This window comes from Dendropsophus ebraccatus, chromosome 1 (genome assembly GCF_027789765.1).
Source record: "Dendropsophus ebraccatus isolate aDenEbr1 chromosome 1, aDenEbr1.pat, whole genome shotgun sequence".
Classification (NCBI taxonomy): domain Eukaryota; kingdom Metazoa; phylum Chordata; class Amphibia; order Anura; family Hylidae; genus Dendropsophus; species Dendropsophus ebraccatus.
In genome coordinates, this window is record NC_091454.1 from 85,518,687 (window position 1) to 85,579,634 (window position 60,948).

Sequence of the window (60,948 nt, forward strand, 5' to 3'; positions counted from 1 at the left end):
TGCTTTTGTAAATAGTTCCTTGTAACTTTAAATGCACATTTTTGCATGCTAGTTTTGACTATCAGGCTTTTGCACATAACTTACCATGTAACCTCCGGCTCTGTTCATATCATATTTGAGCATTCTTTTGTATTTATGCATAAGAAAGAGCTCTTATATGAGGAAATGTCCCCATACTGAATTACTGATAGTATTTTCCGCAGAAAGGCTGCAAAGCTCTGTTTGCTTGAAAAACTAAGGATTTTTAGTGGCTTTCAGTTGAACTCAAATAGTATTTTTTACTAGTTTTGAGCCATAAAATGGATGTTTTACAGGCGGTTTACAGCCCCAAAACTGTCAAAAATACAGTGTCATGGCTTAAAGCTTTGACATTTCCCCCTTTATAGCGGTATATGTTGTCCAATGGAAAGAAAACAAAGGATCTGTGCAAAGAAAAGACAAAACTTGTACTAAGTATTAGATGTTTTGGGGGTATTCACATTATGATTGGGAGCTTCTCATATATATATAACCATGCAGTGCTAACCACTAAAGAAAGAACAAGTCAGAGGACACCTCAACCCATGCCGGGAACATATATCTACACAGTGCAGGACAGTATCCTAAAGCAGAGGAACTGATCCGGATAGAGCAAAGCAGCCAAAGGCCTACATACTCTATCTTGCAGTGCAGGTGACACCAGATAATTTAGGACACTTTGCTCAACTCAGGTAACTAGGACTGGGGCTTGTGTCACCCTGGCAGGACAGGTAACTCGACACTGCAGGGGAGAAGGTGGTATAGCGACAAAGGTCGAAACACGGGCATAAGTATTCTTCTTCTTTCAAGTATTAACTTCTCAAGTATTTCTTCTTCTACTAAAGTTTCGGCAGAGCACAGTACTACATTGGGTTGGGACTCTCATGACAAACTCCTCTCCCCTTCTCTAAACTCTCTACTCTTCTCAGCACGTAACCAAGTCAACACCGCTATCTTATTCTCCACCTCAGCAACTCTCAGTACAGATCCAGTGAGAGCAAGTCTGTATCAGTCAAGTATTATTCACCTGTATTACCAGAGTCTTGCCAGTAAAGAAAAGTTTTATTTATTCTACTGGGACTGGTACCGACAGTCCGGGTGGGTCATATCTCCACTCCAGACCACCGTGATAAGTGCCCAAGGGACCCATCACAACCTGGCAGGTCACCGACCATTGGAGAGCAATATAGCCAGCCACACACTAAAAGCAGGTATACCATCACACCTGTGTGCTGAGTTAGCACTGGCGTCACGACAACCTCCTAAGTGGCTGAGCTATATTCCACCGACCAGCCACCATAGAAGTGGCGTCACACAGCAGCACTAGCAAGGTCCCAGCTACCACACTAGGTGTCTGATGCCGCCTGAGACGCTACGTCTCAGGGCCACTCAGTGAAGGAGGCGGGATCCGTTTGAAGTACGCTCGGATCCCGCCTCCTTCAATGAGTGGCTGAGCGTACCTGAGACGTAGCGTCTCGGGCGGCGTCAGACACCCGGAAGCGTCCGGGAACCGGAGCGCCGTGATGCGGGACCCGCCACTGGAACCGGGGAGGTAAGTGGACGTCTTTTATTTCAGCCACCTCCTCCCCGGTCCCCCCCAAAAAGTGCCCCCATGCTGGAGCACCCCTTTACTGTCATTGTTCAAAGAGCTACAATTTATGAGAACACGTTACTGCTTCTATATGGCCAGATTAAACCCTATTGTAAAAGTCTTCACCTGTGTTGACATAAAATGACAAGCTGACATTAAATAAAGAAAGGTGCGATAGGAAATATAGAACTGGACAACAGTGGGGAAGCAGAAAATTCACCAATCAGAAGCTAGAAATGTTTCTTTTATTCCTCCATGTTTGTGAACACCTCATACACATTAATCTTTGTAGAGTTACTGTTATATTGTAAAAAATGTTCTCAGTCATTTACATTTCCACAATAGTGTATGCTGCGGTCCATACAAATAGCACTGGTAATATAAACTGTACACGTTTCATAGCAAGTAATATACATGATAACATTTATGTTAAGTACCCTGAAGCAGTGTTTCAAAACCTTTTTAAGCCAAGTACCCCCATTTGATGAGATGTTCCAGCCGAGTACCCCCAAGGATGCGATCGATTAAAAGTGGTGCCTAATAAAGCCGAGATCACACTGTAGCCATGGGCTCTGTATAATGTCTCTGTCAGCAATGGATTCCCAGATCAGATCACCCCATAATAATGTGATTGACCTGTAGGACCCGGAAATAATGCTCAAGTAATGAAAAATAATAACCCCCCCAAACATCAGTAATAATGTCCCCTTCCTAATAATAAATCCCCCTTACCTTCTAATAATGCCTCCTGTAGCCATGATTAATGCACCTTCCCAAATATAAGAGCTCATGTGGCCAGTAATAATGCCCACCCTGTAGCTAGATAAAATGCCTCCTGTAACCTGATATGCCTCTTTAGACAGAAAGGCCCCAGTAGCCAGGCATGCCCCTTGCAGTCAGCTGTGACCCCTTTAGCCAGATATGACACATACAACCAAGTATGCCCCCTGCAGCCAGATATGTTCCTAGCCAGGTATGCTCCCTGCAGCCACATATCCCCCTTTCTGCTAGATATGCCCCCTGCAGTTGGATTTGCCCCTAGCCAGGTATGCCCCTTGCAGTTGGATATGCCTCTAGCCAGGTATGCCCCCTGCAGTTGGATTTGCCCCTAGCAAGGTATGCTTCCTGCAGCTGGATTTGCCCCTAGCCAGGTATGCTCCCTACAGCTGGATATATCTCTAGCCAGGTATGCCCCCTGCAGCTGGATTTGTCCGTAGCCAGGTATGCCCCCTTCAGCTGAATTTGCCCCTAGCCAGGTATGCTACCTGAAGTTGGATATGCCTCTGGCCAGGTATGCCCCCTGCAGCTCGATTCTCCCCCAGCCACGTATGCTCCCTGCAGCTGAATATGCTTCTTGCAGACAGTTATGCCCCCTGCAGATGGATATCACCCTAGCCAGGTATGCCACCCTGCAGCCATATACCTCCCCCTCGTTACCAGATACATGTCCCCTTGTAGCCATATACCCCCCCTTGTAGCTAGACACATGTCCCCTTGTAGCCATATACCCCCCTTGTAGCTAGATACATGTCCCCTTGTGGCCATATAACCCTCCCCCTTGTAGCTAGATACATGTCCCCTTGTAGCCATATACCCCCCTTGTAGCTAGATACATGTCCCCTTGTAGCCATATACCCCCTTGTAGCTAGATACATGTCCCCTTGCAGCCGTATACCTCCCCCCTTGGACCAATCAGTGACACTCCTGAGGCAGTGCACCCACTCTCTCCTTCTGTTCCCCAGCAGTATCCCCAAGCCCCGCCCCCTGTACAGAACGCTGGTGAGATGCTGCTGGCGAAAGGAAGGTAGGTGTAGTCGGGAACAGGGGTGATTGGCGTCAGGGCATTGCCCCAGGAATGCCCCAGCGGCAAAATTAAACTTTTTTTTTTTACACCTCCCACTAGGGCTGGGAGTTGTAGTTTTTCCCCTGCTGGAGAGTCAGATACACAGTTGACAACACATAACCTGACAACCTGTGGCCATCCAGCTGTCTGGTCACATTGGGAGTTCTAGTCTTGCAATAGCTGAAGCAGCAGGTTCACTTGGTCACGCGACACATCATACACAAGCCACAAAACTACAACTCGCAGTATGAATGACGAGGCATGCTGGGAATTGCAGTACTATTGTGGTGAGCCCCCGGATGGTGTTATAGTGGTGGGACGGCCAGTCACTTGCCAGGTGGAAGTGTGACACCACTACTGTGGTGGATGGCTGAGATGTAGCCGGACCTTTGGGTTTTGTCACGTGACGCCAGTACTTTTAAAGTATAAGGCCGGTTGTACCCTTTTCCCCTGTGGTTGGTGTCCTGTCGGGTTGCTGCTGGGTCCCTTGGGATAGTGTTGTTAAAGGTGATGTAGTCACAGATGGCCAGAGCGGTGTAATGACCCTTCCGAACAGTAGTAGTTCCCTCAGCCGTCACCCACAGAAAGGAGTGGCGTCTTCTTCTTCTACAAGTATTCCTCTAAACACTCCAACATCCCAGCAGAGCACATTACTATTTGGATTGAGACTCTCATGGCATCCTCCTCTCTACTACGCAACCTCAGTACAACCCTATCAACTCTACTACATCCTACTCAGCACTTATCAAGCAGAACTGGTGGTTTTACATCTCAGCATTGATTGAAACTTTGTCAAAGGATATATATAAAACCACCAGTTCTGCTTGATAAGTGCTAAGTAGGATGTTGTAGAGTTGATAGGGTTGTACTGAGGTAGTGTAGTAGAGAGGAGGATGCCGTGAGAGTCTCAACCCAAGTAGTAATATGCTCTGCCGGAATGTTGGAGTGTATAGAGGAATACTTGTAGAAGAAGAAGACAACCTGTGCCCATGTATTGACTTTCCTATAGTCTTCACACCACCTTACGCCCACTAACTTTGGCGAAACAGTACTAATGGTTGACACAGGCCCCAGACCTTGTTACCTGGTATGAGCAGAGTGCTGCAAGATGGAGTTCATAGACTTTCCAGTAACTTTGCTCAACCTTAATCAGTTCCTAGCTCTTTGGCTTTGTAATGGATACTGTCCTGCACTGTTGTAATTCCCCCTCTTTGGCGTGGGTTGAGATGATCTCTTGGCTAGTCTACTGAAGGGTTTAGCACTGCATCACTCGCGATACAGGTACTTCAAGAGAGAAGTTTGTAAGAGGGCTCTGTCCTGCATCATACCTATGGGTGACTTAAACTCCTCCCTTTCCCCTTCCTGTCCAGGTACTTCAAGAAAGAAGTTTGTAAGAGGGCTCTGCCCTGCATCATACCTATGGGTGACTTAAACTCCTCCCTTTCCCCTTCCTGTCCAGGTACTTCAAGAAAGAAGTTTGTAAGAGGGCTCTGTCCTGCATCATTCCTATGGGTGACTTAAACTCCTCCCTTTCCCCTTCCTGTCCAGTGTGTGTGGTCTGCAATAGAAGAATAGAAAGGGGAGAGGTGATAGGACAGAAGAAAGGAAGGATCCTACTGGTTCACAGAATCTGGTTAACATAAACATAAAAACCCTTTGAGATACTTCAGCAGTGCAGCTTCCACACTTCAATACAAAAAACAGTGACATCTAGTGGTCATTCTTTAGTACTACAGGACCACAAAAATGATACTTTTACAAAGCGTGTGAATAGCAGTAACACCCCTAGTGGGACACCACACTATAAAAGCTGGGGATGCAACATACAGCTGCAACAGGTTCACATACCAACCTATGATTATTCAGTGGTGGAAAAACTACAACTCCCAGCAATTCTACCTGCTTCATCTGTATGAAAAACTAAAACTCACATTTAACCCCTTAAAGACAGAGCCAATTTCGATTTTTGCGTTTTCGTTTTTTCCTCCTTGTGCTTAAAAGGCCATAGCACTTGCATTTTTCCACCTAGAGACCCACATGAGCCCTTCTTTTTTGCGTCACTAATTGTACTTTGCAATGACAGGCTGAATTTTTGCATAAAGTACACTGTGAAACCAGAAAAAAATTCAAAGTGTGGTGAAATTGAAAAAAAAAAAACGCATTTTGTTTATTTGGGGGAAATGTGTTTTTACGCCATTCGCCCTGGGGTAAAACTGACTTGTTATATATGTTCCTCAAGTCGTTACGATTACAACGATACATAACATGTATAACTTATATTGTATCTGATGGCCTGTAAAAAATTCAAACCATTGTCAACAAATATATGTCACTTAAAACCGCTCTATTCCAAGGCTTATAGCGCTTTTATCCTTTGGTCTATGGGGCTGTGTGAGGTGTCATTTTTTGCGCCATGATGTGTTCTTTCTATCGGTACCTTGATTGCGCATATACGGCTTTTTGATCGCTTTTTATAACAATTTTTCTGGATTTGATGCGACCAAAAATGCGCAATTTTGCACTTTGGGATTTTTTTGCGCTGACGCAGTTTACCATGCGAGATCAGGAATGTGATTAATTAATAGTTCGGGCGATTACGCATGCGTCGATAGCAAACATGTTTATTTATTTATTTACTTTTATTTATAACCTGGGAAAAGGGGGGTGATTCAGACTTTTATTAGGGGAGGGGGATTTTTATTAATAATAACACTTTTTTTTTTTACTTTTACACTTATACTAGAAGCCCCCCTGGGGGACTTCTAGTATAAGTGCACTGATCTCTCATTGAGATCTCTGCAGCATAGATATACTGCAGAGATCCATGAGATAGGCACTCGTTTACTTCCGGCTGCTGCGGCCGGAAGTAAACGAGTGCCGAGCCGGGGACGGCGCCATCTTGGAGCGGTCCCCGGCCGGCTTCAGAAACGGAGATCGCTCCTCCGGGATAACATCCCGGGGGAGCGATCTCCGCCACTAGACACCAGGGAACAGCTGAATCCGGTAATCGGATGCAGCTGTCATGTTTGACAGCTACATCTGATTACTGTATTAGCGGGCACGGCGATCGGACCGTGCCCGCTAATACCTGCGGTTCCGGGCTACAAGCGGCACCCGGGACTGCCGCGGTTCAGAGCGGGGTCGCTGCGCGGCCCCGCTCTGAACTCCCTTACCGGCAATACGGCGTAAATATACACCCTTTGTCGTTAAGGGGTTAAACACAGAAAAATGCAAGAGCTCACCGCAATGGCAAGATACAGACAAGATGCAAATTGTGGGATTTTGTTTTTTTTAGCAGTTGGGGGGGCTGCTTTTAACTATTTTCATGTCTGTAGTGGGTCTGTATCTTGCCATTGAGGTGAGCTGTTGCATTTTTCTGTGTTTTTTTTTGTGTTTGCAATTTCAGCTATAGCAACATGCTCCTGCCTGGTGTTCTAGGAGAGCTGACCAAATTTGTCTTTTTTTCTGTTTTCTAGATGGGGGGAGTGGCTCCCTCTACTTGGTCGTGCACTCCACCCATCCCACCCAGGTGGTGTAATTACTTTTGCCGTTATAAAATGGATCTTGCATGCCCAGAGCATAGGCGTATTATACACCATGGAGAGGCAATAGTACAGTGTAGGGTCTGTCCCGAGCATGAGGCCACCTTATCGTGGTGGGGTGGTTTATACTGTTTGCAAATGGTAACCAAAAGCCTCATTATTTTTGTGGGAAATGTTTTTTAGACGTTGGGGGCTTTTAACTATTTTCGTGTCTGTAGTGGGTCTGTATCTTGCCATTGCGGTGAGCTGTTGCTTTTTTCTGTGTTTTTGTGTGTTTGAAATTTCAGCCATAGCAACGTGGTCCTGCCTAGTGTGAACTGTGTTTTAGGAGAGCTGACCAAATTTGTCTTTTAAAACTCACACTGTTGTTAATGGCTGGGAGTCATAGCTTTCCACAGCTGGAGAGCCACATATAAATGAAGCATGTTGTGGTTGCAAAACTACAACTCTCAGCATGAACTGACAGCTGCAGGCGGTCAGGGCATACTAGGGGTTGTAGTTTTTTTAACACCGTACAGATACAGCAGGTGTTGCTGTTAAAGAACTACAACTCTCAGCATGCTGGGAGTTGTAGTTGTGTAAGTGTTGAAGCAGCACATAGAGATGTGACCACTGGCGTAACTACCAGGGTCGCAGTGGTCGCCGCTGTGACCCGGTCGCCACAAGAGGAGGCCCCCCCCCATCAATCACTGTTGTGACCGCAAGCATTGTTTTGCCTTGTCTTCGGCTGCCTCCGGCTGATGGGCGGGTGTCCCGTCCTAGCCCCGGCAGCGCGCGCATCACAGAGCTCCCTATACACCTGGGGGCTGGGACCCTGACTTTCGGTACTGGGAGTGCACGTTAGAGACACTGTCTGTACCGGAAGTCAGGGCCCCAGGCGTACAGGGAGCTCTGTGATGCACACGCTGCCGGGGATAGGACGGGACACCCCCAGCAGCCGCACATCAGCCGGAGGCTGCAGAAGGAGAGAGGCTCGACGGGGGAACACGGGATAGGTGAGTTGTGTGTATGTGTTTTTTTTTTTTAATCTGCCTGCACGAAGGGGTGAGGGGGGAGAGGGGGGCCATCTATAAGGCGGGGGGGCATCTATAAGGGAGGGGGGCCATCTATAAGGCAGGGGGGCCATCTATAAGCAAGAGGGGAGAGGGGGGCATCTATAAGGGAGAGGGGGGCATCTATAAGGCAGGGGGGTCAACTATATCTATAAGGCAGGGGAAGAGGGGGGGCATCTATAAGCGAGGGGGAAGAGGGGGGCATCTATAGGGGAGAGGGGGGCATCTATAAGGGAGGGGGCAATCTATAAGGCAGGGGGGTCAACTATAAGGCAGGGGGAGAGGGGGGGCCATCTATAAGGGGTGTCAAAAGTAAAAATCCCGGCAACTCACCACTAGATCATCATATCGTATAGATTTATTTCGGTTCCATAAACCAAGTGTGAACAGTGTAACAGCAGAATGCGTTTCGGCAATGTGCCTTTATCAACTGATAAAGGCACATTGCCAAAACGCGTTCTGATGTTACACTGTTCACACTTGGTTTATGGAACCAAAATAAATCTATACGATATGATGATCTAGTGGTGAGTTGCCGGGATTTCTACTTTTGATTTTGCTGGGACTACGCTCCTTTCCTCGTGCACCACCCATTTACCACAGAGTGCCGCTCTGATTTTTTGCATCTATAAGGGGTGGTCATCCCCACCACCACCATCATCCTCCTCACCTTATCTATAAGGGGGGGAGCGGGGGGCCATCTACATGGGTTGTGGTCATCCCCACCACCACCACCACCGTGGCTCTGAGAAGTTGATGAAGATGAAAAGGGAAGAACTCCGATCAGAGAAGACGACCTCTGTGGGTCACCTGATATAACTGCACTGTAATGTATATAATGTACAGAACCTGTGTAGAGCTAGGTACCTCTATATGACTGGATGAGGTGATAGTGATCTGTATACAGTGGATGTTATTCAGTAGCGGCGGTGGTGTTAGTCAGTATGTGGTGATGTTAGTCAGTATGTGGTGGTGTTATTCAGTAGCGGCGGTGGTGTTATTGTGGTGGTGTTAGTCAGTATGTGGTGGTATTAGTCAGTATGCGGTGGTGTTAGTCAGTATGTGGTGGTATTAGTCAGTATGCGGTGGTGTTAGTCAGTATGTGGCGGTGTTAGTCAGTATGTAGGGCTATTAGTCAGTATGTGGTGGTATTATTTCTTACTTGTTAACTGGCACTGTGTTTTATTGGTCTTGGTATACTCGATTTGGTCAGTAACAATATGGTGGTGATGATGATTGTGGTGTGGCGGTAATATTTCCTTCCTATATACTGGTATTACAGGTAATATTGGTATTAGTATACAGGATTTGGTCAACAATTTTTATATATATATATACATACACCAATAGCATCACTTGGTCGTGAAAGGAGGGGGCCCAAGTTGACCTCTCGCACCAGGGCCCAGGAGTCATTAGCTACGCCCCTGGATGTGACAGTAGACCTCACCTTCCAGCCAGTGGAGCTGTTGCTGTCCCCTTGTCCTTGAACATCCAATCTTACATCTGGGACAGGGAAGCGTCTTCTCAGGGAGCTCTCTATTGACTGTCTGATCAGATGGGCTTAGGACAGGTTGGCCCAGGGGAAGCAGCAGGAGGGGCTACTCTTGTGGAGCTGCTGGGCTCCCAGGAGGTTAAGGGAGGATGCTGGGGACAGGGCTGGTATAATGAGAACGCATGCAGTGCTCCAGGCTGGGGGTGCTGCTGCTGCAGGGGTGGGGGATGTTGCTGTAGCAAGTCCTGCCACTGCAAGGGTTAAGGAACAGAACACAGGATATTCTGTCTTACTATCCTCCTGCACTGATGAATCTCCGACACACGCAAACTGAAGTCCGGCAACTTTCCGGCAGCCGCAGGATAAAGGTCAGGGGTTATCAGTACAGGAGCTAATAAGACACAAATGTCCTGTGTTCTGGAGCACTGATATCCTCTGACATTCATCCTGAGGCTGACAGAAAGTTGCGGGACGTAAAGGGGTACTCCAGGCTGGGGTTATTTTTATGTATGGCCAGGGAAGGGGTGGGGAAGCGCTGTGTCCCGGATCGCACCGCTCTGTCCTCCCATCCCGCTTACGCTTCCTGGTCTGAGCTGCGGCTTGAGATGTGACGTCTCAAGGCAGCGCAGCCATTCAGCTGCCGAGGTGGGACCCCGCTATGACCGCTGAATGGCTGAGCTGCCTTGAGACACCATGTCTCAAGCCGCAGCTCAGACCAGGAAGCGGCAGTGGGGGTGGCGCGATCCGGGACCTGGTACTTAAACCGGGGAGGTAAGTGACCGGCAGGCTCTATATCCACTCCTTCCCAGAACCATACAATAAAAATAACCCCAGCCCGGAGTACCCCTTTAAGTGTGTGTGTGTGTGTGTCAGAGATTCATCAGTGCAGGAGCATCGTAAGACAGCCCGACCTCCAGCATACCCCCTCAACGTGCGGTGGGCACCCCCTGTGGTACAGTATGAGTACCGCAGGTTGAGAAACCCTGCTCTAGAGTGACTCTTGAGTACTTTTGACCAGGAATATACACGCCGTTACATGAGAACTGCAGTATTGGAATACTGCAACATTTGGAATACTTTCAGCAGGTCCTGAACATGGTGCTAGAGAGTATGTATATAAAGAACAGAATGCATGCTGTACACACGCATTGTATATTTCATGACATATTCCTTAATAATACGCTGTATGGCTATGTTTACTCAACGTCAAAAACAGAGAAGAGCCGTCCATCTTTTCTATCTATGAAGACATAGATTATTGCCTTGGTTTAATTGACTTCAATGCAATGTATTGAAGTGACTGGAATGACGGACGTCCAATGCACACAGTGTATAAAATGATGGACGGACGTCTTTTGCAAACACTGAATGTTATTTTTTTTTCTTTTTTCACCATCCTTTCACTATTTTTACTAATAAAGTCAATAACTTTTCAATTAAAGACACATCCAAAGGCCAATGTGTCCACCTAAACTAAAATAATGTACCAACAGCCGTCATTGCACGGCGGACAAATAGCAAAATGACTCAAAATGACGTTTATCATTAATAACAGACATATTTTTTTAAAAAACAGGACGAAAAAATGTGTGAACGTAGCCTTTATCTTTTATATAAAGCTTTACAGGTAGTAGTTGTACATGGAGTTTAACACTGTCATTGTTCCAAGAGCTACAATTTATGAGAACACGTTACTGCTTCTATATGGCCAGATTAAACCCTATTGTAAATGTCTTCACCTGTGTTGACATAAAATGACAAGCTGACATTAAATAAAGAAAGGTGCGATAGGAAATATAGAACTGGACAACAGTGGGGAAGCAGAAAATTCACCAATCAGAAGCTAGAGACGTTTCTTTCATTCCTCCGTGTTTGTGAAGGCCTCATACACATTAATCCTTGTAGAGTTACAGTTATAATGTAAAAAATGCTCTCAGTGATTTATATTCCCACAATAGTGTATGCTGCGGTCCATACAAATAGCACTGGTAAAACTAAATATTCACATTTCATAGTAAATGGTATGCATGATAAAAGTGCTCTGCGGCTGTTTTGTCAAAACTGTGTGGGGTATTTTTTTTTTGCAAAATGTTGCATTTTTACTCCCATAGACTTCAATAGGATTGTTCTAGGTCATGGGTCTCCAAACTGCGGCCCTCCAGCTGTTGTAAAACTACATTTCCCATCATGCCTGGACAGCCAAATCCAAAGCTTTAGCTGGCCAGGCATGATGGGAATTGTGGTTTCGCAACAGCTGGAGGGTCGCAGTTTGGAGACCCATGTTCTAGGTTGTCTCAGAAACACCATTGCTCAGCATATGGTTTTTGTCACCTTTTGTGGTCCAGCAGCTAGGTCATGTGATGGCAGAGAAAAAAAAAGTTCAGCAAAATGCCTAAACACAAAAAAGATCATGGACACATGAAGTCAAAAACGCAGAAAAAAATGTAAATGCATGGAAAAAACACATTGGCGGTTCTTCAGGTTATTTTTTTTTTTTAGACGTCTGAAAAACACCAAACCAAAGGATGTCTGAGGGCACCTTAAGGCTGGTTTCACACATGGCAGTTTTTTTGGGAAAACTGCCACTGTAGTTTTTGTACCAAAGCCAGAAGTGGATTCAAATGGGATAGAAAATACACAGGGAGGACTTGTACTTCTTTCTCCTGTTGGATCCATTTTTTGTTTTGGCAGAAAAGCTGCAGTGGCACGTTTCCTAAAAAATGCCATGTGTGATTCAAGCCTTAGGGTGTGTTCACACTGAGAACATCCCGCAGGCTCAAGTGGATTCCGCCATCCGCCCAAAGAATTGACATTGACATGACATGGTGGAATCTGTGGGATGTTCTCCAGGCAGATTCCTCAGTGTAAACAAATCCATACTTTCAAATTAGGCAAGTTATTCACACTATGTATGACACGGGCCGTTCTGTGACATGGCCGCGTCACAGAATGGCTGGTGTCAGTGAAATTAATCCCAGATGAGCTTCATCTCTTTTGGATTGGGATGCGGGCGCATTTCAGTGTGCCCACATTCCAATTACCCATAGTACATCCATAGCCAGAGCCGCACTTTACATTGTCTGCACTGTCAGTCTTGTGTGGCCACTATTCATATCAGTTTTTCATGTGGCAGCAAGGAAATTCCGTCCGGATTGTATACAGAGTGTATACACTCTGGCCGGGATTCCATAGACTTCAATGCAATGTATATTTTCAATTAATCACGTCCGGTGTTGCAATTTGCAACAATGGCCGTGATTAATTGAAAATATACATTGTGTGAACATAGCCTAATATTGTCGGCAACATTGCATGGCTATTGGGGGAGATTAATCTGATTACATATGTGAAAACAGCACCTTAATATAAAGAAAAAGCTGTATTTTTTATTTCATGGTTATATTTTGCTTTATTTTTACTGTATGAAACCAGTCAGATGGTTGGTGCCTGTTCCTTTTAAAGTATTCTATAATCCAACTCCTCAGTACATACTCAGCATTATTAGAATTAATTCCCAAAAGTCTTTGGCTCAGGATTGTAATTATTTCCTATAATTAATGAAACATTGAAGATTAGATCAACTGGATGACATACAGGACACCAACAGCCAGGTGTGCATGAAAGCTGTGAAGCAGAATTAACATCAAGGTTCTCCATTCAAGTTATTAAGCCACCTGCATAGAAACCTATGCCTAGCCTGAGTAACAATAATGGATAATTTACTAAACAATGGACAGCTCAGTTCACATGGCCAATCTCTTGTAAAGTATTTGCCAAGTGTATGATTATAAGAAATGTAATGAGCCTAAATGTCATATGCATTTCATGTGTTGTAATCTTGAATGATCCGTTTTTTTTAATCTCAAATGTGTATCTAATATTGAGATTAAAAAAAAAATAGTTTATTACTATTGTAAGTTCATCATATGTGCAATGCATTTAATAGTAGTTTAGGGAAATCTATCCAAAAAGAACACACCCAACTTCATGATTATTCATTGTAAAAATAAGTTCACACGCAGTAAAATAAAAAGCTAAATATGGCCAAAAATTTTAGTAAAAATAAAACAGATGTGTGAACAGATAAAAAAACAAAACAGAATTTTGCAAACGCAGGTCGTAATTAATGGGCATGTTGATTATTCGTAATTAATGGGCTTGTTGATTATTTTGATGGTGGTAATTAATAATCGCTGTTATCCCTTACGGTGAGAGCACTGCCAATTTCCCATTGACTGCAATAGAACCAGGGCTGTGGAGTCGGTAAGCCGCAGCTCCGACTCCAACTCAGACTCCTGAATTTTATCAGCACCGACTCCAACTCCTGCTCCTTCATAAATGGCCGGTCATATACCAGGGGAGTTATTTATTACACTGGCCAAGCAGCTTCTCCCTAATGTCCTACATGATCCTGGGGCAATTTCCGAGGGAATAAGGAAAGATATAAAGCAGCTTCTCCTCTGTGTGCAGTGGATGCAGCCAGTCTCCAGCCTCCATGTCCTGAACTACTCACAACTACACTAGATGGAGCAGGTGGTCTTTTCCTGCTGACAGTCTTCTATGTTTCTAACTAAATATTCACCATACTTAAAGAAACACTGCTAACAATGCCAGATACCTGTGATATAGAGGTCAGCCATAGTGATATACAGCGGGTCACACATGGTGATATAGAGAGGGGTCACACATAGTGATAAAGAGAGGGGTCACACATAGTGATATAGAGGTCACACAGTGATATAGAAGGTTACACACACACACACACACACACACAGCCTGCTGCATCCATAGCACACACACACAGCCTGCTGCAGCCATAGCACACATACACACAGCCTGCTGCAGCCATAGCACACACACAGCCTGCTGCAGCCATAGCACACATAAACACAGCCTGCTGCAGCCATAGTGCACACACACACACACACACACACACACCTTGCTGAAGAAAAACACACAATTTTCTTCCAGAGAGAAAACACCACACTGAGGACAGAGGTTACAGCTACACTGCTTATGTCTTCTCCTCCTCCTCTATATTACACAGGATATCTTCATATTACACTGCTGCTCATACACAGACATCCAGCATCAAGGAAGAGAACAGCACAGATCTCCCCCCACACAATGGACTCTTCCAGCTCAGAAACAAACTGCCAAATAGTAAGGGGACAACTTTTCCATGACCACCCTTATGTAATAGGGCCAGTGTCCTATTAGAATGTTGCTCATAATATATATTCATGAGCAAAACTTGTAAAATTCATATCAAAATTCAATTCTACATTTTTTAACCCCTTAGTGACCGCCGCACGCATATTCACGGTGGCCACTAATGGGCTTTATTCTGATGCGTACGCCTTTTAACGGCGGGCGCATCGGAATAAATTACCGCCCGGCGGCGGCTGCAGGACCGCTGACACCCACCTGTAACTGCCCGGAGCAGAGGATTCTCCGCTCCGGGCAGTTTAACCCATTAAATGCCGCTGTCAAAGCGTGACAACGGCATCTAATGGGTCCCGGTGGATCCCGGATGGCGCCGCAGGTCCACTTACGTAATTGCGATGTCCCACGGCGCCGTCCAGGGTCCCGATGTCTCCATGGTGAATCCACAGTGAGAGGAGATGAGAACATGTCCCCCCCTGTCCCCAGAATTAACCCTAGTGACCTGGTCACTGACCCTCCCCTCCCAGAGCGGCCATCTGATCCAAGATGGCCGCCGCCATCTCTGTGAACAGACTCTGTTCACAGTGATGGATTCCTAAAAATGATCAAAGCTTCATTCTCTCCACCACCGGAGGTGGCAGAGAGCATGGGGCAATGATCGGTGACCACCCGGTGTGGTCCCAGTACAAGTGATCAGCGGTATATACTATATACCACTGATCGCTTGTTCCAAATGGTGCCAGCACTTTTTTACGCCTGTCACCAAAGTCAAGTGCCCTGGATTACCCATAACCACCCTGGATTACTTGTAGCCACCCCAGATTACCTGTAACCACCCTTAGATTACCCGTCACCACCCCAGATTGCCCGTAACCACCCCAGATTGCCTGTAACCACCCTAGATTGCCTGTAATCTCCCCAGATTGTCCGTAATCTCCCAAGATTGCCCGTATCCACCCCAGATTGCCCGTATCCACCCCAGATTGCCCGTATCCACCCCAGATAGCCCGTATCCACCCCAGATAGCCCATAACCATCCCAGACAGCCCATAACCATCCCAGACAGCCCATAACCACCCCAGATTGCCTGTCACCACCCCAGATTGCCCGTCACCACCCCAGATTGCCTGTCACTACCCCAGATTGCCTGTCACTACCCCAGATTGCCCGTAATCTCCCTAGATTTCCCATAATCTCCCCAGATTGCCCGTATCCCCCCCAGATAGCCCATAACCATTCCAGACAGCCCGTAACCACCACAGATTGCCCGTAACCATCCCAGATTGCCACAGACTGCCTGTAACTACCCCAAATTGCCTGTAACCACCCCAGATTGCTCGCAACCACCCCAGATTGCTCGCAACCAGCCCAGATTGCCCGTCACCACCCCAGATTTCCTGTCACCACCCCAGATTTCCCGTCACCACCCCAGATTGCCCGTTGCAACCCCAGATAGTCAGTGAACACCCCCAGATTGCCCGTCACCACCCCAGATAGCCAGTGAACACCCCCAGATTGCCCATCACCACCCCAGATAGCCAGTAACCACCCCTAGATAGCCAGTAAACACCCCAAGATTGCCCATAACCACCCCATATAGCCAGTAAACACCCCATAACCACCCCATACAGCCAGTAAACACCCCATAACCACCCCAGATTGCCCGTGACCACCCCAGATTGACCGTAACCACCCCAGATTGGCACAGACTGCTCGTAACCACCCCAGATTGCCCATAACCCCACCAGATTGCCTGTTGCCACCTCAGATAGCCAGTAAACACCCCAAGATTGTCCATTACCACCCCAGATAACCAGTAAACACCCACATATTGCCTGTAACTAAAATGACACTCCTTCTCTTCTGAGCCCTGCTGTGTGCCCATACAGAGGTTTATGCCCACATATGGGGTACCATTTTACTCAGGAGAACCTCCGTTACAAATGTTGGGGTGCTTTTTCTCCCCTGTTCCTAGTGAAATTGAAAAATTTCAAACCAAACAAACATGTTATTGGAAAAATTCTTTTTTTCATTTTTACGGTCTAGTTTTGAATACTTTCCTCCAATACCTGTGGGGTCAAAATGCTCACCACACCCCAAGATGAATTCCTTGAGGGGTGTACTTTGCAAAATGGGGTGACTTTTGGGGGGGGGGGGTTCTATTCTGTAGACATTACAGGGGCACTGCAAACGCACCTGGCTCTCAGAAACTTCTTCAGAAAAATCATGCACTGAAAATGCTAATTGGCGCTCCCTTCCTTCTGAGATCCGCTGTGTGCCCACACAGTGGTTTATTCCCACATATGGGGTACCGTTCTACTCAGGAGTACCTGCGTTACATATATTGGGGTGCGTTTTCTCCCCTGTTCCTCGTGAAATTGAGAAATTTCAAACTAAACAAACATGTTATTGGAAAAATTAAATTTTTTCATTTTTACTGTCTTCTTTTGAATACTTTCCTCTAATACCTGTGGGGTCAAAATGGTCACCACACCCCATGATGTATTCTTTGAGGGGTGCACTTTCCTAAATGGGGTGACTTTTGGAGGGGGGTTATTCTGATGACACTACAGGGGCTCTGCAAACGCAGCTGGCACTCAGAAACTTCTTCAGCAAAATCTGAACTGGAAATGCTAATAGGCGCTCCTTCCCTTCTGAGCCCCGCTGTGTGCCCATACAGTGGTTTACGCCCACATATGGGGTACCATTGTACTCAGGAGAACCTGCGTTACAAAATTTGGGGTGCATTTTCTCTCATGTTTATTATGAAAATGAGATACTTTAATCTTAACAAATACATTATTGGAAAATTTCTATTTTCCATTTTTTTCCGGCCTAATTGTGAATACTTTCCTCCAGCAACTGTAGGGATAAAATGCTCATTATACCCCTAGATTAATTCTTTAAGGTGTCTAGTTTCCAAAATGGGGTTACTTATGGGGGTTTCCAGCATACAAGCCTCCGAAATCAACTTAAAAAAAGAACTGGTCCCTAAAAAAATTAGTTTTGGAAATTTCATGAAAATTTGATAATTTGCTGATACATTTCTAAGCCCGTTAACACCCTAAAAAAGTGAAATATGTTTACAAAATTAAGCCAGAATAAAGAGGACATATTGATAATGTGACTTACTAACTAATTATTGTCATGTGCCTTTTTTTTTTAGAAGCAAAGAATTTCAAAGTTCGTAAAGTGCAAAATTTTCAAATTTTTCATTATATTTTGATGTTTTTCACAAAAAACACACAAGACAGTGACCAAATTTTGCCACTAACATAAAGAACCATATGTTACGAAAAAACAATATCAGAATAGCTAGCATACGTTAAAGCATCACTGAGCTATAAGCGCATAAAGTGAGACAGGTCACATTTTGAAAAATGAGCCTGGTCATTAAAGGGAACCTGTCACCCCCAGTACCGGGGTGACAGGCTCCCGACCCCCCGTTAGAGACCCCTATACTTACCTCATCCCGCCGGGTCCCGCTTCTGGATTCGGTCGGGTCCCGGAGATCTCAGCCGCTGCAGCCCGGCGCGCGCGCTGAGAGATGAGTCCAACACCCATAGAGAATGACAGGAGAGTCCAGCGCTCCGTCATTCTCTATGAGCGTTGGACTCATCTGTCCGCGCGCGCCGGGCTGCAGCGGCTGAGATCTCCGGGACCCGACCGAATCCAGAAGCGGGACCCGGCGGGATGAGGTAAGTATAGGGGTCTCTAACGGGGGTCGGGAGCCTGTCACCCCGGCACGGGGGGTGACAGGTTCCCTTTAAGGCCCAAACAGGCTTCGTCCCTAAGGGGTTAAAGATTGGAGTCGGAATTGGTACAATTTTTTCCGACTCCAACTCCGACTCCACGACTCCAGCTCCACAGCCCTGAATAGAACACATTAAAATTTTCCAAATACAGCCATATTTTGACCTCAAAATGACGGCCATATTTGCGTTTATCTACGAAAGATGGCCAACATGGAGGAGCATGTGACCATGCCCCACCCCCAGTGTCCTCCATAGGCATATACAGGCTCAGTGGTGGCCACTGGGGGGCGGTGCACCTTATAGACAGACTCAGCACAGAGCAGGACATCACAGTCTGGAGGAGTGAGCTCTGATTTTTTGTTCTGTAAAGGGAGCTGCTGTCAGTATAAACACTTACTAATACTGTACACTGAACTATTTTACTATAAAGTGGCCAACCCCTTTAATTATCAAATAAACAATCAGTTTGTTTTGCCTGAAAACTATGGACGGTCCGAACCGAGTTCGGTTCAGGTTCGTACGAACCCGAACCCTCGGCAATGATTCCCACTGTCTGCCCGATCCGTGGAGCGGGCGGATCCAGCGGGAGGACCGCCTGGAAAACTGGGATACAGCCACAGCCATAGGCTGTATCCCAGTTTTCCAGGCGTTACTCCCGCTGTATTCACCCGCTCCACGGAGCGGGCAGACAGCGGGAATCTGCTGCAGAGCGTTCGGGTTCATCCGAACCCAAACCTCGGCAGGTTCGAACCATCCCTACTGAAAACCCCTTTAAAGCCCCTGGAAACTAACTTCATAGCATTATCCCTTTTCCACCACACTTTACAGTTCCCCTGATGCAGTCAGCCAGGTAACGTTTTGTCTCCAAGAGATAAGTGATCTCATATGGCTCTTCCCCTTAGGGGTTGTCTGGCCAATATTATCCCAAAGGGCACCTATAGCATTGTACTTGCCCTACAGGCTAATATTTGCCAAACAATCCTTGAGGGTGAGAGCCCTTTCCTATTCAGAATGCATGCCATGCCACAGCTACTGTGAAGTACCTATGGAGATTGTGATAGGTGTGGACAGTACAGGCCTTGTTCGTCTTTGTTGGAAAACATCAGCAAAGTTCAAAAGAAGAAAAAAAAGTGTATTTCTGTCATGGAATTAACAGCTCACCTCTCCAGGCTAAGGGTGGGGATAGACAAGGGAAGAACCCTGCTGTGAAATAGGACCAGTTCTGTCAGTCACTGGATACCTGATCAACCTGTTCCCCGACCTATGCAGTATACAAGCAGTAGGAGGAAATCTAGAAACACACTGAATTACTGAAGAAAATGGGAGAATTGTGTCAATGGGCTCAGTGTGGAATGAGTGAGCAGCAGGCACAGAGACATTGCTCTGTCACAGAGGCAGAGGAGGAGGAGGAGGCTTTCCCAGAGTTACAGGAATGCACAGCAACAACCGGGGTGTGTGCCTGCTGATCACTCACTGACTGACACACTGGGGATTTACTATAGAGAAGTACAAGCAGCAACCTGTGCCATGCAATGGTGAAATGCTTCAAACCGTAAGTCTGACAAGTGTCATTACACATATGGCAGATGGAGGGCTTGCTTCTACTTCTTGTTCTCACTCACTGAGAGTGGAGGGTGGGGGTGATTTATAAATTGCAGTAAGAGACATTTATATAATGGACGGATGTCACTTTTCTAGTATTTTGCACTTAGCCAACTGTTTTGGCTGAAAGTGGCGCAGATGTGCTTTATTCTTATAAAACACCACAACTATAGGAGAGAACATCTACGGCTTGTGTGATAATGTGACATTTCTTTCTGCGACATGTCAGGTACTATGTGCAGAGTACTCTGGGCTGGAACAAGTACATTGGAAGGTGCATTCAGACTACCGTCCATACTAATTATGGAAGTACGATTATTAATTTGATAACTTTCCATGTCACTCCTGCCTGTTCATATGCAATGTCCTATATAACATCTATCCTAATTTGTACATAGCTTATCTCCATTTTGGTGAATCTAGTAATGAACTTAAACATATTCGCTAACATAGAGAATATTCTTATCCAAATAATCATTTCATTTTTTTTATTATAACAGTCTGCCAGCTATTTTTTTTAAGAAAATACCTTGTTATATGTTCCCTGAAAAATGATCATTTGGTTGTCCTTTTTCATCAAATTTAATCTATTGTCTATGGGCATCCTAAAGCATCTCCATAGTCCTTTCCAGTACCAAGATATAAACATTTTCTCTATATGTTATCAAGGCTCAAATACCCAGGAGGTGTACCCCCAGCATGGTAAGAGCCCAAGTTATTCACAGCCTCGGTTCCTGCTTGCATCCTATCACCCCATTGGAATGACAGTGTACTGGAAAAAGATGTATTGAGCTGTACTTGTCTGTGCTCTTGATGTGCTGAGGAACGCCCCTGGGCTTTTGGGCCTCTTTTATATATTAGTGAAAAAGCTTTGTTCTAGGAAGGACTTTGGAGATAAGAAATCCTGGTGGTCCTCTTTGCCCCCCTGTTTATCTGCTAACAGGTCCACCTTAAGTGTGAACAACCAACCTCTGATGCCCATACCCCCTCCCCTTTATATTATTTATTTGTTTGCTGAGTAAGTATGAAACTAGAGAGATGTTTTGGCACAGCTGTCGTTAGAGGGTATTTGTACTCACAATGGCAGCATTAACTGTGACTCCTCCTCATTACAAAGTAACTCCAGTCTAATGTGTGTGCAGCTTACAGGTTTTACAATGCACTGAATAGATCTGGTCTAGGTATAATCTACTGGATCAGAAATAGAATTCTTTGCATCAAGCCAAGTGTTTACTGTCATATTATATTAAAGGCAGATCAACCAGCCATTAAGTAGAGGGGCAGATGTAAACTATGAGTGGCATGCCATTAGTCATGCAGTCCGTGAGTAAAGTGTATTTATATATGGCTAATAAACAGGTATTTCTATGGTAGTAGTAATATGCTTCCCTTGGATGTAAAGAAAAAAAAAGATTAAGCTGGGTGTGATGTTTGGATGGCAACCAATGAAGTCATTCTTTTTATGGCTGCTAAATGAGGTGTATTATATGTTGTAAACCTGCATCTTGGACAAGTTTTAGAGCCAGCAAAACTTTCTTTTCTGTGAGAAAAAATGTCTATTGCTGGAGGGATTATGTAATATAATAGTTGCTTGTTCAGGCTTATTGTAAGATAGTGGCTGCTATTTCACCTTAATCTTGTTATTAATGTGATGATTCTAGGTTTAGCAATAAAATCCAACTCTCCAAACATGCATTGTTAATAGAAGGTGCTCTAAGACCCAGAGTTTGGGAAATCTAATATGTCAGATAACTAATGCACCTAGAACTTGGCTGCTGATGCCTATATCTGGCCATACACATTAGGTAAAAGTTGTCTGAAGCTGACAAGTTCATCCCATGGTGTAATATTAGAGATGAGCGAACCGGGTTCAGGTTCAAGTCCATCCGAACCCGAACGTTCGGCATTTGATTAGCGGGGGCTGCTGAACTTGGATAAAGCTCTAAGGTTGTCTGGAAAACATGGATACAGCCAATGACTATATCCATGATTTCCACATAGCCTTAGGGCTTTATCCAACTTCAGCAGACACCGCTAATCAAATGCAGAACGTTCGGGTTCGGATGGACTCGAGCATGCTCGAGGTTCGCTCATGTCTATTTAATATGAATGGGAGTCCCCCTGATTAGCCATATTTGCATATATATATATATATATATATATATATATATATATATATATATATATATGTTAGCTAGAGAGGACTTGCAATGACCTATTTCCTTCTCCCGCTTGACTGGTCTGAGAGATACAGCTGTTTGCTGAATAAAGATCCTGACAACATCTATCAAAAATATAAGGCCATATTTACTGTTTCTATTTTCTTGCCACTAAAATGTAAAACTGGCTGCTAGAGAAGTCTAACTCTGCTATTAGGGGGCTTTAATACATGTACGTTTTACCATCCATATTAAGGCTATGTTCCCAAACAGTATTTTGGTCAGTATTTTGCAACCAAAACCAGGAGTGGATTGAAAACAAAGAAAGGATCTGTTCACATGTTGAAATTTAGTGAATGGCCATCATTTAATGGCAAATAATAGCTGTTATTTCAAAACAGTGGCTGTTGTTTTAAAATAACGGCAATTTTTTTGCCATTAAATGGTGGCCATTCACTAAATTTCAACAGTATGTGAACAGATCCTTTCTTTGTTTTCCATGCAAATACTGTGTAGGAACATAGCATTAAAAATGATACAATAATAAAAAATTTTTAATAATTATACTTCATTTCTAGAAGGTCATTTGAACCAAGGAAAGACCTGCTTGTGGTCTCTTGGCAGGTGATGTACACCTAGACCACATCTCCAACACAGGCTATAAGTTTCAACTATATCTGATTGCAGATCAGTCCTCTATTGGCATATATTGATTGACAGCTAGACGCTGGGCAGCATTGATTATTCATGAAAGAGAGGAAGGAGGAAGAAGTGGTGAGGTGTGCCAGAGTGCGGCACAAATGCTGAGGCAGAACTTCTCTTTGACTCTTCATTACAGTAGAAGACATGAGATTGTGCATAATCCACTGTAGTGACAAATTACCAAAAGTTACCATATTCACTAGGGGACTGTCAACTACAGCACACTGTCAGCACCTTAGATAGGGCCAGGGTGCTGACAGATTCCCTTTAAATTTTATCCATCTAATCCTTATGTTTATAGCCAGAAGTGCCTGACAGTGTCTTTCTTCCCTCTCTCTATTGAAAACACATGAACACTCAATCTAGTTGAGAGAGATTTATATGAAGGAGATGAGATGATATAGCTGTCAATCGAAGGTGTGTTTGCCTAGTGGTTGGTCGAGGGGGACCCCAATCAAAAGTTTGCTATGGGGCTCCCTCTTGACCGACCACTACGCCATCAACACACCCAGCTCTACACAGGGTCTGTACTCCATATTGATTTCAGTGCAGTAATATTAAGTGACTCATAGGGGACGTCTTCTCTGATCACAGTTCTTCCCTTTTCATTTTCTTTTCCATCTGCCCTTGGCCATCATAAGAACTTCAAGCCACGAATCCACAGAATCTGCCAGACAAACATATTAGGCTCCTCACTCTGGCACCATCCTCATCTGTCTACAAAGTGCACATTTGTATTGGTACCTTTACACCCTAATTTAGTAAGCAGCCCTGACTCTATGTGACCCCCTTATAGTATGTGCCTCCCTCTGTCTAGCCACCTTATAGATGGCCCCTTGTTCAGTCTTTCATATAGATGGCCCCATGTGCATCTCCTATAGAGCCCCCCTCTATGTAGCCCCCCCTTATAGATGGCCCCTTTGTGTAGTCCACTATAGTAGATGCCAACCATTGTGCATCCCCTATTGTATACGCCCTCCGTGTAGTCCCCTTTATAGATGGCCCCTCTCTGTGTAACCACTATCCTCTGTGTATTCCCCCTCTGTGTAGTTGACTTATAAATGCCCACTTCTGTGTAGTCCCCCTTATAGATGGCCTCCTATGTGTAGTCTCTCTTATATATGGCCCCATCTGTGTATTCTCTCTTATAGATGGCCCCCCTCTGTGTATCCCCTCTTATAGATGGCCCCCTCTGTGTATCCCCCTTAGAGATGTCTCCCGTGTTGTCCTCCTTTGCCCTCCTTATAGATGCTCCCCCTGTATTGTCCCCCTTATAAATTACCCCCTGTGTTGTCCACCCCCCTTATATATGGTCCCCCGTGTTGCCCCCCTTATTAATGACCTCCCTGTGTTCTCCATCCCCCTTATAGATGGTCCCCACGTGTTGTCTCACTTATAGATGCCCTCTCATAGTGTCCCACATAGATGACTTCTCATGTTGTCCCCCTATAGATGCCCCCTTTATGTTGTCCCCCTATATATGGCCCCCTTATGTTGTCACCATAGATGGCCCCCTATAAATGCCCCCTTATATTGTCCCCCCCTATAGATTGGCCCCCTTATGTTGTCCCCCAATAAATGCCCCCTTATGCTCCCCCCATAGATGGCCCCCTTTGCAAAGCAGTAAAACAAAAAAAACAATCACAACTCACCTAACAACACGCTCCCCCGTCGGCTGTCTTCTCCTCTTCTTCCCCAGCAGCTCTGCAGCTCTGGAGCTCAGTGTCCGCCAGGGCTAGTACTTCCGGCACAGGGAGTGTCTCTAACACGTGCTCCCTGTGCCAGAATTACTAGCCCCAGCGGACACTAAGCTTGGGACTTGCGGAATCCCCGGGACACCCCCAGACCCCAAACGGCTAGTGACAAAAAAAAAAAATCAAGTGGAGTACTCACTGCTACAGTGGTAGTTCCGCCACTGGTACCATAGCTTACTGCATCATAATGAATTATCATGCAGGGAGTTCCGTAGAGTTCTGTATATGATATAGAACTAGCTTACGGACTGTATATCGCGGGCGTGTGAATGCAGCCTAATTCTTAATTGCATATTCAACCAACATGAAATCTAGTGTAAACAATAGGAAAAAGTTACTGAACACGATAGAGTGCAGGCTGAAACAAAATCCACACCCCAACCCCCAAAGGTTTATTTTTGCCAGACTGAGATTTTATTTCATTTTTTATGTTATTATGATGATAGATGAATAGGGAAACATTCATTTATCTATGTAATCTATCTATCTATAACAGTGTTTAAAACAGCATAGAAGACATTAAAATGAGCTAAGATACCACATGTTAAATATATAAAAATAGGTTATGATGGATATAGATGCATCCACACCTTTATCCACGGATACCATTATGTAGTATTAATGAATCCATAGCTGATGCCGGGGTCCATTTTCCTCTAGCTGCTGGCATTCTGGTAAAAAAGATGTTTATTTGGGCAGTGTGGGCCCAAAGAGGTAGATGGGGCCTAAAGCATTTAGGTGTGCAGCAACTCTCTCTTCTTGCTGCCCACCCTTCTTCTTTTTAGCTACAGCCCTGGGATAAGAAGGTCAGCATGAAAGGAGAGGTGCTCCAGATGGCCTAGGCCCCGCCTCTTTGACCCTGCGCCACCCGAATAAAAGGTCTTTTTTACTGAGAGAATAATGGACCCCATTACCAGCCATGTATTTGTTAAAGCTACATAACAGTCATTGGGGGGAAGAAGGGGCTCAGTACAGATTTGTTTTAAGCATATTTAACCCAAAAATTACACATCTGAAATACTTATATATAGTGTGTTAGGAAAATGTTTTAGTGGCATAGTTGTAGTATAATCACTGGGACCCCAATCAATCATTAAAAGGGGTTCTAGTGGTAAATAGAGCAGCAGCAGCAACTCTATAGACCAGGGGATCATGGGAACCCCCTTCCTATGATTATACGGGTTGTGTTGGTCGGATCACCACGGATCAAACCCTCATCATGATAAGTGTTGTAGGTAGGAAAAAACCCTTCCACTAGTATGACATTTTGTATGTTATGCACTAATCCAACCCCCATAATTATTAAATACATAGAGGAACTTTCCTTATAATGAATAACCTTGTTCCATCTGAGATTTTCATACCATGCTCCTTTTTATATTTTTTTCACATGCTGGACTAATGGATATATCATGACTAGTGTTAAATCACATGCTGTTTTTTTAAAGACTAGAAACACATGATAGCATTAGAAGGAATATCAGGAACACAGATCATAGCTCGTGATCTTATCTTTTTAGACAGGATGACGCAAATATATGGCTCAGGAAGAAAACCACACACAGAAAGGGCAAAGAGAAGACAAAGTAAGAGGGCAAAGTAAGACAAAAAAGTAGCAGGCAGGTGAACCTAGGTTAAAATACAGACAATGAAGGTAAACAGACACTGAATGACTCAGTGGGTCATTAACCGGGAGACTAAAAGATATTAGAAGTAGTCATTTGCTGGTGATAAGAATAAGATAATGTATGGCTACCAAACTGCCATTCTAATTTGGACAACCAAATATGCAACAGGTTCTAAAAGCCATTAAAGCAATGAGCAGGTTGTAAAACAAGGTATTCCTTAGCCACAACAACATTATGGGAGGCATTTACTAACATGCCCCCCTGGAGTACATCACTGAAAAAGGGCAGAATCCCCCTTCTCCGTATGCCAGCTGCATCCCCCGCTCGCCTGATGGGCAGGCAAGGCAGGAGTAGGCATGGCCTTTTTTTTTTTTTTTTGCTCATATGCTGTGCAGTGTCGATCCAAAGGAAGGCAGAACCCCAGGGGAAGGCAGAATGAGACAGAAGCTAATTTACCTCCAAGACTGGCAATCAGAATAAAATCCAGGATCAGTGCCCTTTCTCCAGAATCCTGTGACTATAACCTGTGACATTTTAACACTGTATAAATATATCTAGGCCTTTTAAACTAAATTAACCATGACCCCTTCTTCTGGCAGAGAGATCCATAGCCTATATACTGTATGTACATGTAGTTATTGGATTTCTCTTCATCATTTTTCTTAAGGAAATAATCATAATTTCTATAATCTTTCTGGGTAATGTAGTCTACACTATGTATCGAATGCAGTGCACAATATTATATTTGTGTAAGTACAGTGGTTCTTCAACTTACAAGGGCCTCAGGTTACAATATTTTCAACGTACAATGGTTCCTTTCTGAACCACTGTAACTTGAGACCAGACTCGGCATACAATGCTACAGTCGTAATCTGCAGCACATGTGAATAACTAGATGATCGACCAATAAAAGTGGGCATTTTTATTGATAAAACCCCAGTATTACCGAGGTGCATGCACTGATTGGTTGTCAAGTGGTGCTAACCTACAGTGCAGTGTGATACTACATGTCCTGTGCTGCTCTTTAACTGTGCCAGGGTGAGTTGCTCCTTTGGGCATCAGGTGAGGGCGGCTTCATTTTATTTTTCTGGGACTATACAGGACTCTAAAAATGCTCCGGTCCTCTACAAAGAAAGCAATTTACAGTCTCCAGTAATTCTTTCTGACTGTTGTATGTAAGTACAGTGGTACCTTTGTTTAAGAGTAACTTGGATTAAGACCGTTTTGGTTTAAGAGCTCACAGTTTTTCAAAATTGTGACTTGGTTTAAGAGCATTGCTTTGGTTCAAGAACTCCCTGTACTGGGTGGGAGGGGGAGTGGGGGAGTGGTGGGGGAGGGGCATGGTCTGCATAGCGGGGTCTACAGCACTGTACTATGACCCAGGAAGTCTCCCTCACCTTGCAAATCATAGCAGATCCACTTTAGGCTGGGGCTCACATCAGGGGACAGGACTGTGGAGGTAATCTCTTTATAGCTGTAACCCCTCTCTCACCGAACAGAGAGAGCTGCTATACTGTGCCCACACATTCCCTGCTCATTCCTTCATGCTCCCTGCAGTCTCATTCCTTCATGCTCCTGCTAAAATGTGCCTGCACTCACACTCAACTATACACACTGTTGCTATACTGAGCCTGCACTCACACTCTGCAATTCCATCCTGTATCTACAAACAGCTGCTGTGTTTTCAGGTTAATGCACTTACTACAGATTATACTCCACATGCTGATTGCTATACTGTACAGTAATTTATAATATCAGATTCAGCTGTTTCTAAATCTATGTTTCATTTGTTTTACATGTTATTCAGAATAAAAAAATCATTATTTTGGAAGTGTGGAACCAATTGTCTACATTTCAGTGATTTTTTTATGGGAAGTTTTGCTTTGGTTTAAGAGTGGATTTGGATTACAAGCACAGTCCTGTAACGCATTGTGCTCATTATCCAAAGCACCACTGTACTGGCTGGATCCATATTAGTTATTTGCTTTTTTTCCTTTAAATCTTCATTTTTTTCAACTAATTTTTGGATGGCATTTTGGAGGCTTGAGAACCAATTACCAGTTTTCCATAGAGTTATGGTCTAAACATACAATGGTTGTCCTGGAACCAAATAACCACATATGTTGGGGGGGGGGGGGGGGGGCACTGTATATACTTTTTTAGACGGTTATGTATTGTAGGAATTGTCATTATTGTGCTTTTACAGTAGATTGGATATGCCTGGGAACTCTGTGTGCCAACTTCTTAGGTATTAATTACATGTCCAAAGACTGTCTTGTTATACAATACTATAATAATTGATAGTGATACATACAGCAGTCAGAAATACTGTTATAAATAGCAACAACAGTACTCACCTTTTATCTTAGTCTCCTGTAACTGTGTTCTTACCCATTTTTACTATTTGAGATATAATGAATATTGTTCATATTGTACTTTTGACATACTCTAGTGCCTAAGGGTATTCCATTGTTGACTTGTTTTTGATGATAGAATTGGGAAGGTAAAATGATTAAATTATCTCATTCTCCTATGGGAATTTCTCCTAATTTAGGAATATGAAGGAAATGTGAGGAACATTCTGGAGCCAGTGCACATTTGTTTCCAAGACATGGACGAGGAAGACATTTTGGTTACAAGTTACAGAAATGAAGATGAAAACACTGATGTGTTTCATGACAACTTCATATCTCCTTCTGATCCACATATAAATGGTGATGAGCTAAGTGTAACCAGTGTAAATGACAGACCCAGTTTAAAAGCTGAACTGCTCATATCGGATAGTACTAAGACCTCTTTAGAAAAACTGCACAAAAAAACAAATATCCAACCACTTATTTTAATAGAAGAAGGAAACTACAACACACCATTCCAGTTTGATAGACAAGCACCTGCCAGGATATCTACTTCTCCAACACTAAGGAGGCTGAGAAAAAACACTATAGGAAACTTTACGTTATTGCAGGATGTTTTTGATGTCTCCAAGTTTCCAATTCCCAAGGAGGAATGTGTCACGGTAAGTTATTTAGAATATCATTGTGAATGTAAAGAGCATTTCTATCACTTCATCCTGATAAGGTTACAATGGTGATGTCATTTCCTCAGGACAATGTATCATGTGTGTCTCAAAGCTTAGAAGACCAGGTGAAAAGCTGTGATCATGTAGTAGACCCTGCTGACCACACCAATTATACTGATGACGAAAAGTCACCTGATCACAACTACAATGGAATAACTGCTACTGAATCAAAAGGAGAGCCTGAAATATCCAACCAATGTGCCCAGGTATAACCTATCCTATTTTATTTATATTGTCCTCAGCAGAATACAGCATTTAACCAGCGTTAACATTTTCCGGAAAGTAAAATAACATTTTTTTTATTCCCCCAAAAAGTGTATTAAGACAAACAGAAAGACACACATGGACATTATAAAAAGATGCTTCTTCATTGATAACTTTCTAATGCTGGACAAGAACAATGAATGTAAAAACAGAGGAGATTAGTTGTCTTTAATCAGTCTTTTATATCCATTGTCGGCTGTTATTATTATTATTATTACTATTATTATTTATTTATAAAGCTTCCCTAATTCTAGAGCGCTATACAAGCGATGGGGGTAACAAACAGGAACAATACAAGATCAACACAAATAACATGAAGACAAATGGTAGACTGGTACATGGGGGAAGAGGACCCTGCCCGCGAGGGCTTACAATCTATAACGCTGTTAAAAATAATGGAGTACAAAAAAAAATGATTTTTTTTTTTGTACTAAAGTCAATGGTAAGGCATATTACCATAAAGACTCTGTTCAGAGTTTCAATTGCAACTCCCAGAAGATTTCAAAGGAAAGAATAGCATTGCATGTTCTGCTGATCCTGCACATTAAAATGGTAGCAACCCTGATGGACTGTATTGTAAGTCATTAGGTTCTGTTAGGTGCCAGTAATATCTGTTGTGCAACTGATCTGTCAGTATATGTACTTTTCATTTCATCGGCTCATTTACTCAGTTTTACAGGGCACAGTGAGGCTTAATGTGACTGTGGCATGACACATTTCCATCTATACATATCTGGGACACTATTTTTAATACTGTTGCATACTTCACTCTTCAGTGATCTTATACCTATTATGGTACACTAGTTGTTCCCTGATAAAAGGGGTTCCAAACGTATTGCAATACTGCTGTACCCCACACTGCTGTTGTGTTGCTCTAAACTGAATAGGATTATTAATATTGTTTGTCCTCACTTCCCCTATTTTGTTGTTTTGGTCCCTCACTTAGCACCTAGGTTGGGGCTGCGATTGTGGTTGGGGCAGGGTACTCAAGAGACAGGGAAAGAGGAGGGGGATTATATGGTTAGAGGGCATTAGTCCTTCCCCATTCCAAACCTACCTCCTTCACCTGTCCCCCTATACACCTATCCTCTATTGTGAAAAGGTTTCACCCACCTTGAAAATTTAAGTTTTAGCTCCTGAATACACTGGTGACTACTGGTCAGTGATTCTTTGTGATTCAAATTGGTTCTGTGAACCTAAGAATCTGGATATGTTTGTAGATTACTGTTCATTGTTTTTACCTTCAGTGCAGATAGTTTTCATTACATATGGAATTATACAATAAAACCTTATGAAAATGTGAACAGATCCTAGCTAATATCTGCCACATCAGTTTTTGTGCAATTATCTGTAGGTGAACAGAAAATAATTGATGAAGTTATAGTATTAACAGAGCCATATCCCCTAAACTTTATTCTGGTAAATTGTACCTGCGTTTGACAATCTGTGTTCCAGATATAATACCTGGACTCTCCACAGGTCTACTACAACATCCTTACCATGCCATATGGATCCATGGAGCAGTAAGTTAGTTTAGGTAGAACAACAGAGATTTTTGAAGGGATATTAGGAATAGAGATAAACAAACATTTTAAAAGGTTTGTAGAACTTTGAAGCACAGTTCAGGTTCATCCGAAATGAACTTTAAAAAAGAAACACATTAAAACAGACAAATTAAGTGCAGAGTTAAGTTAAGTTAAGTGCAGTTCAGCAAGTTTGCTCACCACTACTTACCTTTCCACACTTCCCCAGTGTCCTCCTATGGGTCTCTGGTGCCCCCCTGCTGACTCCTCTGTAAAGTGGCAACCTGTTCAGCCAATCACTGACTAAGACGGAACAGTGCCACAGCCTGTGATTGGCTGAGTGGGCTGTCACTCCCAAGATGAAAGTGGCAGCTCAGTCAGTCAGTCAGTGATTGGCTGAGCAGGCTGGAGGCAACTGAAATTAGCAGGGAACACTGGAGACTTATAGAAGCACACCAGAGAAGCGTGAACAGGTAAGCATAGGCTCTTTTTTGTTTTCTATATGTATTAAAGTGTATTTGTTCTATGACAAATCAAACTTTTTGTAAGGTTTGTACCAAATCTTGGTTTGTGAAGTTCAGTTAGCTCATCTCTAATTAAGATAATGGTAGTTATGTGACACAACGGTCAAGGCAAAAGTTGACATTTTCAAAGTGTCACTTTGATTTCAAGATTAATGTATTATGTACACATCCATTTATGTATTATTCTCCATGTTGTGAAAATCGATGAGTAAATGAATGCAGAACGCTGTGTTACTAATAAAGTGGATCTTCGAGTCTAAAGGTAGACAAAAGAACGAGACCACATTCAGTAATCCTGGCACCAGCCTAGTTTTTTATGAAATGCCAGCTCTGTTTCAGTTCTTGGCCAGACAGCAGGAAGCCGTAACAACTTTAAAAACCTGGCAATATAATCATGTCATACTGATTCATTGTCAAACCGAATGATATTAGTCTTACCACAAACAAGACTGGTATAGAAATGTCAAACGAATGAATAATGAATATAGATAAATACAATTCTACAAGTCTACAAGCTCCCTCATCTCTCCAGTGCTTTAGAGAATGACCAGTTAGTTCTGTACCAACTAGTCAGACATAACTAAATGATTTTTGTTTGCCTTTGTCTTTCAGATGAAGGCGTTCCACCAGTCACGGTAAGTGGGGGGGGGGGGGGAACATTCTTTTTGCATCATGAGTTCCAGTACACCTGCCAAGTGTGCACGTCAATAAATGATTGAAACGAGATTCTATTGTGAACCAGCATTTTTGTCTACTGAATATTAAACAATGATGTTGAAATCTTGGCTTTTCCAGCCATTCTGACATAAAGCAAATCCCTTAAGTTGTAGCTATCTACTACGTCTATAGTATAAATTCAGCAGTACACATATACCAGTCACTTACACCAGACAGTCCTCTATGGGAATCACATTCTAAACTGTTTTACAAACAATACTAATTAAACCTTTTTGAAATGTGTAGAAACCAAAGATCCTGTGCAAGGAAGAGGAGAACATCCAAACTTCATGTAGTTGCTCCGAGTCTCCGGAACTCCAATGTTGCAAAGACATTGTGATATTCATGTCACCAGGGCCATATGTACAGCTTTTGCTGCCCTAGACATTAACACATTAATCCCATGTTAGAATTTTTTCATGCAGATCTGTCATAAGTACACAGCATAAATACATAAACTGTGTGAGTTATGAGTACTTGGTTACATATTCACTGCAGATGGGCACTGAGCCTGTGCAGGAATAAATGGCAGCCTTGATGTTCCTTGCATGGATAATTTAGATCCTCTAGACGCTCACAGATGGCAGGTACACAGAACAGACTCTCTCTTCTCTTCTCCAGCATAGACCAGTAGCTAAGTCCCACCCATAATGCCTGGGTTCCGTCTTGCTAGCCGTTACTAGAGACGGATTTCCCCTAATGAAAGGCAGTGGAAGCAGATTACAAGCAAGTGAGACTTCTAGTGACTAAAGGCCCTATTCCACGGGCTACTGACAAGAGCAAATGAGCACTATTAGCACTATTTACTCCTCGTTCCCTGCTCGCTGCTGCCAATATTCCATGCGGCCGCAGCGAGCGGGTGAGTCTGGGGGGGGGGCGCGGAGAGCTTCGGGGGGGGGGGGGCTGCCCGGGTGATCGCTGATCGTCCGGGCAGCCCATAGGATACAGCAGCGTCTGCTGCCGACGCTCCTGTTTTACAGAGCGACGTCAGCAGATCGTTGCTGTATCAGTCGTTTGTCTTTTAACATGTTTCAAAGACAAATGACACAACAATCAGCCGACATGAACGATGTTGGCTGATCGTTGCTGTCAATTCCACAGGACGATTATCGTCCGATAATCGTTCCATGGAATAGGGCCTTTAGGCTTTTGAGCTTTGTTCTGTGGTAAGTAGTAATTTATTGTAAATGATGTTATTGTCAAATACAGTGGGGGGAAAAAGTGTTTGATTCACTGCCGATTTTGAAAGTTTTCTGACCTACAAAGAATGGAGAGGTCTGTAATTTTTATCATAGGTACACCTCAACTATGAGAGACAGAATTTGTAGGGGGAAAAAAAATTTTTTGAGACCGGTTAGTTTTTCTTAAGAAGCTCCCCCTACTCTGCACTCATTACATGTATTAATTGCACCTGTTTGAACTTGTTACCTGTTTAAAAAAACACCTGCCCGCACACTGAATCAATCTCACTCAAACCTCTCCACCATTGACAAGACCAGAGAACTGTCTAAGAAAACTAGGAACCAAATTAAATAGACCTTAACAAGGTTGGTATGGGCTACAGGACAACAGGCAAACGGCTTGGTGAGAAGGCAATAACTGTTGGTGTAATTAATAGAAAATGGAAGAAAAACAAGATGACTATCACTTTTTCCTTGGTCTGGGGCTCCATAGAAGAGCTTATGGGGTAAGGATGATTCTGATAATGGTCAGAAATCAGCCTAGAATGTTACGGGAGGTCCTGGTCAGGGGCTATGACCAAAGTCTCAAAAGATTACCATTGGTAACACACTATGTTTTAAATGGATTAAAATTCTGCAGGGCCCACAAGGTCCCCCTGTTCACATTAGCACATTTTAAGGCCCATTTGAAGTTCGCCAATGACCATCTGGATGATCCAGAGGAGCCAAGGGAGAAGGTCATGTGGTCAGATAAGACCAAAATAGAACTTTTCGGTATCAACTCTATTCCCCGTGTTTGGAGGAAGAAGAAGGATGAGCGCAACCCCAAGAACACAGTCACAACCATCAAGCCTGGGGGGTGTAAACATCAAACTTTGAGGGTCCATTTTTGCAGAGGGGACAGTACGACTGCACCGTATTGAAGAGAGGATGGATTGGGGCATATATTGTGAGATTTTGGTCAATAACCTCCTTCCCTCAGTAGGAGCATTGAAGATGGCTCATGGCTGGGTCTTCCAGCATGACAATGACCTAAAGCACACAGCCTGGGCAACTAATGAATGACTCCATAAGAAGCATTTCTAGGTCGCGGAGTGGCTTTGCCAGTCTCCAGGCCTGAATTAAATAAAAAAAAGCTTTGGAGGGAGCTGAAACTCAATGTTACACAGCAAAACGTGAAAGATCTGGAGAGGATCAGTATGGAGGAGTGGGACAAAATCATTGCTGCAGTGTGTGCAAATTTGGTAGAAAAAAAAGGTCTGTTTTTCTATTGTATCAAATACTTATTTCTTGCAATAAATGCTAAATATATAAAAATCAATAAAGTCCTTCAATAAAAATGACAGACCTCTCCATTCTTTGTAGGTGAAAAGACTTGCAAAATCAGCAGTGTATCAAATACTTATTTTCCCCACTGTATGTTCGGAATCTCATAGACTATCACATGGCAGGAAATTGAAATGATAGTGACCACATAAGTGCTGTAATCTTTACAACGGCTAACCTAGACACATGCCCTTAGGTGCCTTGTTGCAAATGCGGCCCAGTATGTAGCTTAGAGATATTAGAATCCACCCTCTGGTATTCTCAGGATTTGAACTCTGTTGATATAGTTGTATCCAACGTGTTGTTGGTTACAGGAGCTGTTTAGATTGAATCTTTGATAAATAAATAGGCAACGCACACACAGAAGTAAAACGGCAGCTTAGAGGATCATTGCACATAAAATATCTCCCGCGAATCAAACAGATTGTATTTGTCCCTGGTCTCTTGCCAAAATGTTAACATACTGAGTTGCCTGAATAAAAATAAGAATGCAAAGCAGATTATCCAGTTATTTGTGTACACAGCAGACATACAGTATGTCTAGTAGCAGTCACATTGAGAGCACATGCATGAGACTAAAAGGATCTTCTTCTACCTACATCTTGCCAGCCAACAGCAAACAATGAAAACAGCCCTCAGCCTATACTAAGTTCTTCATATCAGTATTCAGGGGGCTATATTCACTGAACTTTGCTGCTGTGCACACATCATAAGTGCTGTACTGGTGTAGGCGGCAAGTGGCCCAGTGAAGCTGGAGACACCAATGCAGGGCAGAGTCCAGCTACTGGCTGAGGTCTTAAGCAAATAGGGTAACAAAGGAACATAGTCAACCAGGCGGAGGTCAAACAGAGGAGAGGCAAATTAGGTTCAAGGAAGCAGCCAGAAACAGTCAAAGAAGAAAGTTGTGTTCATACAGCAGCAGAAACAAACAAAACAAACACATTTATGGAAGACCCCTAGAGTAGATGACATTCACAAAGTAGAGACCCCAATAGTACTCCCACACAGCCTATTAGTAGTGCCCTCACACTGCTCAGGCCTTCAATAATGCACCCATATAGTACTTAGCCCTTCAATAGCTCCCCTTTACAGTACTAAGCGAGCTTCTCAATAGTGTCCCCACACAGTTTAAACCCCTTAATAGTGCTCCCTTGGACAAATGTTACCCTAATAATAGTATCCCCTCGGAGTAATAATCCTCTTAATAGTATCACCTCGCAGTAATAGGCCCCCTGGTAGTGCTCCTCTGAGTTATTAGCCCCTCACTAGTGCCCCTGCCCAGCACTCCCTGCCTGAAATAGTTAACCCTTTCATGACCAAAGGTTATGGCAGGAATATGCCCACTCGTAAACTGATTTGATTTTATGTGTGGCGGTAAAATGTATTGTTATCAGCTTCATATCTTTCTGTGTAAACAGGAGACATGCACCTGATAACAATGAATTTTAATGTCCATATGAACAATGCAGTGATTATTTGTGCGGCCTTGTCATGCTGAACGGCGCACGATTGCATCTGTACACGGCCCAATGTCAGGACATGTAAAACGACCCCTACAGTATATCTTTCATAGCATCCACGTTGTAGTTTCTGTTGCTTCCCACCAGACGTCTTTTCAGTGGGTTTCTTGTTTATTTAACCCCCAGGCATAACTAGTATGAACAATTAAGCTTTGTAGTATTCCTTAAGCCATTTGTGATTTTATTATACTGGTAACTATACTAGATTATACCAGAACCTGCACAATAACTCTCACAGTCCTTTCCGTTTTAAAGTCTCACATGACAAATGTTTGGACTGTAGGAATGTAAAAATGAACATTGTTGAGTCATCTCATGTCACGTGTCTTTATTCTTCAATAGAATATAATCATTTGGCCCAGGTGGGTGGTTTCGAGTTTTCAAGGCGTGGGTGTTTTTTTTTTTTTTTTTTTTTTTTTTATTGTTTACTGAGTATATAAATACAATGCAATAGAAAAGGTAAATCATATGCTTAATTTGTCGACTGGATTTTCCTGTTCTCTTTTGAGAAGCTACTATTAACATACTTCCCAACATGGAGACATTGGATCAGTGCATAAACCATAAATAAATAGTGCTCTTTAAAATGATCTGTTAGAAGTGCGTTCTAATTCTGAATTATTTCACCTAATCCATAATTGTGCATGCTTGCTCTGTAAGAGAGATCACAGTATTCACCTCTTGTTACCCTCCGAAATTTAATCAATCCAAAGTTATTGTCAAAAGAATGTAAGGCTTCCATTGTTTTAACCTAGCTATATCTGTCAATGACATTCCAAAGTTTAGATTAAAAGTTTTGAAAAACAATTTAATATTTCAGTCTTAAGGGTATTCAAACTGCATCTGCACTGCTATTTCCCTAAATGATAGAAATACATGTGTATTTATAGGTTCTCATTCATCCAACAGGGACCAAAAGGCTTCTGGCCTTTATTGGGTTGTATAAATTTGCATACCTTTCATTAGGCTGGGTTCATACTACGCCTTTTTTGTACGTTCTTGTAAAAAAAAACAGATTTAACAACAGATACATTTGCGTGCATCCAGTTGACCGAATTTTTGGTACGTTAAAAAAAGGGATGCGTTTGATCCTTTTTTTATATATATAATGGAAGTCAATGAAAAGACGAATCAAAACGGATGCACACAAATGCATCAGTTTTTTCATCTGTTTTTTTGTCAGATCGGTTGAAAAAAACAGGTTGCAAAAACATAGTGTGAACCCAGCCTTACTGTTTCATGGAATAGCACAGTCTGCTGCACTATTCCACAAACAGGCAGCTGGAAAATAAAAGCATACAGTGAGGTATGTATGTGTGAATATGACATTTATTAGTGACAAAGGCTACTGTATGGTTTCACATATACCTCGGCCAACATATGCTTCTGATGTATACTGGACCTCTGATGAGCACAGCGTGAGAGCAGCCTTAATGGAGTTTGGCCTGTGTACCTGCAGGCTAAGACAGTCTGCCTGCTGATGATAATCTACACTGTTCCTGATGAAAAATCAAGGCTTCCCTCTTATCTCTCAGCACCCATAAAGTCCTGGAAAGCTGTCCCTTGTTTAAATATCTACTGCTGTGTATTTACTGCTGCATGCCTCCTACCTCTGGAATAACTTGGTCCTAACTTTCTGTGCTTCTTCAATAATTTCTTCTCAAATAGCACTTAGCAAACCCATTGCATCAGTAACCCCTTCTCCCTCGACATGCCATTTAATGTAGTATACTGAGTAAATCATCCCCCAGCACAGTTCAGCCTGTCCAGTAAACATTCACTAGCACTATGTCATTGTATAGCAGAACAAACAGCCCACCTCTGATCCCACACCCCAAAATGTAGACAATGCACCAAGGAGGGGACATTCAGAGGCCCAATATAAAACTTCACCTTGTCGCCAATCTGGTAATCTAACAAAATAAGGGAGGTTTTTTAAAAAAATAGTTTGAAACAGCATGCCCACTTTAATGGACCCTGCTAAACACAGTGTGAATCTAGCCTTAGGCAGAGGAGGGACGTGACCATCAGTCCATTCTGTCTCAGCAGAACTTTATATTGCAACAAATAACTCATCTCCAGTAGACTGCATAGGAGACCAGCCAGCCACAGGACTCTTAGACCACATTGGTAATTTCTACTACACAGAAGGGTCCTGTCTAAAATATTGCAAATGATAATGGTGGACCCTAGAGGCTAAAGGACCTTCAAAGGGGTCAAAGTCATGTGGTCATTACTTTTGGAATGTGAATGTCATCATTCTACTCTCACATGTCTTCATCAATGGTCCTGAAGCAACCTAGAAGTAACATAACCATAAGTTAGCCTTAACAGATGATAAGAACAGATGATAGGTGGGGCAGCCTCCTGATACTGAGAGGGGCATTAGCTGTTTTATTTAACTGATGGGCAGGGCTGTATTAACAGCTGCTGCTGCCCTAGGCACTAAGCCTGAAGACGCCCCATCTTCATGCACCTATTGGTGATACCAGACCTGACCAATACCACCATACCCCCCACCTCCCTGGAAAAGACACCAGATTTACTGGCAAGTCTGAACGGGAGGAGGGAAACTAAAAAAAATAAAAACAAAAAAATTTGTTTTTTCTGTCCCCCTGCTCCCTGGTGCTGCCCCAGGCACCGGACCACGGGTGCCTAATGCTAAATACGGCCCTGCTGATGGGCGGTCTATGTGCAGGGCAGGTGCAGCTCTGTGTGAAATAGTAAAGCTGCCCTTCTCCAGCTTCATGCCATCACGCAGGCTAAAGGTCATTATCAGACACTTATTGTCCCATTTGGACAGTCTAGCATTCCCTTTTCCATCTAACCATTAGATTATGTGGCCAATTTGAGAAAGCCAATCTTCTCTGTATAATAGAGGACAGCTGGTGTCTCCTCACTCCCCATCATGCCCTTAATAAGTTACAGTGTATTATCTGTCACTACAAAACTACAAAGGTATTAGTTATTAACATTAGACTGGTATGGTTATGAAATGTAGAATATAGATGACAGGTACTCAGTTCCAAGTATATACTGCAAATACAAAAGCTATAAAGCAATAGCTAAGAATCCGAGGCCTTTTCATCTTCGATGGAATTTTAATAAATAAAGAATATACAATAATCCCTATTGATGGAAATGGTTGCTGCTGGGAAGGATTCTGAGTAAAGCTTTGTGTCTAAAGTTAATTAACACGTCACTCAGGGAGAATTAACTGAGGAGAAATCATTATTCCCAATTTAAAACTTTTACATACTTGGTTTGTACTCATCTCTCTGAAGAAAAGCATTAAGAGGACCAATTTCATATTAAAAAAGATTTTAAGGTCGTTTTCAGTTTACAAAATGTATACTTAAAGGGGTTGTCCAGGATTAGAGAAAGTTCAACTACTTTCTTGCTAAAACAGCAAGAAATACAACACTTCCATTCACTTCTGTGGAACTGAGTTGCACAACCACACCCAAACTAAGGACAGGAGAGGTGCGGTTTCTGGAAGAAATCGGACATGTTTTTCTAAACCTGGACAACCCCCTTGGGACATAATTAAGAATGGCATTTTTTTTTCATATATATATATATATATATAACTATCTATGTCGGACACATTATCATTGAATGTCTAATACCAGATGGTCCTTGAGCACTGTCCTAAAGTCTATGGTAAATGTCAGCTTAAAATCTTTATCTTCAATACGTTAGCAGAACTGTGGATAGCATTGGCACTACCTAAATAAGTGAAATAATCTTTTGTTCTGTTTTCAAAGGCAGTTTGAACGAAGACGTAGTTCTGTGGTATTAAGTATACCTGGACTTGAAGTGTTCCCAGGGGATCTTCTGGTTTCAGATGGCGCTTCTGATTACATGTATCAGGCCCCATGGCTTCCTAACAGCGGTATAAATATGTATATCATTTTTGACATATATTTTTTTTCTTCACATTCACTGAAATTTTGTATATTGTAAGGATTCACAATTTCTGTGCTAAGAAGCATGTTAGTGGAATATTGGGACCAGTTCAATTTTAACATATAAAGCTCTTATTTACTTTCCCATCTCATCCATTGGACCCAAGAATTCTTCAAGTGTGCTAAGAATCCTCTCCAGTTATGCTGAGAGAATTGAATTGCCAGCTTAGCTGAGCTGATAGTTCAAAGTTCCTAGTGGTGACTGTACGTGGCACTCTCTTCTGCCAAGTCCATAGATTACTTAATTAATATACAACACTGCCTTTCTTGATTTACCAATGCCACTCTTAAAGGGTTATCCAGGTTTGTGGTTTTGCTTTTGCGTCGGCTATTGTTGGGATGAAGGACTTGGATGATGATCTGTCGTCATGATCTAGTTGTTCAAGTTTATGCCTTAATTAAATCTGTAGTATTAGATTAAAACTGTTTTTTTTTTTACGCCAAGACAACAATACCACTGTTGTCCATGGGCTGTGTCTAATATACTGTATGTTTGCAATCATTGCCCCCAAACAGGGTGGAATAGTCTACTTTGCACACTTTTTATTTATTGTATATGGCAGTATTACTATATAAAGTCTGTACAATAACCAAATATTATCAAAAGCAATGTTTTCATAAAAAGCTTATGTTTGTAGATACATACTAAACACACATTATAGTCATGCTGGAATCACACATGGCAGCTTTTTGGAAAAGTGCCCAAACCAGAAATGGATCCAATAGGAAAGAAAAGTACAAGTCCTCCCTGTATCTTTTCCTTTCGTTATAAATCCACTGCTGGCTTTGGCACAATAACTGCAGTGACAGTTTCCCAAAAAACTGCTGTGTGTGATTCCAGGATTAACCATACTACAACTTGTGGAAATTTCTAAGACCCTGTCAGAAAGGTAATAGGTGTCCACTTTATAATACATATGGCTTTCCTTTTATTACATAGATGCCAAGAAACCAAAGTGGCCTTTCTCTAAGAAAGCATCTGTGAGTATTTTTTTTTCCTGTGATTTAAAGAGAGCTTAGAATATAGCTGGTGGTTACAATTTCAGTCTTTGGGCTACATTAAAATTAGTTGTCCTCCTAGAAAACATTGAGGCGTGTAAGTTAATGAAAAAACATCCTTAAAGCAGATCCAACAGCAGGAAAAAGAGTGGTGTAAATAAGTAAATGGCTAGATAAGGCTTCTCACCACGATTCTAAGCTCTGGAAAGTCCAGCCCATGCCCTCTTTATCACTGCCCCCTTTGACTGGCAGCCACTGGGTAAAGAAGACATGGGCTGGACTTGCCTGGGCTTTTGCTGTGCTGGGAATTGCCCCCTTTTCCAAAGGGTCTAATTTGAATAATAACTAAAAGGCTTAAATCTCAGCAATAGAAGGAACGATTAAAAAACATTCTAGCCATGTACTTAGTTTTTATGATAAGAGGTCTGCTATAACATCTGCTACATGAACTGTAGACAAATTTAAGTGAAGAAGTAGAGTATATCAGTACTAAAGGCCTTTATGAAACTTAATAAAAGTAGAGCAAAGGGGATATATTGTGTGCTGGTGACACTTGAGGTGGTTCCTTGAGATCAGTGCTCTGCTGGAGCCTTTGTATGCAAGTGTAAGAATTCAGAATAAAAGGAATGGCATAGGGGGAGCAAAACAAAAGATAAATCATTTGAGTATCAGTGCAGAATATAGAAGAAGTGCTAGTTGTAGTAGTCTAGACAGAATCTAATGAGTGTCATACGCTTTTTATTTGTATCATGATTTGGTTTTTTGTTTTTTTTTATTCTTTCATAGTTCATCAAAGGCAAACAAAAGCAAAGTTATGATTTGGAGAGCTGTCTGTCAATGTTCAAGGTTCCAGATTTCACAGAATATGAATTCTACAATATTAAGGTATAACAAGAAAATATCGACGGGCCTTCAAAATATTAAAGGGGTTATCCAGCGGAAATATTTTTCTTTCAAATCAACTGGTGTCAGAAAGTTATATAGATTTGTAATTTACTTCTATTTAAAATCTCAAGTCTTCCATATTTATCAGCTATTGTATGTCCAGTCTAACATAGTGCTCTCTGCTGCCATCTCTGGCTGAGACAGGAACTGTTCAAAGCAGTAGCAAATTCCCTTAGAAAACCTTTCCTGCTGTGGGTATGAAGTATATTATTACAACACTCTTAACTATTTTATTTCCAATCCTTAGGATAAAACGTGGGATGAATTCAGAAATATTCAGACCAGTGAGAATAAACAGATAAGTTCTTTAAACAGAAAAAGACAAGAGTCCATTTGGGAACTGTTTACCTCTGAATGTACTTACTTTTTGGAACATCTACTAGTTCTTAAAATGGTGAGTTTGATGAGCACAACCTCAGCATGCTCAGGTCCATCCGAACACAATGTGCTGCATTAGATAACTGTTGGCTAAAGTAGTTAGATGCAGCCCTAAGGCAGCCTGAAAAACGTGGATATGGCCATAGTCTGTATCTATGTTTTCCAGGACTCCCTAGAGCTGCCTCCAACTTCTTCAGCCTCCAGTAATCAAATGCAGAGACTTCTGGGTTCGGATAGACCCAAGCATGCTCAAGTTGCACTCATCTCTAATTTTTAATCAGAAACTGAAATTATTATCTGGATTCTAAAATGATTGATAGAACTATTTTTTCTTAGAGACTGTTACTGTTGTCTTAAAATAACCAAAAACCTGTTGTACATGACCTGTAAATCTAATTTCTGTAATGGTTCATGAGATGAAAAAATGGTCTTTCTTTCCTTCTCAGAAACAGTCCTAATCTTGTCTACAGGCTGTGTCTGTAAGAGCAGCTGGTGTGTCTTCTGAACAATGTCACAGGTTTAAATCACATTGGGGGGAATTTAACAAGGGCTTTGCGCCTATTTTTAGGTGAATAATTGAATTTTCACCCATTTTTGATCTAAGTTCTATTTATGAACCAGTATTCGACAGGTGAATATTTTTATCTTTTAATTGCAACTTTTTAAAATCTGCCTGTCTTAAGTATTCACTGAGATTTGCACCCAATTTAAGTAACCCGGGATTAGCGCCCAATTTATCATTAGCAACTTTTTACAAAGTGGCACAAACAGGTGCAGGCTTACATCTGATCAGTACCAGGTGAATATGCTTGTGCAATTTTTCCTTTTTTTGCGTTTTTTTTTATTTAGAAACATTCCCTATGGCAGTGCTACATTTTAATAAATCAGTTACAAGATGTTGGAACCAAATATACACCAATTTTCATTAGAATAGTCACACTCCTCAGAAAATCTCCCCAGTAGTGTTGATTTTTTTTCCCCCTTGTTAATCATCTTTTATATGTCACTTTTCTATTTAATATTATAGATATTTCTCAACGCACTTAAACACTTACAGAACAATGATTATCTATTAGATGTGGATCCTGTCAGGCTCTTTGCCAATTTGGAAGAACTGAATCAGGTAATTATTATTTTTTACTTTGAAAACATTCTTATTCTTTTTATGATGCCCTGACAGATGGAGTGTAGTTTTATGATAGCTGGAAGCTAATGGCTGAGGAACACAGGGATTATAGCATGATGCTACTTTGTATGTTGTCTGATTAGCCACTGTGCTGCCAACTCTAGAAAGTGCTGGCAAAAAATGGTTATGTTACATTCTCTCATGAAAAACAATAGCATAAGAACTAGAATTGTCATATATACAAATTGTTACATAACATACTCTTTTTTTCTTATCAGGAAAGCCTGAATTTTGCCACAAGCATGCTTTACTCCATTAAAAGCAGAGAACTTGGATCTGAATCTTCTCGCTCATTACCCCTAGCAGACTTACTAACAAAGGTCAGAATAACAAATATTATTATTAATATACTATGTACACAGGGATAAACAATGAGATTTACAACTGAAAAGGTATTCTGTAAAATGAAAATATGGTAGCATTGTTAAGTTTAATAGATATCTGTCTTTTTTCAGTCATGTAACTATGAACAATGCATTTAATACACTGTTCATATTAGTACTTAAAGGGAATGTGCCACCTACATTTTCTTTTATTGATTAGAATCAGATACAAACATTTGTTATTTTATTTTTTATTTAAATTTTAGTACATTGTTATGGCGGCAGCCATATTTCCTGAGCAGTTTCTAACACCATTTAGTGACATGTTTACAGCAACACTCATGGACATAGACAACAATAGACAGAGTCTGTTCCTATGAGATGAATGTGAACCATTACTGAGCGTACTATGAAGAGGTTATTCCACAGGGAACTGCTATTTACTCTACAGCACCCTCCTCTTATCACCACAGACATAACAGGAAGTCTCAGCTTAGTTAGCCCCAATTGTGAGAATAAAAACTACAAGATATCAGGATTATTTTAAAATATAGATAGAAAATGGAAAATAAGAAAAAATGTTACCAAAATTTTAAAAAAATATATTTAACATAAAAACGTTATTTAAACAATAAGTAATTTTCTTAAGACACACTCCCTTTAAAATAAATGCCCATCATTGACCGCACTTCTATTTTTTATTTGATCTTGCAGTATTTCAAAGATAATTTCTGCTTAAGTCATCAGATCTACTGTTTGAATTACACATCTGCTATTATCTACCTGGAGACACTAAAGCAAAGAGAAGATTTTGCAGTATATATAAAGGTATCTGTGGTCTTCAATGTCAAAATTAGTATTGTGTCACAGATGGGCAAGACAGCTTGGCATTTTAGCTTCAAAAGATGGCCATCTATTGATAATGACGGGGACAAATAATGTTCATGATCACTATTTGTGGCCGTCATTACCAACAGACGGACGATTTTTGGCTAAAATAAAAGTGAAAGGCTGCGCAGAAAGACCGCCATCATTTTTCTATTGTTGGAATATAATATGTATAAGGTATTAGTTTTTGTCTTCTCATCTATAGGCAGGGTTCACATGCAGTAATTTGGTCAGTTTTTTTAGGCAAAGCCAGGAGTTGGTCCAAATCACTGAAAATTACAGTTTATTCTATCATTCCACTCCCGGTTTTGGCTAAGAATATTGACTGGCAATAATACTACATGTGAACCCAGATTTAGGTTATGTTCACACAACGTAAGTTTTGAATTAATCACGGCTGTTGTTGCCGATTCGCAACAGCGGCTTTGATTAATTCAAAACTTACGTGCACTGTAGGCTGAGGGAATACTGGCCGGAGAGTATACACATAGGGGGACATTTATTATGTCCGACGTTTTTTACGCCGGACTTAAAAATGTCCCCGTATTTCCGGCACTACGGGGATTTATGTAGAGGCGGACTGCCTCTACATAAATCCCGTGCGCTCCGGTGCGAGGGTTGGAGTAGGTTTTCGGCGTATCTTTAAGAGAAAAAAAAAGACTATGAGTCCGCACCCCCGTTCCGCCCCCCTGACGTACCCGCCGGAAAGAGCCGATTTGCGAATATTTTATTCGCAAAACGGCCGATTTGCAGATAAAATATTCACAAATCGTCTCTTTCCGCCGAAAAAAAGATACGCCACATGATACATGTCCCCCATAGTATGCACTCAGGCTGGGATCCCTAGCAGCCGCACGAAAAACTGACATGTCAGTTCTGTGCGGCCACTATTCATTGAATAGCGGCCACACAAGCCTGAAGATTCACACAATGAAGCGTGTGGCTCCGGCCGCACACTCCATTGTCGGCTATAGTGAATTGGGGTGCGGGCACACATGGATGGGCCCACACCATTTCAGCACAAATGAAGATCATCCGGCTGGTACTGCAGTACCAACAGTTCTGTGAATCGGCTGGGTCACAGAAGGGCCAATGTTTTACGCCATGTGAACATTGCCTTAATGTACATTATAAGGTTGCAACAGAGCAAAGCTGTATATTACACTGCAGTTCAATTCTTATTCAGCTGCTTGTTTATTTGTACACTGGCCATAAAGGCACCAACTGAGCAAATTGACTGTAATGGTGTCTGTCAGGTTTACAACACGGTGTCCAGCATTACATCTAAAGAGGCATCAAACTTGGGTGTGAACCCAGTCTTATTACAGAATGTCATAACAATATTTTCAAGATTATACTCTGGACAATTCCTTTCAAGGGACAGAAAGTTCTTGTTTAAAATGGTTAAAAAGAACACAGAAAGTAGAGGCTTTAAAGTTGATATTAACGATTGGTCATTAGCTATAACTTCTGCATTGTGTGCTATCTGGATAATATTATATGTTACATTAATGTAAAATGAGTGTACAGTTGCTATGAGCTCAAGCCTAGGCTTTATACTATTATATCTAATTTCTTTCATAAATAGCTGCTTCTCTATTCATTAAGGGGCTATTCAGTCTTAAGCCACGTTCACACAGTGTAAATTTTCTATTAATTGCCGATTTGCAACAATGGCCGTGATTAATAGAAAATTTACGTTGCTTTGCAGTCAATAGGATACTGGCCGGAGTGTATACACATAGTATACACTCTGGTCGAGATAGCTAGCAGCCGCAGCGAAAACTGACATGTCAGTGACATGTCCAGCTGCATACACAGATGTCCCCGCATCCTAATTTAATAGAAATGAAATGTATCTGGCATGCGCATGAAGAAGGAGGAGCTTGTCCTCCGAAACGTCCGCCGTGTGGTTGGTTGGTTTGGACTGAGAGGAGAGCACGTATCAGCCTGTGAGCACCTTATTACCTTGTCCTGTACGAGTAACCAAATTAAACAGTAAAGTTTATAAGCAAAGCCAGCACTCGTGTGAGTATATGTTCTCGTGACTACGGAGAGCTAACACAGAGGAACTGCTATACAAGGTATCTCTCGTACGCTATACACATCTTGCTATATATTATTGCTGAGTTATTACGGACAGAGTGGGTGTCCGGTATGATGTGGATGGACTGTTACATTCTATAGATTTAGTGCGGTGTTGGTTATTTATCGTGAACACAGAACAGATGGTGTCATACCTTGTGTGAACGTGGCCTTTGGCTGGAATCACACATCTGTCACTGAAGTTTTTGTGCCAAAACAAGGCGTGGATTGAAATGGGATGGAAGACATAACGGGAGGACTTGTACTTCTCTTTTCTGTTGGATCCACTTCTGGTTTTGGAACAAAAACTACAGTGGCAGTTTAAAAAAGCTGCGTGTGTTTTCAGCCTCATAAAAACACGTCTATTTTTATGCAAAAACAGAACCTCTTTTGTCCTCAGATTTGGTGCAGGTTTTGCAGCTCAGTTCCATTGAACTGAATAGAGCTAACTGGTAATAGCACACACAACCTGGGGACGGGGTGGTGCTGTTTTTGCAAGATAGTAGCTGTGATTTATTTAATCCTGGATAACACCTTTTCTTCTTGGTACAATATCTTTTCCCCTTGTGCTTTTGTAGTGGTGTGAACAACAGGAGCAGTGTCGCCGGCTGCACCTCACTGATTTGCTGGTAGCGCCATTACATCGGCTCACCCGATATCCACTGCTCCTTAAGAATATATGGAGAAAAAGTAATGATGCTGCAGAGAAAGTTTCCATCTATTCGATGAAGGAGAAAGTTGAAAGTTCTATAAGTAAGTCCAACATCTTTAAGTTTCTAGAAGCTCATTCTTGTGTTATTGTTTTATTTAATGCCCTGAATATACAGTATAGCGTGTGTCTCATGCATAGCTAAGCCCCCTTTTTCTATTCACACTGCCAATTGGAGCTGCAGAAACAAGGATTAGAAAAAAACATGGCCACTTTCTTTCAAAAACAAAATCAACCCTGTCCCCAGGTTGTGTGTGGTACTACAATTCAGCTCCATTTACTTCAATAGAACTAAGCTACTAAAGTGTGAATAGATTGACAAATGGGAGTTACCATTTACCGGTTCAATAGGGTGTGTCCTTAAGCAGTCTCTAGACATGTATACTTGTGGTGCAGCTAGATATAACTAATATTTTGCTTTATTACTAAAGCAATGTGCATACCTGCTTTTTCGTACTTAGAGCCTGAAGAACTATTTTAAAGAAACCAATGTAGAGACCATACTTTCTTTTCCCAATAGGCAGCTCCTCTATGAGGGGAGACTAAACCGAACCCAAACTGGAGACAAGACTATACACAGACCAATAGCCCTCCATATAGTGCCCAAACAACCAGCTCTTTACAGTATCTAAAGCTAAATGATTACACAGCAGTTGCATTCAGTGACTCTTCTCTGATCATTCACTGGCTCTTTTGTTTGTCCATCCAGCCAGGACTTTGATTTCTTTCCACCACAAATCATCTTTGCAGAATCTGCCAGACAAACATCTTAGGCCCCACACTCCCCCCCCCCCCTTCTTACCATCCCACATATGTAGTGTCCAAAACAGTAATAGTGCTCCTTTGGTTCCCCACGCAGAAAAGAAAATAGTGAAGTGGGTTGTGGGGATGAGGTAGGAAGGTAGGTTGGTTATACCAGTAGTTAGACAGGTCCCCCAAATATGACATTTCCTCACCAGGTAGGTGCCACCAGTAGGGAACTTCCCAAGTGTAGGAGGCCCCCACCAGGTAGTGTCCTACATAATATTATTCTCCAAAATGCACCTTTGAATTAGGAGATTATGGGTGCAATAATATGGATGTAATAATAATTATGTAGGAACAACTCAAGTTACATAAACCCAACATCAGAGGGTAAGGCTCGGTTTAATCATAGGTTTTTGGGCTGCACATTTTGCCCAAACTAGTAATCTAGGTGTCCAGTTTGTGTCAATTTCACTCATGGTTTATACTACAAATATACTGAACTAATTTCTATATGTTAACCCTGCCTAACACAAAGTCACCTCCTAGAGTTTTATTCTTCATTAAATAGGTTAACAAGTAGTTGAAAGAAAAATAACAGGGATAAGCTATATACAAATACCTGACTTAATAATGATGGTTATTCTCTGTGCATCTGCAGTGATATGACAGCAGTGGGTACATTATATCTACAAGCCATAGCAGCAGGCTGTTGAGTATTTCCTGAAAGCCCCAGAAACCAGCATATCAGGTCTGTGGTGTCCCAGGGGCAAACTCTCTGTCTCATTGCTATCTCCTAATCTGCTAATGACAGACTTGGCCTCACATAAGGAGCATGTGCTAAGCTATTATAACCTGCCATGTTATTTGGGATTAGTGTGGGATAATGTACTAGTAACAGCAGAACTCCAGAGGACTCCAGGATACAGTGAGCAGAAGAGGGATATAGTGATACACTTGGGAACAGATCATTACTAGGTCATAGGTCAGGTCATGAATTGTCATTTTCCGCATGATGCATAAGGAAAAATCATGACACATGTGTAGTTCATCTGTCTTGGTATTGTACCCCATTACATAGTGATGGTAATATAATGTTTCTTTTATCCTTCTAGGAGATCTTGAAGGCAGAGTGAAATGGCTGGATAAGTCACAGAAATTCAAACAGCTTCAGGATGTAATTGTCTGGCCATCTCTGTGGGAGAGAGACAAAAGATTTTTCATCCCAGAGGTGGTATTATGTATTATAGGAATTGTCCGGTTCAGGGGGTAAAAAAACATTTCCAAATACCCTAAGGCTATGTTCACAATACATTTCTCCTCTCTATTTTTGAAAAGAAAAAATGACGGCTGCTGGTACATTATTCTAGGTCAGGTGGACTAATTGGCCTTTGGGTATGTCTTTAATTGAAAAGGCCATTGAATTTAATAGTAAAGATGGTGAACAACTAAAATATAATGTCTGGTGTTTGCAAAAGACATCTGAAAATAATTGTCATGATCATTATTTTGACGTTCGCGCATACAATGTCCGTTATTTAAAACACTGTGTGCATTGGACCTCTGTCATTTCACTGACTTCAGTGCATTGCATTGAAATCAAATAAATTGCTGCAATAACGGACGTCTTTTTAAAGAGAACCAATCATCGATGAAAATAAAAAAAAAATTTTCCCCTAATTAGATGTATTTACTTATTTTATTAATATTTGTAAATATAATTGATTACTTTTTTTGCCCGTGTTTTTAAAATATTTACTTTTTACTTTCCTATCTCGCGCCAGCTCTTTTCAAAAGAGCCGGTGCGAGACAGGAAGCTCCCGTCATGCAAAGCGGCTAGGCCGGGCGCCGCCATCTTGATGACGTCACTTGCGTTCCACCGCTGGAACGCAAGAGACTAAATCAAGATGGCGGCGCCGGTCTTGCTGTAGCGGACCAGAGGATCAGGTAAAGTATAAGATACAGACTGCAAAGGCAGTCTGTATCTTCATTTTGTCTATTTATTAAGATACAGACTGCATTTGCAGTCTGTATCTTATACTTTACCTGATCCTCTTGTTCGGTGCAGGAAGGCCGCGCGCCGCCATCTTGAATACGTCACTTGCGTTCCAGCGGTGGAACGCAAGTAGCGTAATCAAGATGACGGCGCCGGCCTTGCTGTAGCGGACCAGAGGATCAGGTAAAGTATAAGATACAGACTGTAAAGGCAGTCTGTATCTTTCTGAAGTCTATTTATGAAGATACAGACTGCATTTGCAGTCTGTATCTTATACTTTACCTGCTCCTTTGTTCCGGTGCAGTAATGCCAGGCGCCGCCATCTTGATGACGTCACGCTGGAACGCACCACTGGAACGCACGTGACGTCATCAAGATGGCGGCGGCCAGCATTACTGCACCGGAACAAAGAAGCAGGTAAAGTATAAGATACAGATTGCAAAGGCAGTCTGTATCTTCATAAATAGACTTCATAAAGATACAGACTGCATTTGCAATCTGTATCTTATACTTTACCTACTCCTTTGTTCCGGTGCAGTAATGCCGGCCGCCGCCATCTTAATGCCATCACGTGCGTTCCAGCGTGACGTCATCAAGATAGCGGCGCCCAGCATTACTGCACAGAGGAAGAGGAATTAGGTAAAGAATAAGATACAGACTGCAAAGGCAGTCTGTATCTTCATAGATAGACTTAGGGAGAGAGAATCTTTGATAATAGGGATAGTAAATTTTAGGTGATTGGTTCTCTTTAAATGGAAAAAGCGTCTGCCTTTTCTGTATTTTAAACTTAGTGTGAACATAGCCTATAAAGGGGATTCTGAGTTAATATGGATGAGGGGGTGCACTTATTAAGGACGCTCATTTCTTACAATGGCCATAAAGACAAAGGTCCACCCACAGAGTAAAAAATATTAATAAGGTTTCAGCAGCAGGACACCTGTCATTGGCTTATTTTTTTTTTTTTTTTTGCAATATTTTATTAAGTAGGCAAAAGCAAGAAAACATTTCAAAAGGAGCATGTGAAAATAATTAGGATTACAGACATTGCTCAGTCATTGGCTTATTGTCAAAGGTCATTACAAAAAGAGTGTTATCCACCTTCATGTGTCATTGTAACTAGTTATAGCTTAAAGGAATACTCTGGAAATTAAAGAAAAAGTTTTAAAATCAACTGGTGTCAGAAAGTTCCATAGATATGTAAATTACAAATATTTAAAAATCTCTGGTTTTCCTGTATTTATTGGCTGCTGTATATCCTGCAGGAAGTGGTGCATTCTTTCTAGTATAACACAGTGCTCTCTGCTGCCACCGCTGTCCATGACAGGAATTGTCCAGAGCAGGAAAGGTTTTCTATGGGGAGTTGTTGCTTCTCTGGACAGTTCATGTCACAGACAGAGGTGGCAGCAGAGAGCATTGTATCAGACTGGAAAGAATACACCACTTCCTGTAGGACATACATCACCTGATAAGTACTGGAAGGCATGAGATTTTTAAATAGAAGAATTTAAATCTATATAATGTTCTGACACCATTTGATTTGATTAATTTTCTCCAGAGTACCCCTTTAAAGTGGACTGATTATTTCTTATGACAGATCTGTACCATAAATAATGAAGGATCATCATTTCTCAGAACTCTGCATTATGCCATTACTCTTTTACCGCTACTGGTATGAATAGATTGACAAATGGTTACCATCTCCCATATCACCATATCCACTTTTTCGTACTTAGGGCTTGAAGAACTATTTTAAAGACACCAATGTAGAGACCATACTATCTTCTCCCAATAGGCAGCTCCTCTATGAGGGGAGACTCACCCTGACAGGTCTGTATTCTATCGCACCAGTAAACAACATACTGCTAAATGTGACCCTTCCCATGAGTAATCCTACCCTTGTTTTCTCCCCAGAGAGCACACGTCTACTGGATGTATACCTACTGCTTTTTGATGACTTTTTGCTGATTACAAAAATAAAAAGAAACAAACGGGTAAAGGAGATAAATACTTAGAGTAGTCCCTGGGGTTGGAGCTTACACTACATGTTGGGACAACATCCCTTTTAACCATTAAATGACGGCACACATTTCTCCAGCTCTATGCTGCATACAGATATTTGTTTTATTAGGGACAACATATCCATTCTAAGTATGTGTTGCCAACTGCATCCTTTCCATTAGTTAATCCATACTAGGGATCAATGACTAAATGTTTGTCTTACAGAAATCTTCAAATATGGAAGCTTGTACAATGTATCCATCTTTACACCCAGAGCTGCAGTCCATTCTGAAAGAAGGAGGGTATTGTAAGGTTCTGGACCAACCAATTCCACTTGACAGGTTGACCGTTAAAAGCATTGACCTTTTCCATGTGACAGGTAAATTAATACTAATGTCTCTAACATTTTTGATCTTGATAGAAAATGGTAAAATAAAAAGGTTAGTGCCCTTCTGCTTGTACAAAACAGACAGCATTGTTAGCAGTTCCCTAATATTATGAAGCAGAATGCTGTATGGTAACGGGGGAAGTAGCTGGCAGGAAATCATATTCCTGGTAACCGTTTTAGCCTCAGTATATACTGTACATTCTAATCACGAATGAATTCCTTCTAATGTCTCTGAGCAGTGTATGGAATGAAGCATGCATTTCTGATCCAGCATGAGAATCGCTATCGGCAGTGTATTTCTGCCTTCATATTGCAATCAAATACCGAATCCGCTAAGGTTAGTCTTTCCCTCTCTTCTAACTATGGGTAAGGTTTACTATGAATTAAAGTGATACTCTCTGCCCCCCTCCCTTATCTTGCTTCATTTCATCAGTTAACAGTGTCACCTAAGCGGGGCTTCACGGCAGTGGGGCTCCGTGTTCCTGCTGAGGAGAGGGCCCCATTGTCATGAAGCCCCGCCTAGGTGACACTGTTCACCTATTAAATGAAGAGATTTTAGAACAAAAAGAAGATAGACAAGTGTTATACAGCTATATATCAAATGTGCAGCTTGTGAACTGCACATAGAGTAAGGGGGTGACAATATGACTTTCAGCAGTGTTTACCAGGGTTTGGTTAACATAAGCACCAGGATAAGTCTCAGCACGTGCAATAAATAGATCCTTAGACCCCCATTTACACAAGTGTGTTATTTTTGGCATCTATTTAGGACATATGCATCAGGGTTTGCTGAATGGAATAGCATGGACCTCTGAGCTATTCAATTTAGTTGGATCCCATAAAAGAATGTACTGTCATTCATTTTTTTTAATCATGGAACCCTATGTATTATGGATACCACTAAGTGCAATTCCATGATAGTAGAGCCAGCATCGGGTCACCATCCACACCACAAGCAGCCACTCGATTGCCAGTCCAGATCCACACAATAAGGTAACATCGGAAATGGAGGTCTGATAAAATATCAGCTGTATACATTTATTCCGATCCACACACAAACACTTTTGTATGTGGATCTGAATAAACAAGGCTGATTTTGACCAGGCCTCTGCTTCCGCTGTGACCTTATTGCGTGGTACTAAGTGCAAGTGTACATCTTATTTAACACCGCCTAACACAGTGTGAATCCAGCTTTAGTGTGGTCCTCCTCTTTATACTAAGGCATCAAAGAACTAACAAGGAATTGCTCAGAAACAGCACAATACATGCCCTTAGGATGTGTGCCATTAGAACCCAGCCTCAAAGAGATGACATGTAACCAATAAACAGGGGATATAGGTTATTGGCATATACAACAGTACAATTATTTGCGTGAATAAATATATTCTAAATATATTTTTTGCAGAAAATGTGGATCTCGCAACTTGAAACTGCCATTTCTTGCTACAGTGAAGCCTATGAATCACACAGAGCATCATTATTTGGCTATCCTATGGAGTCAGCTGAAATCTAGCTGTGTTGTATATGAGATCCGAGTGTAATTTATATGCTGTCTACCATTTTATTGATGTGCCTTGTCTTTGTGACATTTGTAACATATTGCAAATATTATGTAACTACTCTTGCACTGTTTTTTTATCACTTGATTTTTTTTTTTTATTTATAACTGAAGAAATAATTTTCCCAAGCTGCAGTGTTGTTTTTGTAGGGTAAAGTGAGATTTTGCTTGTTCATGTCAAATAAAGTTGCACATGTTCACCACAATTATCTGCTATCAAACTGGATCATTTTCTGGTAGACATTTAGAACCTCAAGGGTATACTGTCACCCCAGATGCACCTTGGCATACGCCATAGAAAAAGGACAGATTTGCCTCTTTTCCGTGGTGTACGCCAGCTATATCGCCTAATCAGGCGAGCGGGGGTCAGGCGTGGCCTCCTCCTGTGCCTGATTTATCGTGATTTAGGCGTCAGGATCAGGCGTAAATCTTGATAAATGCCCCTCAAAAAACGCCACAATGGCCTACAATGTGTTTATTACTCACTTGCAGTAAGTTTTTTCTTTTCTCTCAGATCTCCATAGCGCTTTTTTAAATTCTTCAATAGAAACCACAAGATTAAAGAATCATATGACTTGTAATATTGAAACTGTAAATAAGAAAATTCAACAAAAAACCTCATGCACTTATACATTATTTAGGGGATGAGAGCCATGATAGAGGGCCTAAAGAAGTTGGGGCATTGTGTGGTGGAGGTGGCAGGTGTTGAACCCCTGCGATCCAACATTGATAGTCTACCCAGTGGATAGGCCATCAATTTTAAAAAGGTCAGATAAACCATTATGGAGCTCTCTGTATGTTATGTTTAGACATCAATGCTTGAATTATATATACATATTTGTAAAAATCACAATGCTGATTGAGGTCAGCTCACCTGCTGTATCCACTCTCGGTGCGCGGCAAAGCCCGGAGCCAGGGCAGTAAATGCAAAGGAAAAGTCCAGCACCAGTGAAGCGGATAAAAATATTGTCGTCCTTCTTTATTTGCAAAACTTCACATAACAGGAAACAAACATGCGATTGTTGACGCGTTTCGGCGTCTCTGACGCCTTGTTCACAACATAGTATATTTTTATCCGCTACACTGGTGCTGGACTTTTCCTTTGCATACATATTTGTAAGAACCATAGACTTTATTTAAACGAATTATTGCTGAAACGTTGCTTTTAAGGGTGTGGTCTGCTGCTAAAATGTTGTGAAAACTGCATGTGTTACAGTTTTGTCACAAATTTCGGAAGAGTAACCCTCAAACAGTGTATCTATGGGAGGGCTCACACGCCTCCGCTTCTGTCTCTCTCCGCTCAAAAAATTGACACTCTCAGCTGCGGAATTCCGACGCTTATGCTCTTTGTAAACTTATCCTAAAAGGGGTGGTGTCATGAAGCAGAAAAGGTAAAATCAGATGCGTACCACATATATGAATGTAAAAGGAGAACAAAGGTGCTGTTTTTAGTAAAGCAACTTACAGCACTGTACCATTTTTTTCCTATGCATCTGATTTTTTCCAGATTTTCTCTCTGAACTATGACTAAGCTATTGCCATACAGCAATGCAGACACTTTCCAAGAATTCCCCTAGCTGCATGCGAAGTGAAAACAAACAACCAGTACTAATCAGACACATCATATGACTGATATTGAACTGAACATGAGTATCCCAATAAAGTGGATGCCTGGCGGGCCATTACCAAAGGCAACAGGTTACGTAACTAAGCAGCACATGGTGGTTAGTGAGTCTATATCTCTCAGAAGTTACATTTGAAGAAATTCTTGTAAATTTGGAATAAGTATCATTTTACATAATGCATCTCTATAGATCTAGTTTTCTTTGTGACACCACCCCTTTAATTGCAGAAAATCAGTTAAAAGAATACAGTAAAATCTGTGAACTACAGAGAATGATGAAGAACTGGAAACAGCAGACACTGCTGGCTTTATTTCTGATGTAAATCCAATATTAAAAATTAAACCTACTAATAAACACAGTGAACCACAAGCAGTTAGAAAGATCTATTTTATTTACCATTGCTATACAGATTAGAAAACAAGTAATGTTTCAACAAGCATCCTTCCATTCAGCTCTAGCCTGAGACCTGCAACATGTCTGGTCATAGATCCATCCCCAACAGAAGTGCACACTGGAATAACAGCTCTCACAACGTAAGGCACCACTACATGATCACAAGTTGTAAACACAACATTGAGAGAAGGGCTTGGAAAGAAAACATGTCAAATACTCATGCAAAACTCTATACATTTCATATGATCCAGTTAAGTAGTGTAATGTGCATCAATTGCATTGCAGAGTTCAAATATTCATCATCACAAAGTGCATAAAACCCAGAAGCAGCGTCTCACATTCACTGCACAATGAGGAACAAATCTTTAGTGCCAGGTGATATGTGCAGATCCCCTTCACATCCAGCAGTAGATACAGTGACTCTGGTTACTCTGTGGCCCCATTAAGCTTACGTTTAATTCAGCAAAATGAACATGACTGACTGTATACAAGTAAGGTGTCGACCCTGCACAACAACCAATGGATCAGGTTTGTCTGGAAACTGGTAGTCATGTATAAGAAATCCTAATTCACTACAACCATAAAAAGGGAAATATGAACAAAACTTGATTTACAATAGTAGATTTTTACTACAATCCATCCAAGAATATCAGCGTGATAAATGTGACGTGATCAGGGTGACCATTATCTTATATACACAAGAATTTCCCTAAATTTCTAATCACAGCGATCCCTAATGTAGTGGCATAAATACATGACTCAAAGAGAACGCCCTCTATTGGGAATAGAAGGAAATCTACTTTGTTACAATGAAGACATTTTTTCCTTTTCCATTCCTAATGAAAAAAAAGCTCATACAGAACCCCAATGCAGTACGTCATCATTATTCATCCAACGGCAGAAGGGATTTGGCCTATGTAACTTCAGCCTTCACTACACATCAAAGTCTATGGGGCCTATGCAGCTCTGTCTATGAACACAAGCCTTTTTCTCTGCCCAAGAATAGCATATCCAAACAATAAGTGTAACAACAAATCATATGGGACTGATACTTGGCTTTATTTTCTACAGTAAAAGGAGAAAAAACTCTTGCACAAAGCCATATTAGGACTCCATGCATGAACTGGATGTTTAGTGCCAAGGATAGAATTGGATCCAATACTGGGAGATTAGGCAAGGTTCAGAATGATGCATCCTACTGATTTTAGATACTGGATTAATAATGTGATGAAACTAAGCTGGCAACAAAACAGCTAAACATTTCCTGGTACAAATAGTAATATATAAAAACACTGCTTATCTTTCCTAAACCTTATACAGTGTGTATTCTGGGAGTGAGGGCGATACAATGCTGAAATATGCATAAAAATGGACAGAAGATAAACCATTACCAGAGTATGACACACAAGGTTAGCACTCTAAAAATAATACAAGAAACATACAAGTCCATTTCAAGTGACAAGCCAAAATGCTGATAGAAGTGTGCACAGGAACGATACTGCACTTGAGTATCTTATGGCCATGTAAGCAGTCCACACACTGACGTCTACAAAGCACATGGCATGAGAGTACAGCCAATATATGAGGAACCGCATTCTATCAATTCCTTAATATACTCTGAAAGCAGGGCACTTGTGAGGATAACCGTTTGTCTACAGCTGCATCTGGGGCCAAGACCAGACTCTACAAGTAAAATACTGCTCTCCAAAAATATTCTAAAACATTTCTCCGTTATAAAAGAAGGATAACCGTTACAGTTACTCATCCAATACATCTAAAAAAAAAAAAAAAAAAAAAAAAAAACTAATTTCATAGTAACAAAGGTAAATGATTCCAGTCATACTTCTAGCCAACCTACAAAATGTATATTAGTAAGTGAGTAGTATGACTGTAGGAACAGAATTTTTACTAATACTATAGAGCCAAACATGACTCTGCATAGGACCTGTAGACGCAAAACGACAGGTAAATAAAACTAATGCCCCTATTCCACGAGTCGTTTGAAGGAGCAAACGAGCGCTATTAGCGCTCGTTTGCTCCTCGTTCCCCGCTCGCTGCCGCCGCTATTCAACGCGGCGTCAGCGAGCGGGTGAGTGCGGGAGGGGCGGCGGGGAGCTGCTGGGGGGGCTGCCCGGGGGATCGCTGATCGTCCGGGCAGCCCATAGGATACAGCAGCGCCTGCTGCCGATGCTCCTATTTAACGGAGCGACGGCAGCAGATCGCTGCTATATCAGTCGCTTGTTTTTCAACATGTTGAAAAACAAGCGACTGCAACGATCAGCCGACATGAACGATGTTGGCTGATTGTTGCACTCTATTCCACGGGACGAATATCGTTCGTAGCGGTCGATATCGGCCGAATACGAACGATATTGCTCCTCTAAACGACCCGTGGAATAGGGCCTTAACACTTCAAATGCTTTGGACAATAAAAAAAATAATCATTGCAAGCGTTGACCTCCCCTATAAAACGTATAAACGTTTAGTAATGTCTTTGCTTTACTTGTATCTGTTTTGACTAACAAGATGTTTTCTTCTCAATTCCTGTATAAAGCTGTATAGAGCAATGCAATGTGGGAGCTTGGATGACAGATACAGCTGCCTGACAATGCAGAGATGCTAAACCACTGTTTCCAAGGGTAAAGTTCTGCCCGTTTAGTATTATGAAGCAGAATTGCACATTAAGGGCTCGTTCCCACTGAGGAAAGGTAGCGGAATTCCGCTACGGAATTGTCCGCCGCGGAATGCCGTTAGCCTCCCGCTCATAATGGGAGTCTATGGGAGGCGCGCGCTCCTGCCCTGTCCGCGCTGAAGAATGAACGATATTCGTCCCGTGGAATAGAGTGCAACAATCAGCCGACATCGTTCATGGAATTCCGCTACCTTTCCTCAGTGGGAACGAGCCCTTAGGGTACAAACCCACACACCGTATACACAGCAGATACGCAACAAATACGCAGCAGATTTGTTGGTACAGATTTGATGCTGTGTTCAGTTATTTAGATATAATCTGCTGCGTTTTTACTGCGTATTTGCTGCGTATTTGCTGCGTATCGCAGCAGTAAATACGCTGCTTATACGGTGTGTGGGTTTATATATAAGCATTTCACATAATGCCAACAGAGCAGTCAGAAAACAGTCTGTAGCCTGCCAATCGGAAGCAAGGTGTCTGCAGGGAGTTTGGTTTTCCCTATGACCTTCCTCCTCTAGAGGCAGGGGTGAGACAGAAAGAAATGTATATCCTAACTTAACATATATGCATATCGTGCAAAGATCTCCATCTAACTGAATACACATACTGAAAGAGGTAGTCAAAGAGGTTTTGCACATGTATTAGATGTCTTGCAGAATCTGAGGTTTTGGGAACATGAGAAATGAGGCTAGTGGAAACACATACTAGTGTAGTACTGTCATGACTAGTGTAGTACTGACATGCAGAAGTGTAGTAGAGGTAGAGGTAGCACAGCTCAGTGGCACATAGCAGGTAAGGCCAGGGCTATACAGCAGCTTTGGTTGTTGACATCACTTAGCTGCCTCGCACTTATTTTGGATTTGCAATTAGGCCGTAAAAAAAAACAAAACAAAAAAACACACAGTTTAAAAAAAGGTGTCATTAAACTTCCATTGCAGTCCAGGATGAAAAAGTGATGTTTGATGTGGTCTTTTCTACACCACCAAAGTGGCTGTGTAGCCCCATGCCTAAGCAAGCTTTATGCTGATGCTATTGCTGGATAAGCACTTGTTGTGTTGGTTCCCCAATAGTATTTACACTGTAAAGCCACAAAACATATTGCTGACAGTGTCATGATTAGCTAGCACATATGGCACATGGTTCATGGAAGGAACTTTTTTTTTTACAAACACATAGCAAAAATATTTATTATATGATAAAAGATAATGCAACATGAGTGCCTGGAGTGAGTCCTGTGCACCTAGGTACCTGACAGGTAATAAGCCCTCGATTTTCTTTCTCTAGTAGGTTTGGCAATGATTCAGATACAGTACTCTTCAATTGTAGTATCATGCGTCATTTTGAGGAACTGGCCTGATAAGGTCTGAGCTGGCTCTGTAGCAACATCCAAACATTTCCTATCACTCCCCTTATCTGTGCTCTTTAGACTATAACCCAGCTATTATTCCAGTCATATGCAAAGCCCAGCAACAGTTCTGTCAATAGCAACCAATCCCAATGCATTTTCCCCATTTCAGTCTTGAAAACAGATGTCATCCAATACAGAAAAACACACTAGTTTTTGTTTCCAATTGTTCATATCCATTCACACAAAGTATAGAAAATGTGAATGGTTACTATATTACACTTTACTTA

The 60,948-nt window shown here is 41.9% G+C and overlaps 1 protein-coding gene across 1 annotated transcript; it reads left to right on the top strand.

The window, feature by feature from the left end:
• Nucleotides 1-19,776: 19,776 nt before the first annotated feature.
• PLEKHG7 (pleckstrin homology and RhoGEF domain containing G7) lies at nucleotides 19,777-54,809 on the top strand. The gene is made up of 18 exons (XM_069974221.1): nucleotides 19,777-20,011; nucleotides 28,859-29,320; nucleotides 29,410-29,589; nucleotides 32,307-32,329; nucleotides 40,206-40,333; nucleotides 41,347-41,387; nucleotides 42,192-42,290; nucleotides 42,598-42,744; nucleotides 43,756-43,851; nucleotides 44,133-44,234; nucleotides 44,952-45,065; nucleotides 47,789-47,963; nucleotides 49,779-49,894; nucleotides 52,393-52,486; nucleotides 52,571-52,650; nucleotides 52,883-53,036; nucleotides 53,285-53,382; nucleotides 54,451-54,809. Exons 1-18 carry the CDS (start codon nucleotides 20,000-20,002, stop codon nucleotides 54,556-54,558), a joined length of 2,229 nt encoding a protein of 742 aa, XP_069830322.1. The 5' UTR covers nucleotides 19,777-19,999; the 3' UTR covers nucleotides 54,559-54,809.
• Nucleotides 54,810-60,948: the final 6,139 nt, after the last annotated feature.

Excerpts from the sequence above, each read along its gene's own strand:
- PLEKHG7 (XM_069974221.1), top strand. Across the intron at positions 41,388-42,191 it reads CTTTCTCTAAGAAAGCATCT|TTCATCAAAGGCAAACAAAA; the intron begins GTGAGTATTTTT and ends ATTCTTTCATAG. Across the intron at positions 43,852-44,132 it reads ATTTGGAAGAACTGAATCAG|GAAAGCCTGAATTTTGCCAC; the intron begins GTAATTATTATT and ends TTTTCTTATCAG.